Here is a 72089-nt window from a genome sequence, read left to right as displayed (position 1 = left end):
TTGCACTGTGGTCTGAGAGACAGTTTGTTATAATTTCTGTTCTTTTACATTTGCTGAGGAGTGCTTTACTTCCAATTATGTGGTCAATTTTGGAATAAGTGCGATGTGGTGCTGAGAAGAATGTATATTCTGTTGATTTGGGGTGGAGAGTTCTATAGATGTCTATTAGGTCCGCTTAGTGCAGAGATGAGTTCAATTCCTGGATATCCTTGTTAACTTTCTGTCTCGTTGATCTGTCTAATGTTGACAGCGGAGTGTTGAAGTCTCCCATTATTATTGTATGGGAGTCCAAGTCTCTTTGTAAGTCTCTAAGGACTTGCTTTATGAATCTGGGTGCTCCTGTATTGGGTGCATATATATTTAGGAGAGTTAGCTCTTCCTGTTGAATTGATCCCTTTACCATTATGTAATGGCCTTCTTTGTCTCTTTTGATCTTTGATGGTTTAAAGTCTGTTTTATCAGAGACAAGGATTGCAACCCCTGCTTTTTTTTGTTCTCCATTTGCTTGGTAGATCTTCCTCCATCCCTTTATTTTGAGCCTATGTATGTCTCTGCATGTGAGATGGGTCTCCTGAATACAGCAGACTGATGGGTCTTGACTCTTTATCCAGTTTGCCAGTCTGTGTCTTTTAATTGGAGTATTTAGTCCATTAACATTTAAGGTTAATATTGTTATGTGTGAACTTGATCCTGCCATTATGATATTAACTGGTTATTTTGCTCGTTAGTCGATGCAGTTTCTTCCTAGCCTCGATGGTCTTTACATTTTGGCATGTTTTTGTGATGGCTGGTACCGGTTGTTCCTTTCCATGTTTAGGGCTTCCTTCAGGGTCTCTTGTAAGGCAGGCCTGGTGGTGACAAAATCTCTAAGCATTTGCTTATCTGTAAAGGATTTTATTTCTCCTTCACTTGTGAAACTTAGTTTGGCTGGATATGAAATTCTGGGTTTAAAATTCTTTTCTTTAAGAACGTTGAATATTGGCCCCCACTCTCTTCTGGCTTGTAGAGTTTCTGCCGAGAGATCTGCTGTTAGTCTGATGGGCTTCCCTTTGTGGGTAACCCGACCTTTCTCTCTGGCTGCCCTTAAGATTTTTTCCTTCATTTCAACTTTGGTGAATCTGGCAATTATGTGTCTTGGAGTTGCTCTTCTGGAGGAGTATCTTTGTGGCGTTCTCTGTATTTCCTGAATTTGAATGTTGGCCTGCCCTACTAGGTTGGGGAAGTTCTCCTGGATGATATCCTGAAGAGTGTTTTCCAACTTGGTTCCATTTTCCCCCTCACTTTCAGGCACCCCAATCAGACGTAGATTTGGTCTTTTTACGTAATCCCATACTTCTTGCAGGCTTTGCTCATTTCTTTTTCTTCTTTTTTCTTTTGGTTTCTCTTCTCGCTTCATTTCATTCATTTGATCTTCAATCGCTGATACTCTTTCTTCCAGTTGATCGAGTCGGTTACTGAAGCTTGTGCATTTGTCACGTATTTCTCGTGTCATGGTTTTCATCTCTGTCATTTCGTTTATGATCTTCTCTGCATTAATGAGTCGAGCTGTCAATTCTTCCACTCTTTTTTCAAGATTTTTAGTTTCTTTGCGCTGGGTACGTAATTCCTCCTTTAGCTCTGATAAGTTTGATGGACTGAAGCCTTCTTCTCTCCTCTCGTCCAAGTCATTCTCTGACCAGCTTTGATCCGTTGCTGGCGATGGGCTGCGCTCCTTCGCAGGGGGAGATGCGCTCTTATTTTTTGAATTTCCAGCTTTTCTGCCCTGCTTCTTCCCCATCTTTGTGGTTTTATCTGTCTCTGGTCTTTGATGGTGGTGACGTACTGATGGGGTTTTGGTATAGGTGTCCTTCCTGTTTGATAGTTTTCCTTCTGACAGTCAGAAGGACTGTCTGTTGGTCTGTTGGAGATTGCTTGAGGTCCACTTCAGACCCTGTTTGCCTGGGTATCAGCAGCAGAGGTTGCCGAAGATAGAATATTGCTGAACAGCGAGTGTACCTGTCTGATTCTTCCTTTGGAAGTTTCCTCTCAGGGGTGTACTCCACCCTGTGAGGTGTGGGGTGTCAGACTGCCCCTAGTGGGGGATTTCTCCCAGCTAGGCTACTCAGGGGTCAGAGACACACCTGAGCAGGCAGTCTGTCCGTTCTCAGATCTCAACCTCCGCGTTGGGAGATCCACGGCTCTCCCCAAAGCTGTCAGACAGAGTCGTTCGCGTCTGCACCGGCTCCCGCTACTTCCCCTGTTGGTCTTCAGCTGTGCGCTGTCCCCAGAGGTGGAGACTACAGAGACAGGCAGGCTTCCTTGAGCTGCTGTGAGCTCCACCCAGTTCGAGCTTCCCAGCGACTTTGTTTACCTAGTTAAGCCTCAGCAATGGCGGGCGCCCCTCCCCCAGCCTCGCTGCTGCCTTGCGGATAGATCGCGGCAGACTGCTGTGTTAGCAGTGAGGGAGGCTTCGTGGGCGTGGGACCCTCCCGGCCAGGATTGGGATATATTCTCCTGGTGTGCCTGTATGCTTACAGCGCAGTATTGGGGTGGGAGTTACCCGATTTTCCAGGTGTTGTGTGTCTCAGTTCCCCTGGCTAGGAAAACGGATCCCCTTCCCCCTTGCGCTTCCAGGTGAGGCGATGCCTCGCCCTGCTTCAGCTCTCGCTGGTCAGGCTGCAGCAGCTGACCAGCACCGATTGTCCGGCACTCCCTAGTGAGATGACCCCAGTACCTCAGTTGAAAATGCAGAAATCACCGGTCTTCTGTGTCGCTCGCGCTGGGAGTTGGAGACTGGATCTGTTCCTATTCGGCCATCTTGCTCCGCCCCTGTTTCGGAAATTTATAATCCTGTTACGAAATACTTTTTAGTAAAAAATAAAATTAAGGCAGAAATCAAGAGTCTTTGAAGCTAATGAAAAGGAAGATACAACGTACTAGAATCTATGGGACACAGCAAATGCAGTAAGAGGAAATTTTATGGTGCTAACTGCCTACATCAAGAAGTTAGAAAGAACTAAAATTAACCACCTAAGATTATACCTAGAGGAAATAGAAAAACAAGAGCAAGAGCAAGCCAACATCAAAGCTAGCAGAAGAAAAGAAATAACCAAAAGAGACCTGAACTGAAAAAACTGAGGTGCAAAAGTTTATACAAAAGAACATAACCAAAATTTGTTTCTGAAAGAAAAAAAAACAAGATTGATAAAACTGCTGACTACATTAATAAAGAAAAAAGAGAGATATAAATAAACATAATCAGAAGTGACAAAGGTGACATTACCACAGACCCCATAGAAACACGAAAAAAAAAAAAAATCCACAGAGACTATCACAAACACCTTTATGCACACAAATTAGAAAATCTAGAAGAAATGGATAAATTCCTGGAAACATGCAACCTACCAATATTGAACCAAGAAAACCTGAAACACTAAAAACAGCAATAATGAGTTCAGAAATTGAATTAATAACAGAAAATCTAATAATAAGAAAAGACCCTGTACCAGATGGATTCCCATCCAAGTATCAGCATATGTACAAAGAAGATCTGGTACCATGCATACTGCAATTATTCCTAAAATTTGAATAAGGTAAACTCCTCCCTAACTCATTCTATCAGGCCAGCATTATTCTGATATCAAAACATGGCAGAGACAAAACACTAATAGACTACGAGTCAATATCCTTGATGAATATAGATGCAAAAAAATCCTTACCAAAGTAGTAGCAAACCAAATCCAGTAGCATATCAAAAAGCTAATCCACCACCATCAGGTAGATTTCATATCTGGGATGCAAGGTTGGTTCAACATATGCAAACCAATAAATGCGATTCATCACATAAACAGAACTAAAAACAAAACAAAAAAAAAAAAAAACACATGATCATCTCAATGTACACAGAAAAGGCTTGCAACCTAATCCAACATCCTTTTATGTTATAAACCCTAAACAAAGCAGGCATCGAAGGAACATTCTTGAAAACAATGAGAGCCGTTTATGGCAAATCCACATCCAATAGCTTACCGAATGAGTAAAATTGAAGCTTTCCCCTGGTGAAAAAGAACAAGAAAAAGATGCCTGCTCTTATCATTCCTATTCCACATAGTACAAAAAGTCCTAGTCAAAGCAATCAGGCAAGAGAAAGAAATAAAAGGCATCCAAAGAAAGAGAGGAAACCAAAGTTTGTCTCTTGACAGATTATATAATTGTGTACCTAGGAGACCCCATCATCTTATCCAAAAGCCATCTAGAACTGATAACAATTTTAGTAAAGTTTCATAATAAAAAAATCAATGTACAAAAATCAGTAGCTTTTTTTTATTATTATACTTTAAGTTCTAGGATACATTTGAAGAACATGCAGGTTTGTTACCTAGGTATCTATAAGGATGGAATAATGGGGTACTCTGAATATCTCAATTAAAAATTGGAAAGGCACAATATGAGAAAATGTGTGTGCAAATAATTTTCATATTTGTATGCATCATGATGACATGCACAAGATTATCATCTGGGGAAGAAGTGGGACTACAAAGTATGCAATATTTGCAATGTTTGACTTACCATATTTTCAACTTATAATAAGTTTATCTGTATATACCCTACTGTAAGACAAGGAGTGTGCTTATTGAATATATATTGATTTTGCACCATGGTAAAGTTAAGAAATCTTGAGGTGCGCCATCATAAATTGGAGACTGTATTGTCAATAGCAAGGGTAGTTTGCTTTAGCCATGCTCTACTCTGAAGAATCTTGAAAGACCTACTCTTGCTTCTAAGAAAGAATACTATGGTCTTCATAGTCTACTACTGGCTTCATAGTCTACTACAGAATAGAGGTAGGATTCATGGCTTTCTTGTTCTTAACATCATTCATTGTTGCAAGGATGAGCCTTGCTGCATAAATGAGCAATGCCTGTTATGGATAGGGGTATACAAACAAAATATACCCAGAGGATATCAGATAAAAGGGACCCTAGGCATGGATCTAAGGCTCAACATTTATATGTATGTGGTACACATAATTCCACTGTGACGTTTGACCTCTGGAATTACTCCAGTGATTCTGTTGCATTACATGGTGATATGATTTGGCTGTGTTTCAACCCAAATCTCATCTTGAGTTGTAGCTCTCACAATCTCCATGTGTCATGAGAGCGACCCAGTGTGAGGTAATTGAATCATGGGGGCCATTTTTTCCTGTGCTGTTCTCATGATAGGGAATAAGTCTCATGAGATCTGATGGTTTTACAAAGGGCATTTCCTCTGCACACGCTCTTTTGCCTGCTGCCATGTAAGATGTGACTTTGCTTCTCCTTTGCCTTCTGCCATGATTTTGAAGCCTCTCCAGCTATGTGAAACTGTGAGTTCGTTAAACTTCTTTTTCTTTATAAATTACACAGTCTTGAGTATTTCTTCATGGCAGTATAAAAATGGACTAATACACATGGCAAAAGGGATTTTCCAGATGGCTTATTAATCAGACAGCTTTTTAAATAGACCTAATGTAATCACACAAGCCCTTTTAAAAAGTTGTTTCTAGCTGTTAGCAAAAAAGGGAGTCAAAGCAATTCCAAGTGTGAGAAAAATTTACCATGACTTTGTGAACTCTGATCTTAAGTAGGCCACAGCACAGGACCTGAGTATGGCCACTGAAAGCTGAGAAAAATTGCTGGCTGATAGCCAGCAATAAACCAAGAAACTTATTCTGGATTTTTGCCAACAATATGGATGAACTTATAAGCAAATATTTTCCCAGACCCTCTGTATAAGACTACAGCCTAGTGGACATCTTAATTTCAGTCTTGTGATGTCCTTAGAAAGATAATTCAGTCAAAAATGCCTGGGTTTGTGGCTTATAGAATTGTGAGATAATAAATAGGTGTAGTTTTAAGTCACTAAGTATGTGATAATTTGTTTTGCAGATATGCAAAACTGATACAAAAGGAAAGGTAAAGAAACACTTCATACCAGTTTCTGGTACCCTTTGCACCTGAGATTGTGTAATAGCATTGTTTTATTTCCATTTTGGGCGATGATATGGATTGGTTGTATTGCCACCCAAAATCACATCTTGAATTGTAATCCCCAGAATCCCCACGCGTCAAGGGAGAGACTAAGTGGAGGTAATTGAATCATGGAGGCAATTTTCCCCCATGCCATTCTCATGGTAACAAGTGAGTAATGAGATCTGACGGTTTTATAAATGTTTAGTAGCTCCTCCTGCATTCCTTCTCCTTCCTGATGCCTTGTGAGAAAGGTGCCTTGCTTTCCCTTTGCCTTTTGGAATGATAGAAAGTTTCCTGAAGCCTCTCAAGCTATGCTGAACTGTGAGTCAATTCAACCTCTTTCCTTTATAAATTACCCAGTCTTGGGCAGTTTCTTATAGCAGTGTGAAAACTCACGAATAGAGGCTGTGACTGAATGTCCCTCAGATATTAAGGGGCATAATGAAAGAGTTATACATGCAAATTTGTTAGTTCTTAATATGAGAATTTAATGTACTGAAGCTTGGAATAATTTGTACAATCCAACAGAATATAATGCAATACAAATTTGAGATGCTGATGCTGGAAGACCTCAGCTAACTTTTCCTATATATTATTAACTCATTTAATTAGTCATGATATGTCTAGTAGTTTAAATTTTACCATTCCTTTAGAATGTGAAAATAAGGAAAATGAGAACCGAGCAGGAAAAAGCATTCTCCAGGCTCATGAACTTGTATTCATAAGAAAGTCATAAAATAATTCGTGCACTATCGACTAAGAAAATTTGTATACTGTAATCAAATACTGAGTGATGTCAACAAGATAAAAAAAAAATAGAATGTTCCAGCAAAGATCCCCTCAGAGAAACATCAATTTAATAATCAAGTATAGACAAAAATACATTCATGAGAATCCAGTTAAGAAGCTGTAGCATCCCAGAGAAGTCAAAGTCTAAGAACAGCCACACCGAAACAGATAAGTGGAACAGTTCCACTTTGCCCGTACCATGCCCTACCCCAATCTGGCACAGCTCCATGTAGAGAGAGATTACCTTGGCCTGTGATTTCTCCCATGAAATTGAGGGAACTAGAGAGAAAAATATGCATCCAGCATCCTTAGATTTATGGATTCCTACTCAAAAGGACTGCTTCTATCTCACCTCACCTAGAGCACTGAGGGAACCCAGCATAATTGGAATGAGTCAGGGAAGCTAAGAGCAAAGAGGGAGTATTTCTTGGAAAGTGGTGCAGCTCAGCCTATAGCACATATTTCAACAGCTAGTGTGGATCTCAATAGAGGACATTGATCTTAGCAGACAGCATGAGCCTCAGAAAACAGTACAATTATCAGCAACCAACATAGCTATCAGCTGATGATATAGATATCAGCAGCCAGTGTGACTCTCAGCAGCTGGTGCAGTTCTCAGAATATGGTAATACTCTCAGATGATGTCCCAGTTATCAGGATCTAACACAGATCTCAGCAGCTGATGCAGACTCAGCAGATGGCATGGATCCGAACATCTGTTGCAGTTCTCAGCTGACAGTGCACATCTTGGTAGATAGCACAGCTCATAGCATTTGTCACGGATCCCAGTGGACTGTGTGGTTCTCAGAAGCCAGTGCAGATTTTGCCAGACAGCATGGATTTCAGCAGATGGCACAGTTATTAACTTACCATGTACCTTTCAGCAGCTGACATAGATCCCAGAAGCTCACACAGATTTCAACAGATGAATCAAGGAGATAAGAAGCTACCAAAGGAACAAAAGAAATCTCCAGTAATCAATTCTAAAGGTATGGAAATCTGTGTATTGCCTGACAAAGAATTCAAAATAATTGTTTTAAAGAAGTTTCATAAGCTACAAGAGAAGGCAAATAGAAAACTAAACACAAATAAGGAAAATAATACACTAACAAAATAAGGATATAAACAAAGATATAGAGACCATATAAAGAATGAGACACTCACTCCTGTGATCTCAGCACTTTGGGAGGCCAAGGGGGTGAATCACCTGAGGTCAGGAGTTCGAGACCAGCCTGGCCGACATGGTGAAACCCCATCTCTATTACAAATACAAAAATTAGCTGGACGTGGTGGTACATTCCTGTAATCCCAGCTACTTGGGAGGCTGAGGCAGAGGAATTGCTTGAACCCGGGAGGTGGAGGTTGCAGTGAGCCATTACACTACAGCCTGGGTGACAGAGCAAGACTCAGTCTCAAAAAAAAATAAAAGAATGAAACAGATTCTGAAACTGAAGAATAATGTAACCAAAGTGAAAAAATGTAATAGAGGGCATCGACAGGAGACTTCTTCAAACATAAGAAAGAATCAATAAGCTCAAAGACAGGTAATTTGAAATTATTCCACTAAAAGAGCAAATAGAAAGAAACAACAAAAATAATGAAGAAATCCTACAGGACTTATGGGACAGCATTAAGTAAACCAATATATACATTATGAGATTTACCGAAGGCAAAATGAAAGATAGGGGCAGAAAACTGTTTAAAGAAACAAAGGCCAAAATCTCCCCAAATCTGAGGAGGTAAGTGGCATCCGTATTTATATAGCCCAAAGGACCCTACGTAAAGTAAGTTCGAAGAAGACTACACTGAGACACATTATAATCAAATTTTCAAAAGTCAAAAACAAAGAGAATTTTAAAGGCAGCAAGAGCAAAACAACTCTCCACATGCAAGACAGCCCGCATAGAACTATAAAGAGATTTCTCAGTAGAAATCTTGTAGCTCAGAAGAAAGGAGGAGTAATATATACAACGTGCTGGGAAAAAAAAAAAAAAAAAAAAAAAAACTGCTGCTCTATACTATATTCAGCAAAACTGTCCCTTTAAGGCAAAAGCAAAAGAAAAAATATGGCTTACCCAGGGAAATAAAAAACGAGGGACTTTAATACCATTAGACATGACTTAAATGCTAAAGGGAGTTATTGGGGTTGAAATGAAGGATAATAAAAAGCAACACAAAAGCATATGAAAGTATAAAGCTTACTACATAAAGGTAATTATACAGACAGAAATAATACTGTAACACTGTAATGGCAGTGAGCGAATTACTTAATTACAACATTAAGTCAAACGTATTAAAATAACTAACAACAAAATATTTTTAACAGATAAAATATTTTTAAAAAGTAAATTTCAACATCAATAATAAATTGTATGTGGGGTAAGTATAAGTGTAGATGCTACTTAAGTTATTAGTTTAAAATAAATTATCATATCTATTAAATATTTTATGTTTCATGGAAACCATGAGAAAATACCAAGAGATGACACATAAAACCAAAGAGAAAATATATAAGAATATTACTACCAAAAATTAACAACATATAAAAGGAAACAATAAGAGATAAAAGAGAAACAAAATAGCTACAATACAAACATAACTCAATTTGCAAAATGTCAACAATAAGTCTTTCACTGTCGTTAACTGTGTTAAATATAAATGGATTAAACTAGCTAATTCAAAAATATAGAGTGGCAGAATGAATTAACAAATCTAGACCCAATAATGTGCTGTCTATAAAAATCTCACTTAGATTTAAAAAACTACATACAATGAAAGTGAAGGAAATGAAAATGATATTTCATGCAAATGGTAAACAAAAGACTACAGTTTTGGCCATACTTACATCAGGAAAAAAAAATGACATTAAGTTAAAAAGTGTAATGGGGGACAAAGAAAGACAGTATATGATGATAGGTCAATTCATCTGGAAGATACATCAATTATATGTGTGTATATGTATATATGTATACATATATATGTGTTTGTGTATATATATATATATATCTCCATCATAAGAGTGCCTAAGTATATAAAACATGTATTAACAAAAGTAAAGGGAGAAATTGACAGCAATACAATAATAGTAGAGGACTTTAATATTCCACTTTCAACAATGGATGGAACATCAGAAAAGAAAATCAATGAGGAAAAAAAAAAAAGGAGACTTGAAGACATTAACAAATGTACCTAACATATATAAAACATTCTATTCGACAGCAACAGAATACAGTTTTCTCAAGTGCACACAGAACGTTGTTTAGTATAGATGTTAGACCATGAAACAAGTCTTAACAAACTGAAGATTTAAATAATATGAAATATATTTTATGACCACAAGATATAAAATGAGATATATATTACAGAAGAAACATTGAAACACTTAGAAATATGTAGAAATTAAATTGGTCAAATAAGAAGTCATAATGGAAATCAGAAAATATATAAACATTCATGAAAGTGAAAGTATAACACACCAAAATTGTGAAATGCAACAATAGTTGTACCATAGGGAAGTTTGTAGTAATAAATGTCTACATTACAATAGTGTAAATAATTAAAATATACAACCTATGATTAAATCTCAGAGAAGTGAAAACAAAAAACAAAGAAGACAAGAAATAACAAAGATTAGAGCAGAAATAAAATGGAGACTAGACAAGCAATTTAAAACCAATAGAACTAAGGGTTGATTTTTGAAAATGATTAACTATACTGACAAAGCTTTAGCAAATTAGGAAAGAATAAGAAAAGACTCAAATAAATAAAATTAAAAATTAAAGGGAAGACCTTATAACTGATGGCGCAGAAATGTAAAGGATCATAAGAAGCTGCAATATACAACTGCATGCCAATACATTGGAGAATCTAGAAGAAATGTCTATGTTCCTAGAAACATAGAATATACTGAAATGGAATCAAGAAGAAATAGAAAATGTAAACAGACCAATGATAAATAAGAAGATTTAATTGGTAACCCAAACCTCTTAACAAACAAAAGCTCGGGATCAGATTACTTCACCGGTGAATTCTATCAAAGTTTTGAAGAAGAAATAAGGCCAATCCTTTTCAAATTCTTCCAAACATTTGGAGAGTGGGGAAGACTTCCAAAATCATTTTATGAAGCCAGAATTCCCCTGCCACCAAAATCAGACAAGGACAGTGCAATAAAAGAAAATTACAGGTCAATATCTTTGATGAACATAGATTGAAAAAGAATCAACAATATATTAGCAAACTGGATCCAACAGCACATCAAAAGAATCATACACCATGACCAATTAGGGGTTATCCTGAGATGCAAAGATTGTTCAATATATGCAAACCAATCACTGCCATACAATAACATTAGCTGTATGAAGAATACGTTTATGTAATTTTCTCATTGCTGGAGAAAAAGTGTTTGACAAAATCATCACCTTTTCACGATAAAAATTTCAACAAATTAGGAGTAGAAGAAAATTATATCAACCCTAATAAAGGCCATACATGAGAAGCCCAGAGCTAGTATCATACTTAAGAGTAAAACAACTGAAAGTGTTTTCTCTAAGATCATGAACAAGACAAAGGTATTCACTCTCATCACTTCTCTTCAGCATAGTACTGGAAGTACTAGCTAGAGCAATTAGGCAAGAAAAATAAATAAAAGCCATCCAAGTTGAACAGAAAGAAGTAAACTTCACTGTGTCAAGATTACATAATCTTATATATAGAAAACCCTAAAGATACCACAAATCACATTAAAACTATAAAATAAATTCAGTAAAGTTTCAGAAAACAAAATCAACATACATAAATTAATTTTTTCTATGCATAAGCTGTGAAATATTCATAAAGGAAATGAGTAAAATAGTACCACAGTCATTGTAGTACGTATAGCTACAAGGAGATAGTGCAGGGGCCAGTGAGAGCTATACTGGCCCTGGGTAACTCTGTCTCATTGAGGTAAATTAACTAAATATTGACAATGGGAATCTTAAGAAACTGAGAAATACAATTTGAAAATATGTTATTTTTGTGAAAACTTGCCAGGATAAGAACAAACAGAATCACCTAGCCATTTCAGTGAACTTCTCAGAATGTTCTAAGATGTGTTCAGAGAGGTGGAATAAACAAGAAAAAAATTAAAATGTGGCAGAGGTGAACAAGATCAACTGAAAGATAAATTAAGATCTATATGCCTTCTAAAAAGGAAAGAAAAAAAAGTTTCAGGATCTCAATGAATCTAAGAGGCTTCTTTTGAACTAAAATCAAAGGAGAATAGCCTGGTCTGTTCATTGATGAGGTTGCAAAGAAACTGAGAGAAATGTGGACTAGCACTGCTACAGATGATAAGTAACATTATGATAAAGAGGTTACTAAGCTGAAGAAAAAATATGAAAAGTATTTTGCTGTATATTAAACTAAAGGAAAACCTGACATGAAAAGAAGGAGTTACCAAGACTGATAAAAGCAATAAGAAGGAAGAGGAGGAAAGTAAGTAACATAAAGAGGATTAATATAGAAGAAAGTTGAAATGAAGATAACAGAGAAGAAGAAAGATGATGGTGGTTATAAATTATTTTGTTCTAGTGCAGTATTTTTTCTTGTCTATAAAGCATTTAATCCCCCTGTATGCAACTCACTTCTCTTAAAGTAACAAATTAAAATGTAAAGCTGTGTAGACTTTTTTAAACTGTACAGTGTCACTTTTTGTATAATTAACACACTACCAAATGTACCTTTAAATAGTCCTCTCCTGCTGGTATTTTCAGTGGCTACTAACTTTGCTTGGTACCGTATGAGGGTTTTAAATTATCATGGAAATTTAAAGCAAGATTCGTTTTGGTGCACAGAAACATTTATATATGTATATATAATACTTTTGTATATTCATATATATTTATATATGGGTATAATATTTTTGCATCTTCATTTGTCGCTAGTGCAACTTATATGAAATGTTGATTGTTGAATGAAATGAAATATGATTGTTGTTCTGTTAACTCAATACCACTCTGCAATTGCAAAAAAAAAAAAAAAAAAAAAAAAAAAAACAAGAATGTTGCTGTTGTTTTGTTGACATTCTGAATGTTCCTAAGTAAACGCAATTTTTAATTCGTACTGTTCTTTGCATTCATCTGAAATTTTTCCTCTGGAGGGAAAGCTAGCCTTTTGCTTTTACCTGTTTTGTATCACATGAATTATTACTGTGTTTATCTTTTTGTATAATTAGCTGATACAAATTTTCTTCCCACACAAACTGTTTACTCATGATTCGGATAATAAAAGTTGAATTGAGAAAGTTATTTTCTGTGATTAAAACTAAAAAGAAACTTGATCAGTTGATATCAGGTTTCACATAGCCCTGTTACACTTCCAAACTGAAGAGTAACTATAATGTGCTGAATGTTTAGGTTTTCTCCAATATTTATATTTTGAAATCCTAATCCCCAAGGTGGTGGTAATAAGAGGTACGGATTTGGGGAAGTGATTTGGTTTTGAGAGTATATCCTTAATGAATCGGATTAGTACACTTTTAAAGAGACCCTAGAGAGCTTCCTTGTCCTTTATACTATATATAAAGACAAAACAAAAAGGCACTGTCTGTCAACCAGGAGAGTTTCAAAACAGACACTGAATCTGCTGATGCCTAGATGTTGAACTTGCCAGCACGCAAAACTGTGAAAAATAAATTTCTCTTGTCAATAATCTGCTAATTTTATGGTATTTTTTATGACAGCCTGAATGAACTAAGACAATAACAAATAAACTCACAGCATCTAATTATGAGAATAAAACATTTTGAATGTCTGTCCTTAAAGAATTAATAGAAAATATGTTCTAATCTTCACATGTGAACTATACATTCTTGAACTATATTTTCCACTCCCATATTGAAGACCTAAAACCATAACCCCAAAAGTATGAATTTAAAACAAAATATTGATATATTAAGGTTTTTGTTGACATTAGTTCCAAGAAAGGCTCTGTGAGAGTGATGGCTGTAAATGTCTTTTTCCAATTGCCTAAATAGAGATTACTCAGCAAGCTTGATGCTCTTCATTGAAAGTGTTTTTATTTAATCAAGTCACCTTTCAATATATTGATACAACATTTAGAATAAAATATATTTTAATACATTGTGGTTTGCACTTACATAACTAACATGTACATGAAGAAATAAGGCTTTTAAAGTTTTCTCCTCAGTACACAAACTCATTCATTAGGGAGATATATTTATCAGCACAGTAGTTCAGAAACAAATACGGTAATTTTGTGGTTATTGAGAATATCATTCTCTTAAAAAGTGTCAGAGTCTTAAAATATCATTTTTGTAATTTTACATGTTTTGTGATGGACTGTTGTTTGTTATATAACTTTGATTTGATTTTAATCATTTGCATTTGTTTATTTAATTTCAAGAGGAATACTGAATATCTGAGTCCTGAGTAATGTTAATCAATTAGTAATGGCAGAGATTTCAAAAAAAAAAAAAAAAAAAAAAAAAAAAAAAAAAAAAACAGAAGAGAGCAATCTCTTTACAAGACGTCAAAAAATAACATATTTAGAAATGGACTTAACCAGCAAGGTAAAATATTTGCACATGAAAAATTGCAAAATGTTGATGAAATAAATGGAAGAAGACACAAACAAATAGAAAAACATCCGGTGTACACAGATTGGAAGAATAAATGTTGACAAAATGTCTATACTAGCCAAAGATTCATATTCAGTGCCCTCTGCATCAAAATCCCAGGGGCATTTTTTTTTACAAAAATTAAAAAAAGATGCAAAATTTATATGAAACCACAGAAGATACAGAATAAGCCAAGCAATCTCAAGAAAAACAATAAAACTGGAGACCTCATATTTTCTGACTTCAAAATAAAATAAAAAGATTTAATAATCAAGACAGTATGGTACTAAAGTAAAGACAGACATAGACCAATGAAATAAACAGAATAAAGAGACCCAAAATAAACAAATTCATATAAGGTCAGCTGATTTTCAATGAAGGCACCTATAATACACAAGAGAAAAGGAGAGTATCTTCAACAAACAGTATTGTACAAACTGGATATTCATATGAAGCAGATTAAAATTGGACTCCTGTCTTACACTATTAACAAAAATAAACTCAAATAGATAAGGACTTAAATGTAAGACCTGAAGCTATAAATCTCCTAGGGGAAAAAAACTTAGCATAAGTTGTCCATATCTATAATTGCATAGATAGATACTATACACACACACACACACACACACACACACACACACACACAATATACACAATATATTGTATTATGGATACTATATACAAAATAAAATATTTTTCAACCTTAAAAATTAGTAAATCCTGTCATTTATGACAACATGGATACACCTGGAGGACATTATGTTCGGAAATAAGCCAATCTCACAAGGGCAAATAATCTATGATTCCACTATATATAAAGTATCTATTATAGTTAAACTAACAGAAGCAAATAATATAATTTTGATCATTAGGGGCCAGACAGCAAGTAGCAATTGGAGACTGTTGCTTAACTGATGAGATATTTTAGTTATACAACATGAATGAGCTGTAGTTCAATTCAGAGTGTTATGGAGTATGAATAAGCTTTCTCAATGCTCAGGAAGTCCCCAAGGACATAATTTTTTTACAGAACAGTAGATAACATTTCATAAAAGGGGAAAAGATTATAGAATGTTAAAATCTTAGAATATTTTAAAAGATTATCTAGCCTAACTTACTCATTGTATAGAGCTCCAGAGAGTTAAGTAAATGATTTACCAAAAGTAAGTACTAGAACTTCCTCACATTACTCAACTATCTTTTTAGTCCACATTAATTTATATACATAATTACTACTTAAAATATAAATTAAAAGTTAAGCTGTCACCTAATTTTAATTGAATTCTGTTTAAACTAAAAGCTCTGAAAAAAGACTCCTAAAAGAGTAAAACTTATGAAGAAAACTTACTTATGATATCAGATAAAGACTATTTTTTAGCAAGTTCTAAATCAGTAAAGGAGTTTTGAGATTTGGAGGATTTGTTGAACTATTATTTATTTATTTAAATTTTGTTTAAAAAATAAAATTAATAAGTCCAATTACATCCATCTATTGCTAATGGGTACTGGGAATATTCAACACACAGAGTTTATTCCTTAAAGCAGGACAGTTAGGGACACCATCAGTCTCATCATATTTGACCCCATGACCTCAAAATAATAACCATACACTATCCCTAAATGGAGCTTCATTTGGTTGCTCTGTGCATTGCTTTGGTCCCCTTTAAGGGAGTTTCTTTCTCTAGGGGTGGTATTCACATGATTTCATTCTCCTTACTTCTGTTTAATATTAAAATGTAGTTCACTAACTATATTATACTACCACTCATTGGGCATCTAAGGCCAGTGCAAGGTCAAGAAATGTAATTGGCTAATTAACATTGTTTTCTTAAAGAACATATCACTTTTCATTCATTGTGGTTTTAAAGCAGTCAAGGAAGACTCACTAACTGTCATAACATTTGAACATTCCAGAGACAATTTAGCTACTGCCTAAATATATTTTTTTAAAATATCACCCCTAATACGATGGACATTAATTATTTCTCCATCAACAACTTCATGAAGATTGAGTCTTCATAGTGGTTTTCAATTTTTTATGATAGACAAAGTATTCTGATAAAGAGAGTCAGATGGCAGGCCCACCTATATTCTCTAGTCTGGCTCATTCAGTTTTATAGATTTGGCTTATTCTTGGTGTTTTAGTATGTTCCAAGCTTCTAAAGATTCACCAGGGCTCTGGCAATAACGGTTCTATAATGACCTGTAATTTTGTATTGTTTTGTTATCACTTCTCACTTGGGTCATGTTGCAATTATTAGAAATTTAGAACATCTTGAAGGTGACTAGTGGTTGCAATTTTATTGTGAAGGGAAGTTCAGCCATTCCTTCAATATAGTCCTCTCTCTCCTGTGTGAGTATTATTATTGGTTCTGTATTGCTTCTGAAGATCGTGGCTAGTAGTTGGGGAAGGGTAAATAGGAGGCTGCTATTTTGCATTATAAGGTTTTCAGGAAAAATGAAATGATGCTACATATATGAAAATACGTTTTTGGTACAGCTATGAAAGTATAACAAATATTCTCACTGGATTGATAAGGGTACTGTATGGGATAATTCATATAAAATTATTAAAATATTTGTGGCATGGAGTAAGTGCTAAATAAATAGCCAAATTTGGGACTATCTTGGTGCAAGCTCTGTGTACATTCTTATATAAGCTTGTATAAAAGCACTGTGAGATATGAGATTAGGAGGGACTTGACAGCAGGAGTTTCACATGGCATAAGCACTTTCTTGGAACAACTGCACTGGGGCAGTATTTTCACTGGCCCCAGTTAGGAATGCTGAGTTGGTACCTGTATCACAAACAACATTCTATAAATACATGAGCATAATATACTCACATATAAACCTAAACACATCCAAAAGCATTTTTTATCTTAGCAAATGACACTGCCAACAATTAAACCGAGAAGCTAGACATGTAGAAATTATCCTAGAAAGCCCTTTCTCTTACTTCCATTCTCAATCTGTCTATTAATTCTGTGGATTTTATCTCTCACATATCACTGAAATGGACCTTTCCTCCATATCTCTACCACCACTGTAACCACCAAATCCCAAGACATCATTACCTTGATCAAAACTATAGTAAGAACTTTCTGAAATAGCGTTTCCACATCTACTTTTCCATACCCAATTATTCTTACAGAAGCTATACTTTTCTTTCCAGAAATACCTGTAAAGCTGTCACTCTTTTGCCTTAAAATCTTTGATAGAACTCAATTGTTTTTGGAATACAGAATAAAATTCTTAACATTTCTATAAGACCCTGCATGGTATGAACCCACTCTACCTCTCCAGCTCCATATTATATCAAGAAATGTATTTCCCTCTCTTATTAACCATAACTTTTACTTTGATTTCTCTAGTATGTCGTTCCTTCATCCAAGGTAAAGCCTTTGCACATGCTTTTTCCTCTGCCTGGAGTGTTCTTCTACACATTCTGGTCCTAAATAATTCCTACCTGTCCTTCATATTTCAGTTCCATTATCATTTCAGTGACTTGGCAAGTTGCCATTATTATATACTTTTCTGGCATGATCACACTTTGTTTGATAAAATACATTATTTAGACTGTTTTTCATTATCATCTATTATTTGTCAATATCTCACACTAATTATAAACTCCCACAGCACATGTCTGTTTTGCTCACTTTTGTTTTTCTACAGTGCCTGACAATAGAAAGAGTTTAATAACTATTTGTTCAATGAATGAACATATAATTATACACAGGTATTTCACATTATATACTAAGGGTCTTCAAAAAGTTCATGAAAAATGCGTATTATAAAAAATTATCAGGAAATGCCACACTGTCTTCCACATGATTTAACTAATTTACATTCCCACCAACAGCATAGAAGTGTTTCTATTTCTCCACAGCCTCGCCAGCATCTGTTGTTTCTTTACTTTTTAGTAATCTTCATTCTAATTGGCATGAGATGGTATCTCATTGCGGTTTTGATTTCCATTTCTCTAATAATCAGTGATGTTGAGATTTTTTCATATGTTTCTTGGCCACATAAAAATCTTCTTTTCAGAAGTATCTGTACATGTCCTTTGCCCACTTTTTAATGTGGTTTTCTTTTTTTTTTTTTTTTTTTTTTTTTGGTAAATTTGTTTCAGTTCCTTGTAGATTCTGGATATTAGACCTTTGTCAGATAGATAGATTGCAAAAACTTTCTCCCATTCTGTAGATTGTCTGTTCACTCTGATGATATTTTCTTTTTGCCGTGCAGAAGCTCTTTATTCTAATTAGATCACATGTGTCATTTTTACTTTTGTTGCAATTGCTTTTGATATTTTTGTCATAAAATCTTTGCCCATGACTATGTCCTGAATAGTATTGCCTACATTTTCTTCCAGAGTTTTTATAGTTTTGGGTTTTACATTTAAGTCTTTAGTCCATCTTAGTTCAACCATTGTGGAAGACAGTGTGGCAATTCCTCAAAGACCTAGAACAAGAAATACCATTTGACCCAGGAATCCCATTATTGGGTATATACCCAAAGGAATATATATCATTCTATTGTAAAGATACATGCACAAGTATGTTCATTGCAACGCTGTTCACAATAGCAGAGACATGGAATCAACCCAAATGCCCATCAATGATAGACTGGATAAGGAAAACATCATACATATACACCATGGAATACTATGCAGTCATAAAAAGGAACAAGATCTTGTCCTTTCAAGAACATGGGTGAAGCTGGAAACCATTATCCTCAAAAAGTAACACTGGAACAGAAAACCAAATACAGTGTGTTCTCACTTGTAAGTGGGAGCTGAACAATGAGAACACATGGACACAGTCAGAAGAACAGTATACACTGGGTCTTGTTGGGGGGTATTGGGACAGGGAGAACATCAGGAAAAATAGCTAATGCATGAGGGACTTAATACCTAGGTGATGGGTTGGTAGGTTTAGCAAATTACCATGGCATATGTTTACCTATAACAAACCTACATGTCCTGCACATGTATCCTAGAACTTTAAATTAAATTAAATGTAAAAAATTCTGCATGTATTTCAAATTATTTTTGCACCAAAATAAATTCACAGTAACTTGTTATATCAAGTCTGAACAGAATCTAGATTGAGGCACTAACAAAGATATGGCATTAGTTGAACAAGGTCCCCTATCAGAGCAACATAAATTACGCTAAAATTGAAGCAAGAACAAATATCAAATTTATAGTGAAGCTTGTGTTGAAGAATGCTAAAGTCAATGATGCTTTAATAAAAGTTTATAAGGATAATACTCCCAAAGAAATGATCAGTTTACAAATGGGTAATTCATGTTCTAGAAGGAATGAGATGATGGTAAAGGTGAAATCTGCTGCAGCAGATGGTGCATATAAATTTGTGACGAAAAAAAAATCATATTCAGGCCCTGAATGAAGAGGACCAATGCTTAAGAGCAGAAACAATAGTTAGGCTGGGCGCGGTGGCTCAAGCCTGTAATCCCAGCACTTTGGGAGGCCAAGACGGGCGGATCACGAGGTCAGGAGATCGAGACCATCCTGGCCAAAACGGTGAAACCCCGTCTCTACTAAAAAAAAAAAAATACAAAACCTAGCCGGGCGAGGTGGCGGGCGTCTGTAGTCCCAGCTACTCGGGAGGCTGAGGCAGGAGAATGGCGTGAATCCAGGAGGCGGAGCTTGCAGTGAGCTGAGATCCGGCCACTGCACTCCAGCCTGGGCAACAGAGAGAGACTCCGTCTCAAAAAAAAAAAAAAAAAAAGAAGGAAAAGAAACAATAGCTAACACCATAGACAGTTCAAGTGCTTCAGCATAAACAATTCTGACTGAAAAATTAAAGTTGAACACAGTTTCCAGTCAATGAACGCCAAAACCATTGCACCCAGATTAGCTGCAGACAAGAACAAAGCTTTCAATGGAAATTTTAAAAAAGTGGGATCAAGGTCCTGATGTATTTCTCTGAAGAATTGTTACTGAAGATGAAACATGACTTTACCAATACACTCCTGAAGACAAAGTACAATCAAAGCAATGGTTACCAAAAGGTGGAAGTGTCCCATCTATAGCAAAAGTAGGCTATTGAAGAGCAAAGATTATGGCAGCAGTTTTTTCGGATGCTCAAGGCATTTTGCTTCTTTTCATTTTGGAGGGCCAAAGGACTATAACGTCTGCATATTAGAAGCGTTTTTGAGAAAGTTAGACAAAACAGAAAAATGCCCAGGAAAGCTTCACCAGAGAGTCCTTCTTGACCACAACTATGTTCCTGTTCATTCCTCTTACTAAACAAGGATAACTTTCTGAGAGTTTCACAACGACTACTTTGTGAGAGTTTCAATGGGAAATCATTAGGTATCCACCCTACAGTATTGATTTGGCATTTTCTGACTTCGTTTTCTTATCTCACTTTCAAAGTCTTTAAATGACACCCATTTCCTTCAGTTAATAATGAAAAAAAAAAAAAAAAAAAAGACTACATTGACATAGTTAAACTCCCAGGACCCTCAGTTATTTAAAGATGGACTAAATGGCAGATATCATTACCTACACAACTATCATGAACTTGATGGAGCTTATGTTGAAAAATAAAGTTTTTAGTTTTTTTTTATACTTTATTCAAATTTTCAACAAATGTCTTGAAGCCCCCTCATATTTCAACTCTGAGTTCAAATTTACATTCTCTGAGATGCTTTTCCAGATTCTATTAGCAAAAGATTATAACATCTCCACTAGCTTTCTACATTGCTCTCCACCTCATTACCCTACTTTTTTTTCTGTTTAGCATTTATCCTTATTAGAAAGTATTTATCTATTTTCCTAGATATTTATTTTCTTTCCACCATAAGAATGCAAGATCTTTGATATTAAAGACTTTGGTTTTTCTAATTTACTACTGTATCATCAACACCTAGAACAATGCTTTACTCATATAGATTCTCAAAATTGTCAAATGAATGAGTCAATGCAACATATTTCACTAGATTTCTACTTATTTTCAGATGTCTGAACCAAAATAAAGCCTTCTTTAGAAATAAAAATTCTAAAACAATGTTTGTTTTATTTGCGAACATTGAGATCCCTATTCCCTAAACCTCGGTAAATTGAAATAATGGCAAAAAGCAGTATATGAAAAAAAAAAACTAAGAAAAAATACTAGATAACTGTTGGCAGTGACATTGAAAAGTCCAATTAGGCATGTGATTTTAGAATTTCACTTGTCTGAGCCCAAGAATAACTACAGAAATAGAAAAGATGATAGACCATGGGAAGTAAGTTCATGTGAACAATTGTTAAAAAAATAAATGAAGTAATCAAATAATGTCTCTAAATGTCTAGATCTCTAAGGTATATTAGTTAAAACGCAGTAGGGTAGTTTCTAGTACTCTTGGGAAGAGTAAAAGTCTCCCTTCTGCCCATGTCTACTCCCTCAATTCATCCTCCAATTATCATTTCAAAACAATGAAATGATCATTTATTTACATTTTTGAATTTATAAAGGATAAAAGCAGTCTTATAAAGTGTGAGAGACGAATAAATGTTTTTAAATGCTGAAATATTTACAAAAAGCTAAAATGAGAGAACATAAGTATATGAAATAACGAAGTTAATATAAAGTATTTGAGCTATATTTTAGCTCTGAAAGTCATGCCAGCCACAGTTGAAGACAAAATGAATTGGCTGACAAAAGGAAACGGGTCAGGTCAGCAGGAGGTGGAAATTTTCTCTGGAACTGAATTTTAAAAAGATAACTATTGTGTACATTTTACATAAGTGTTTTTGAATTACATAGGCTATGCTTTTAGTCGTATTCTTTATTAAAAGGTATGTGATTTTGACAAGATGTGATGTGTTCCCTAGGAATTGTTGACAAAGTTTCTTGAGAGTAGTCAGGCATCATAACATTTTCTAAGCCCTATAAATTAATAGTAAAATTGCAATTCTATTTTCTACTCTTTCTAGCTTTGATAAATATGTGCTGTGTATATTATGATATTATTGACCTATGGTTTTTCTATCATTTACATTAACCACCTATGATATTAATAATGATGTATTCTAAATCATGCCCGCAGAAGTCAACAGTGCACAATGAAAGCACATACTGTAGTTTACTTATTTACCCAGTAAAATGTTTCTTGACAAGATGGCCTTAGGTGCAGAACATCTCACTACCACAGGCCTTCAGGATGAGAGCTGGAGTTTGAAGGTAGAAAATAGCTGCCTTATGTCCATCTCAGGTACATCATTATATTCTTATGAAGTGAAACAATTCAATGATAGTTTTAAAAATCATCAGTCTCTAACTGGCAGAAATTGTTGGGGGTAAGTGTAGCTTTTTTCCAAGTTATTAAAAACAAAGATGAAAACAGCCAGCAACACTGTATGCATCTTGAATTGCCATTGAGAACAAAAAAAAAGCCACAGGGTTTTGGAAGATTTGTAAAAAGCCATTTAAAAATAGTATTTGACTGCATTGGCAAGCAGATATGTCATACGTTTAGCTTAATATTCCAATACAGATGATACTGTACAAACAGAAGTTGGAAGTCAATTCCATAACTGGGAAATGCAGTTATTGAAAGCCCTTGCTCCAAGGGATTTAAGGTTATATTCTAGGCAGACTAAATCACCTGTGGATACTAACCTTGATGAACAAATAGAAATATGTAGTGACAAAAGATCTCACAATATCTTTAGCCATGGCCATAAAGTGCTATATAAGTTAAATGAAGTTTTTACATAACATGCTGCAAGCATTGTATCGTGACTGTACTCTAGCAAAGAATGACAACAAAATCTCAAAATCAGATACATTTGGCAAACTTTGAGTCACTCTGCTTGCTTAATCTTGGGACATTCTGGCTGAAATAATTGTTTGCAAGAAATAATTACTAACATTGTACCAACTGAATTTGACCTGCAGATGTTTCTACTACTCTCTGTAGTGATGATTGATTAGTGTACAGATGATGTTTAACCTTCCAAAAGGAGAATGAAGGATGGCTATAGTAACTCAAATTGGTAACAAGCCTTTATTTTAGGTTTCAGGAGAATTAATATGAGTGAAGGATTTTGTTGAATTTATTTCATGTGGTTATTAGAAATGCCTGCTGACTTGAGATGCAGACTTTGAAACCACTAAACAAAATGGACTAGGCCAAATGAAAAGCTGCAAACTCTTATAATCTAAGGTAATTGATACAGCAGTATTTAAGACTGGATCTCAGTAAAACTGTGAGATTGCATTTGTCTCTCATAAATATCTCCCTTCTATTTTACTAATTTCTGCCTTCCTTTCTCCTGGTGAGTAGTTAACAATGAAGACGGTAAGTATTGAAGTCATCAGTTGCATTCATTTTCTATTGTTGCGTAACAAATTATCACAAATCATCAGATTAAGACCCACTTATTAGCTCAGAGTTTTGTAGTTCAGAAGTCCTGGCAGGCTTATCTGGATTCTCTGCTCAGGGTCTCACAAACTGAAATCAAGATGCTGGTTGGGGTGGGCTCTCATCTGGAGGCTGGGAAATCTGTTTCCAATCTCATTCAGATTGTTGGCTGCATTTGTTCCTCGAGGTTGTAGGTCTGAGGTCCCTGTTTTCTTGCTGGCTATGAGTAAAGGGCATCTCTCAACTCTTTAAGGCCACCTGCCTTCCTTTCATGGAACCTCAAACTAATAATCTAATATTATGGTTAAAAGCGTGGGGGTTGTGGTGTGTGATAGTGATGATGATGAAAAAAAGTTGAGAATTTCTTTGCTGATTCTGCTTCAAGTTAGTAAACTTTGAGTATGAAGTTCTATTGCATCTCAGTCTTTTGACTTAAATAAGTGCAATTTGATGGTCTGAGTGTGCTACTCTTTATTCATAGCAGACACTAGTTTATCTAAAAATTATAATTTGTAAAGATAAAAGTAAAAGGAGCTAATATTGTGAGCAAAGGATAAGGCTATCTTCACTTGGAAGAAGTTGAAATTGGGGCTTAGAGAAGTTATAGTTTGTCCAAACTTAAACAGATCATAAGTTTCAAAGTGTATGAGCCCCTTTTTCTCTGGCTAAAAGGAAACCTCAGCTGAGGTGCCATGGAGATGAGTCTTGCCACAGTTTTGTGTGGTTACTTTTTATTATGGAGAATCTGTTTACATCAGGGTTGCTATATACCCTTCATCATTACGATCTTAGTGTGCTGTGACCTATGACCTTAAGTGTAAAGGCATTAACCTCTAGGTTTAACAAAGATGAAGAGGAAGTAAAATTCTTTTGGAATGATTCCACTGAGAACTTCTGGCCACTTTCGGGCACTTTGGCGGTTGATCATATTGGTTATTTTTTATAATTGGCTTCACTCTTATGCACTCTGTAAGAATATGTGATAAGCTTCTATAATTAACATTTGTGTATAAGCCTATAAATTATGACTAGGGTATGTGATTATTATATTTGATTTCAAAATAGAACAAAATGTGGGTTGCAAGCAAGAGATTTTTCATGTAAAAAAGGTGAGTAAAAATTGGCTAAAAAAAATGAAAAATTGGATTAAGGAAGATGCCATGAAAGAAATTGCCTAAGATAAAACTAACAGAAATATCAATGAAGAGACACAGAGTAAAAAAAAAAGGGAAATTAGAGCAGGAAGAGAGAAAAAAAATACAAAAGCAATTTTTGCTGCTTTCTATGGAAATAGGTAAGTTATACTGTTGGCCCTGGCAATTTGTGGCTGATTTAACAGGGATGAAGGGTAAGATTGGACAGGTATTTTTAAAGTGGGGAGTTTTAGGTATGTGAAATAAAATGTTACAAGATGGATACATCAGAAAGTGGTTGTTTTCATTATTTAAGAATGATTTGCTATGCATAAACATTCACTGCAGGGCTCTTTTAATTATGATTTTCCCTAAATACATTTACATATCTGCTTACATCTTATTAACTACACAGAGCAACTGGGTTAAGAAGCAGAGAAGCAAAAAACTGAAGACTTAGGGGCATTTGCCTCTTAAAATTCATCCACTGTGGATAAATAAGATTTTCTTAAGAGCAGGGAGCATGCCATGTTTGTTATATCTAACACATAGTATGTGTTCAATAGATATTGAATAAATAAATGGAAATTTGATGAACAATGGCTACATTTAATAAATACATTTGCAATTGTACTCTATTTCCTGAAATGCATTTGACTTGGCCTATAAGAAAATAAACATGTATAAATGAATAACTGGTGGTGACATAGTGCAATAGGCAGAATGATGGCCCCTCGAATGTACAAGTTATAATCCACAGCACCTGTGAATATGTAATGTCACTTCGCAAATGGAATTCAAGGTATAGGTAAAAATAACATTATTAATCACTTGACCATGTTAATAATTTGACCTATTATGCTGGACTATTCAAGAGAATCTAATGTAATCACAAGAACTCTTAAAAATGGAAAAGGAAGGTAAATTAGTCATTGTCAGAGTAATGAAGTGTGAGAAAGACTTGACTGGTGATGATTGGCTTTGAAGAGATAAGAAAGGTATAATAACCAAAGAATGTGAACGGCATCTAGAAATTGGAAAAATAAAGAAACTGAAATTTCCTCTAGAGCCCCCAGAAAAAAAAAAAAAAAAAAAAAAAAAGTCCTGCTGATATTTTGAAATTAGCCCAGTGTGATGGTTGTTGGGAGAAAAACTGATTGTTGGGAGAGAGGCTGAGGCAGGGCTGCTAGACTTGCTGGCTCTTTGCTTCTAGCACTCCCGTTATCTCAAGCAGCAATATGTCTCTCACTCACTTGATACACTGTTTCCTTTCAACCTCCACATCCTCACCACCTGTTTGTTTGAGCACCAGTAAATAGCGTGGGTTCCCAGAGCTCAGGGCCTTCACAGCCTCCTCGCTCGCGATGGCCCTCTGGTCCCATTTTCTCTCTCAAACTGCCTTTTTCTCATTCCTTTGACTCCAATGGACTTTGTCGCCCCCACGACCTCGTGTTGGGTCTGATCATCCTAACAATGGTTAGTATTATGTGTCAACTTGACTGGCTTGAGAATGCCCAGATGGCTGGTGAAGCACTGTTCCTGGGTGTGTCTGTGAGGGTGTTGCCAGAGGAGATTGACAATTGAGTCAGTGGAAGAGAAAAGCAAGATCCATCCCCAGTGTGGGTGGACACCATTCGATTGGCGGCCAGAAAGGCAAGAACAAAGCAGGTGGAAGAAGGCGTGATAATTTTGCTTGCTGAGTCTGGTGGTGTTCTTTCTCTCTTCCCATGCTGGATACTTGATTCCTCTCCTCCTGCCCTTGGACATCAGACTCCAGGTTCTTAGGCCTTTGGTCATTAGGACTTGCATCAGCAGCTTCCCAGAGGGTCTTGGGCCTTCAGCTTAAGAGTGAGGGCTGCACTGTCAGCTTGCTGATTTTGAGGCTTTTGGACTTAGACTGATTCCATGCTACTGGCTTTTTTCTTTCCCCAGCAGGCAGATGGCCTACTGTGAGATTTCTCCTTGTAATCGTGTCAGCCAATTATCCCCAATTAACTCCCTTCTTTATATATATATATATATATATATATATATATATATATATATATACACATACATACACACACACACACACACACACACACACACACACACACATATGTACACAGATATATATGTATATATTTATCTGTATCCTATTGGTTTTGTCCTTCTGGACAACCCTGGCTAATAAACCTGTGAGACCCAGTTAGAGTATCTGATCCTTAGGACTGTAAGAAAATAAATGTGTGTTGTTTTAAGCCATTAAGTTTGTGGTAATTTATTACAACCTCAGTAGAAACCTAATACACATAGAAACAAAATGTCCATTTCCAAAGGCTGATTTTCACATTTTAGTAATGTCTATGCACATGAACCAAATAATAATGAACTTTAAGTCTTATTTTATTTTTTTTGGAAAACTAGAGCAACACTAATACTACCACTCTAAAAGGTTTATTTGCTGCTGGTACTGAGCTACTTTCATACCTTGTTTTGATAGCCACGGCCTTCCTGAGGAGCCCCAGAAGTTCATTCATTTGCTCACTCATTCAACAGTGAATGACACTATTCTAAGTTGCCAAGATACAACAATGAGCCAGATATAGTGGTGCACACCTGTAGTTCCAGCTACTAAAAAAGCTGAGTTGGGAGAACTGCTTGAGCCCAGAAATTTGAAGCTGTAGTGAGGTATGATCATGCCACTGCATTCCAGCCTGGGTGACAGAGCAAGACTCCATCATGAAAATAAATTTTAAAAAGGCAATAAACAAAACAGTGTTTACTCTCATGGAGCTTACATCCTCGGGGAGAAAAAAATAAAAATGATCATTAATAAATGTAAGACAATATAATGTACTATCATAGATATTGTAAAGTAAATATAAAGAAAAGTAAGAAGAAGCAGTAATGGAATAGGGCATATGTTTTAGATCAGATGGTGAGTGAAATGTTCTCTGAGAAGATGAACTTAGTCATATGAATGAAGTGAAAAAAGTGACTAATATGGATAATTAGATTTTATTATTTTGCAAGGCACAATGGCTTCTTGGGAGAAAGTAATATGATGTCTCAGGTCCAGGTGAAAGAAGTAGCTATGTATGGAGGAATGTTTATGATTGTTTCTTCCTTAAGCTTAAGATTCCCTACATACAACTTTATTTTTAATCTTTTCCTAGACAGACTTCTTCCACTATCATAAAACCTCACTTCCCCAGAAGAACAATATAGTGTTTTTTTTTTTTTTTTCCCCGAAGGAAAAGATGCAGTTGATTATGAGTGTGTCACTTTTGCCCTTTTGAGAAAGTGTTTATTATAAAGTGCCCTAATTTTTATGTCATGTGCCATTAATATGCACTAGCCAGTTAAAATTCTCCATCTGAATTGAGATGCTCCCAAACCTCTGAGCAACAAACTTTGGTGTCTCCTGGAATCTCCCACATTCAGCTAAAGAAAAGACTGCACAAATCCTAAGAATTTTCTCTAGAACTATGTAACTATACTACAATAACAAAAGAGAGTTTAAATATTTTTCAAAGATGAAAGGAAATGCAGGACTTCTGCATGGGAATAAACCACAATAAAATCACTCTGAAAAAAAAAAAAAGTTGAGGGAGAAGAATCCAGTCCAAAGTGTGTTTTAAATTTAATAAGTTACCTCTCATTAATGTAATAAGCACTCACAGTTTCAAGTTAGGCCTTGATAATAACTTAACTTACATTTAATTGTACCCTTCTCCACTTCAATCTATTTCCCTGGGTCACTTACCATGAATCTCATTTTCATTGTTCCCTTGCTTTCTTTTTTGTTTAGCTTTGTTGCATTTAAATGTCTTCTGAATGTTGGTATAGATATAAATATATAATTCTCTTTAATAGGGATAAAATTTGTATCACTTAATATTCGCTATTTTAACCACTTTAAAGTATACAATTCACTTATTTTTAGTATATTCACAGCGTACAAACATGACCGTCTAATCCTAGAATATTTTCATCAAAACATAAATGAGGCTGGGTGCAGTGGCTCACGCCTGTAATTCCAGCATTTTGGTAGGCCAAGACGGGTGGATCTCTTGAAGTCAGGAGTTCGAGACCAGTCTGGCCAACGTGGTGAAATGCTGTCTCTATGAAACATACAAAAATTAGCCGGATGTGGTGGCACATGCTTGTAATCCCAGCTACTTGGGAGGCTAAGGCAGGAGAATTGCTTGAACTCAGGAGGTGGAGGTGGGGGAAAAAAAAAAAAAGCATAAGTGAACCATGTACCCAACCCAATAAGCAATCATTGCTCATTTGCCCCTCTCCCTCTAGTGCCTGAAAGTTATTAATCATCTTTTTGTCTCTATAGATATGGATATTTTAAAAACTGGTATCCTGTAATGTGTAACATTTTTGTCTGGCTTCTTTCATTTAGTATAACGGTTTCATGTTTTAAAAATGTAGCATGAATCAGTAATTCATTCAATTTTTTGGAAGAATAATATTATATTGTATGGATACCACATTTGTTTAGTTACTCATCAATTGAGGGACATCTGCGTTATTCCCACCTACTGGCTTTTGTTTATAATGCTACTTCTATGAACACGTGTGCATAAGTTTTCATGAGGACATTTGTTTTTATTTATTCTGGGTGTATAACCAGGAGTAGAATTGCTGGTTCATATGATAAGGTTATGTTTAACTTTTTGAGGACTTGTCATACAGTTTCCCAAAGTGGCTATATCATTTTATATTTATACCAGAAATATATGAGATTCTAATATTTCCATGCTTAACAATAATTGCCATTTTCCTTTTTTTTTTTTTTTTTTTTTTTTTTTTTTGAGGCGGAGTCTCGCTCTGTCGCCCGGACTGAAGTGCAGTGGCCAGATCTCAGCTCACTGCAAGCTCCGCCTCCCGGGTTTACGCCATTCTCCTGCCTCAGCCTCCCGAGTAGCTGGGACTACAGGCGCCCGCCACCTCGCCCGGCTAGTTTTTGTATTTTTAGTAGAGACGGGGTTTCACCGTGTTAGCCAGGATGGTCTCGATCTCCTGACCTCGTGATCCGCCCGTCTCGGCCTCCCAAAGTGCTGGGATTACAGGCTTGAGCCACTGCGCCCGGCCTCCATTTTTTTATGATGTCCATCATAGTGGTGTTAGGTGGTATCTCCCTATGGTTCTGATTTGCATTTATATTATGAATAATAATTTTGAGCATTTTTTTCATATAACTACACACTATTTTTATATATTATTTGAGAGGAATGCCTATACAGATATTTTACCTATTATTAGCTGGGTTATTATTTTTTTATTTAGTGTGCACCGCTAATCTTAAGACTTGGTGGATCCCATGTGCTGTTGAGCCTGTGGGTGCACAGAGTGTTAAGAGTCGAGGGTTGGAAACCTGTTCCCAAACTTTATAGGATGTAGGATAAAACCTGCATATCCAGAAAGTACCTGCAGGGGTGAGGTACTCACAGAGAACCTCTACTAGGGCAATGTGGAGGGAAAATGTGGGATTGGAGATCTCACACAGGGTGCACACTGGAGCACTACCTAGTGGATCTGTGAGAAGAGGGACACAGTCCTCCAGATCAAAGAATGGTAGATTCACTGACAGCTTGCACTCTGTGCCTGGAAAAACTGCAGCCCCTCAAAGCCACCTCATGAGAGCATTTGTGGGGGCTAAACCCTGCAAAGGTACAGGGTTGAAGCTACCCAAGACCTCAAGTGTCTACCCCTTGCAGCAGTGTGCTGTGGATGTGGGACATAAAGTCAAAGGAGATAATGTTGGAGCTTTAAGATCTACTGAGTTCTCTGCTGGGATTCAGACGTGTGTGGAGACTGAGCCTCCTTTTTTGTTGTTCATTTTCTCCCTTTTGAAATGGTAGTATTCATCCAATGCCTATATTCACATTGTATTTTTGAACTAAATAACTTTTTTTTTTTTTTTTTTTTTTTTTTTTTTACAAGCTTATAGGTAAAAGGGACTTGCCTTATCTCAGATGAGTTTTGGACTTTGGGCCTGTGAGTTAATGCTAGAATGAATTAAGACTTTGGAAGATGGTTGGGAAGGCATACTTGTATTTTGCAATGTGAGAAGGACATGGGATTTAAAAGGGACTGGGGTAAAATAATATGGTTTGAATTTGTGCCCCCACAAAATCTCATGTTGAATTATAATCCCCCAATGTTGAAGGTGGGGCCTGATGGGAGGTGATTGGATTGGGGGGGTGGATTTCTCAAAAAGCACCTTGCCTTTTGGTACTGACCTTGTGATAATGAGTGAGTTATTGTGCGAGCTGGTTATTTAGAAGTGTGTAGCGCATCTCACCTGTCACTCTTGCTCCTCCTGCTGCCATGTAAGACATGTCTGCTCTCCCTTGACTTTCAGTCATGACTGTAAGTTTTCTCAGGCCTTCCCAGAAGTTGAGCAGATGCCAGCCTTATGCTTCCTGTGCAGCCTCCAGAACCATGAGCCAAATAAAACTCTTTTTAAAATAAATTACCCAGTCTCAGGTATTTATTTATAACAATGCAACAACAGCCTAATACAACAGACAAGTGACACTATAAAGCAATAGTACAAACAAGTTTGTGTAAAAACCACCTAACAACATGATGACAGAATCACATCCACAAATATCAATATTAAGCTTAAATATAAATCAGCTAAATGCCTCAATTAAAAAACATAGAGTGGCAAGGTGGATAAAGAACAAAGACCCAATGGTATGCTGTCTTCAATGGATCCATCTCACATGCAATCACACCCACAAGCTCAAAGTAAAAGGATGGAGGAAAATCTACCAAGAAAATGGAAAACAAACAACAACAAAAAACAGGGGTTTCAATCCTAACTTCAAATAAAACAGCCTTTAAATCAACAAAGATCAAAACCAACAGAAGAAAGAATTCAATAATTATAAAGGGATCCATTCAACAAGAAGACCTAACTATCCCAAATAAATATACACCAAACACAGAAGTACGCAGATTCATAAAAGAAGTTCTTAGAGACCAATGAAGAGACTTATATTTTTACACAGTAATAGTGGGAGGCTTCAACACCCAACTGATAGTATCAGACAGATCACGAAGGACGAAAATTAACCAAGATATCCAGGACCTGAACTAGGACAAAAATTAACAAAGATATCCAGGACATGAACTAAACACTTGACCAGATGGAAATAATAGATACCTACAGAGCTCCCCACCCCCAAACAACAGAATATACATTTCTCCCAGCAGGACATGGCACATAATCTAAAGTCAAACACACAGTTGGGCATAAAACAATACTCAGCAAATTTAAAAATAATAATAATAAAATAAAATCATACCAACAACACCCTCAGAAAACAGCACAACAAATATAAAATTCAAAACAAAGAAAACTTCTGAAAACCATACAGTTACATAACAATTTAACAACCTGCTCCTGAATGACTTTTGGGTAAATAATTAAGGGAGAAATCAAGAAGTTATTAGAAAATTAAAAGAACAAAAATATGACATTCCAGAATTTCTGGAACTCAGCTAAGGCAAGGCAGTATTAAGAGGTAATTTTCTTTGTTTTTTTGTTTGTTTTTTTGAGATGGATGCTCACTCTGTTTCCCAGGCTGGAGTGCAGTGGTGCGATCTCAGCTCACTGCAACCTCTGCATCCCTGGTTCAAGCGATTATCCTGCCTCAGCCTCCCAAGCAGCTGTGATCACAGGCACACACCACCACAGCCAGCTAATGTTTGTATTTATATTAGAGATGGGGTTTCACAATATTGGCCAAGCTGGTCTCCCACTCCTGACCTCGTGATCTACCCACCTTAGCCTCCCAAAGTGCTGAGATTACAGGAAGAAGGAAATTTTTAGGACTAAATTCTCACATCAAAAAGCTAGTAGAATCTCAAATTTACAACTTACCATCACAACTAGAAGAACTAGAGAAGCAAGAGCAAAACAACCTTAAAGGTAGTAGTAGATAGGAAAAGAAACAAAATCAGAGTTGAACTGAAGGAAACTGAGAAACAAACATAAAAACATACAAGTGCAGTGGCTCACACATGCAATCCCACCTAGCATCTTGAGAGGCTAGGACAGGTGGATCACCTGAGGTCAAGAGTCTGACACCAGGCTGGCCAACATGGTGAAACCCCATCTCTACTAAAAATAGAAAAAAAAAATTGGCCAGGAGTGGGGTGTACACCTGTAATCCCAGCTACTCGGGAGGCTGAGGCAGGAAAATTGCTTGACCCTGGAATGGGCAGGTTGCAGTAAGACGACATCACACAACTGCGCTCCAGCCTGGGAGACAGAGTGAGACTCTGTCTCAAAAACGAAACAAAACAAAACATACAAAACATCACCAAATTCATAAGTCATTCTTTGAAAAAAAATAAGATAGATATACCACTAACTAGATGAATATAGAAAAAGGAGAGAAGATCCAAATAAACATATTTAGAAATGACAAAGAGGATGTTACCACCGAGCCTAAGCAAATGCAAATAATTGTCAGAGACTGCTATGAACACCTCTATGCACACAACCTAGAACATCTGAAAAACTGGATACATTCCTAGACACATACACCCTCCCAAGACTGAACAAGAAAGAAGCGGAATCTTTGAACAGGCCAATAATGTGCTTCACAATTGAATCAGTAATAGTGTACCAACAACAACAACCAAAAAAAAAAAAAAAAAAAAAAAAAAAAAAAACCAAGACCAAATGAATTCACAGTCAAATTCTACCAGATGTACAAAAAAGAGCTGGTATGATTTCTACTGAAAGTATTCAAAAAAATTGAGAAGGAAGGCCTCCTTTTCAAGTCATTCTATGAAGCCAGTGTCATCCTGATACCAAAACTTAGCAGACGCACACACACACACTTAAGGGCAATAACCTTTATAAACACGGATGCAAACATTCTCAATGAAATACAAGCAAACCAATTCAGCAGCACATCAAAAGGTGAATCCACTACAATTAAGCAGGATTTATACCTGGGATACAAAGTTGGTCCAACATAGGACTGTAAATTATCATTAAATTTGATTCATCATGTAAAAATAAAGACCAGGACCACATGATTATCTCAATAGAAACAGAGAAGGCTTTTGATAAAATTCAACATCCCTTCATGTTGAAAACCCTTAATAAAGTGAATATTGAAGTAACATACTTCAGAATAATAAAAGCCATCTATGAGAAACCCACAGCAAATCTCATACTGAATAGTCAAAATCTGAAAACCTTCCCCTTGAAAACCAGCACAAAGTAAGGAAGTCCTCAACTATTTAACATAATATTTGAGGTTCTGGGAAGAGAAATCAGGCAGGAGAAAGAGACAAAAGGCTTACAAACAGGAAGAGGGTAAGGCCAACTATTCCTATTTGCAGATGACATGATTCTATGTCTAGAAAACACTATAATCTCTTACCCAAAACTCCTTGAACTGATAAACGACTTCAGCAGAATTTAATAATATAAAATAAAAATGCATGAATTAGTAGCATTCCTCTGCACCACAACATCCAAATTGAGAGACAAATTCAGAAGGTGATCCACTTACAACTGCCATGAAAATAATAACATACCTAGGAATAGAGCTAACCAGGGAGGTGAAAGAATTCTACAACAAAATTTACAAAACATTGCTCAAAAAATCAGAGATGACACAAACGTATTTTAAAAACTTCCACGCTAATGAATAGCAAAAATTAATATTGTTAAAATGGTCATACCACTGAAAGCAACTACAAATTTAATGCTTTATGTATCAGATTACTGATGACATTCTTTACATAACTAGAAAAAAAAAACTATTTGAAAATTCATATGGAAGCAAAAAGGACCCCAAATCACCAAGACAATGCTAAGAAAAAAGAACAAAGCTGGAAGCATCATGTTACCCATATTTAAACAATACTACAGGACTGCAGTAACCAAAAGAGGATGCTGCTGGTACAGAAACAGACACATAAACAAATGTGATACAATAGAGAGCCCAGAAATAATGCTGCACACCTACAGTTACCTGATCTTTTACTAAACAGGTGAAAGCAAGCAATAGAGAAAGAATTTTCTGTTGAACAAATGGTGCTGTGATAACTGACTAGCCATATGAAGAAGAAAGAATCTGAATTCCTTCCTTACACTATATAGAAAAAATGAAATCAAGATGAATGGATGCTTGATGGAGATGATAATAAAAAATATCAATCAGGTACTATGCTTAGTACCTATGTGATAAAATATTCTGTACCCCAAACTCCCATGACATAAATTTACTAATGTGAAAAACCTGCACATGTACCCCTGAACATAAAGGTTGAAAAAAGAAAAAAAAGAAAAAAACAACAACATGCCCTACACTAATTCTTTAGGACCTATTTCCCCTTTCAAAATGAAACATTTTACTTTTTGATAAATATCTCTCAATTTTCCCCCACTCCCCAGAAACTAGAAAGCACCCTTCTAGTCTCTGAATCTATGAGTATGACTTTTTTGTGTTCCACACATAAGTTCAATATTTTTGTCTCTCTGACTGGTTCAATTCACTTCACTTAAGGTCTTTCAGGTTCATCTTTTTTTTTTTTTTTCATAAAAGACATAATTTTCATCAAATTAAAGTTTGAATAATATTCTACTGTGTGTATATATTATATATAGATGTACATATATATGTTAATATTTTTATTATCCACTCATTCATTGGTGGATGCATATTTTGATTCCATATCTTGGTTATTGTGAATAATGTTAAAATGAACATAGAAATGCTTATGTCTCTTTGACATATTGTTTTCATTTCCATTGGCTATATACACAGAAGTGGGATTGCTTGATCATGTGTTAGTTCCATTTTTACTTTTTTTAGGAACTATCATACTTTTTTACAATAGTGACTATACTAATCTACATTCTCACTGACTTAGTTCATTTTGTATTGCTATAACAGAATGCCTGAGACTCGGTAATACATTATTTTTAAAAATTTTTATTTATCTTTTATTTATCAGTTTTGCAGGCTAGGAACTTCAAGGCCATTGCCTGGTAAGTTCTTTCATGGTATGTCATAACATGGCAGAGATGATCAAAGATGAAGCAAACACATGCAAAGAGACAATATCTGTGGGACATCTTGGATTTATAAAAACCAGCTCTAGCAGAATCTAATGTATTTCCACAGTAACTAATCCAGTGTCATCAGAGCAAGAACTCACTCCCTACTTTCAGAACAGCACCAAGCCATTCATGAAGTATCTGCCTCCATGACCCCAATACCTCCCACTAGGCCCCACTTCTTACCATTGCTACACTGTGGATCAAATTTCAACATAAATTTTGGTGGAGAAAAACAAACCATATCCAAACCACAGCACCTATGCACAGTTTACAAAGCTTGTTTTTCCTCCAGATCCACACTAATACTTATCTTTGGTTGTTTTGACAATAACCATCCTAGTGGATGTGAGATGATGTTGACTTGAATTTCCCTAACAATTAGCAGCGCTGAGCACTTTTTTTAATATACTTGTTGACTGCTTGTATATCTTCATATGAGAAATATCTATTCAGGTCATTTACCCACTTTTAAAAATCAAATTATTTGTTTAATTTATATTGAGTGGTATGAGTTCCCAATATATTTTAAATATTAGTTCACTGTCAGATTTACGGTTTGCAAATATTTTCTCCTATTCTATAGGTTGTCTCTTTATTATATTGATTGTTTTTCTTTGCAGTGTAGATTCCTTTTATTTTGATACAATCTTGTTTTTCTATGTTTGCTTTCCTTGCCTGTGTTTGGGGTCATATCTAAAACATATTTGTCAAGACCAATATCCAACGAACTTTTCTCATATGCATTGTTCTAGCAATTATACAGTATCTTGTGTTACATATAAGTCTTTATTGCATTACAAGTTGATTGTCGTATACGGTGTGTAATATAAATGTCAAATTTTTTTTCAGTAAGTTGATACCAAGTTTTCCTAATACGATTTATTGAAAAGACTATCCTTTCTCCATTGAGTGTGTTTGGCAACTTGTAAAATAATTGACAGTACTTTTGTGGATTTATTTCTGTGTTCTCCATTCTGTTTTATTAGTCTATGTGTTTGTTTTTATGCTAGTATAATACTGTTTTAATTAAGATATATTTTTAGTATATTTTAAGATTAGATAGTGTTATGCTTACAGCATTGTTCTTTTTGTTCAACATTGCTTTGTTGTTCTGGGTCTATTGTAGACTCATACATATTTTAGATTTTTTTTCCCATTTCTGGGAAAATATTATTGAAATTTGATAAGAAATGCATTCCATTGGTAGATCATTTTGGGAAATATGGACATTTTAACAATATAAATTCTTCCAATCCATGAACATAAGGTGTTTTTACATTTATTTGTATCATCTTGAATTTCTTTGGTCAACGTATTATAGTTTTCAATGTGCAATATTTCACCTCCTTTGTTAAATTCATTTCTAAATATTTTTTGAATGTTATTATAAATGAGATTTTTTATTTTATTGTGATAGTTTGTTGTTAGTCTATAGAAACAATGCAAATTTTTTTTTTTATAAAATCCTACACATTTTCTTATTATTGCTAACAAGTTTTTGCTGTAGCATTCAGGGTTATACATATATACATTTATGCAATCTGAAAATTGATCTTCTTCCTTTTGTATTTTGATGCAGATTTTTTTCTTGCCTAACTTTTATGGCTAGAACTTCCAGTGTTTTGCTGAGTAGAAGTGTTGAACGTGGGTATTCTTTTCTTCATCTGGATCCTAGAGAAAAATCGTATGATGTTAGCTGTGGACTTGTAATATACGGCTTTCATTGTTTTGATGTAATTTACTTTTACACCTAACTTGTTGAGAGTTTTTATCATAAAAGAATGTTGTGTTCTGTCAAATGCTTTTTCAGCATGTATTGAGATGATATAATTATTAGACTTCATTCTGTTAGTATAATGTATCACGTGTATTGATTTCCATATGCTTCTTGAGCCGTCCTTGCACCCCAGGGATAAATTTCACTTGATCATGGCGTATGATTATTTTAATGTGCTGCTGAATTAGGTTTGCTAATAATTTGTTGAGGCTATCTGCATTTATGTTGTAATGTATAATATTAGATGTCAACTTGATTGAATTGAAGGATGCAAAGTATTGTTTCTGAGTGTGTGTGTGAGGTGTTGTCAGAGGAGATTAACATTTGAGTCAATGGACTGGAAGAGGAAGATCCACCCTCAGTGTGGGTGGGCACCATCCACTCAGCTGCCAGCAAGGCTAGAAAAGGCAGGTGGAAGAAGCTGAAATAAGCTGTCTTGCTGAGTCTTCTGGTTTTCATCTTTCTCCTGCTGGATGCTTCCTGCCCTTGAACATCAGATTCCAGGTTCTTTGGCGTTTTAACTCTTGGACTTCCACCATTGGTTTGCCAGTGGCTCTTGGGCCTTAAGCCACATACTGAGGGCTGCACTGTTGGCTTCCCTACTTTTTAGGCTTTGGGGCTTGGACTGAGCCACTATTGTCTTCCTTGCTCCTCAACTTGCAGATGGCCTATCGTCAGACTTCACCTTGTAATCGTGTGAGTTAATTCTACTTAATAAACTCCCTTGAATATACACATATATCCTGTTCTGTTCTCTGGAGAATGGTTACTAATACAGATGCTCATGAGAGATACTGTCCTGTAATCTTTACTTGTGATATCTTTATATGGCTTAAATGTGAAGGTAATTCTAGCCAGGAAAAAGAAATATAAAAGTATTTTTTCTCTTCATTTTTTAGGAAAATATTGGGGAAGATCAGTGTTACTTTTTAAAATGTTTGGTAAAATGTAACTGTGAAGCCAATAGGTTTATGTTTTCTTTTCCCTTTGCTGGAAGACATTTTGTTACCGATTTAATGTATTACTTTTTATTGGCCTGTTCAGATTTTCTATTTCTCTGTGAGTCAATATTTGTTTGTTGTATATTTCTAGGAATTTACACATTTTATCTCTGTAATCCAATTTGTCAGTAGACAGCTGTTTATTTTACTCTTCTATAATTCACAGTTCATATTTCTGTGGTATTGGTTGTAATGTCTATTCTTTTATTTCTAATTTTATTTGTTTGAATATTTGTTGTTATTAGTTAGTATAAGAGTCTGTCAACTGTGTTTATCTTTTCAAAAAATAAACAGTTTAATTGATTGTTTCTATTGTTTCTTCTAGTCTATTATTTTATTTCGGTTCTGATCTTTGTGATTTTATTCCTTCTGTTTACTTTGGACATAGTTTTTTTCTACTTCTTTGAGGTGTAAAGTTATGCTGTGTATTTGAGATTTTTTATTTTTTTAATGTAGGCTTTTATTGCTGTAAATCTTCCTCTTAGAACTGCCTTTGCTATATCTCATAAGATTGGTATATTGTGTATTTGTTTTTGTTTTTCTCAAGATTTATTTTGTTTCCTCTTTGATTTATTTTTGATCAATTAGTTGTTCAAAAGTAACTTGTTTAAATTAATTTTGTTTAACTTTTCAGGACTTCTTTAGCTGTTAATTTTTTTTTATATTACTGTCATTGTAAAAGATACTTAATATGATTTAAATGTTCTTCAATTTATTAAATATTGGTTGTGGACCAACATAAGAAGTATCATGAGGAATGTTTTAGTGTAGTTGAGAAAAGTATGTTAGGGTGGTGCAAGATGATCAAATAGAAGGCTTTACCAATCAACCCCTTGCATGAACACCAACTTTTAACAACTATCCACACAAAAATCTTCTCCATAAAACCAAAATTTAGTTGAGCAATAACAATATCTGACTTTAAATTTATGTCATTGAAAGAAGCACTGAAGAGGAAGAAAAGACTGTCTTCAATTGCCAGTGCCTCCACTCTTCTTTCCCCCAGCAGTGGCTTCATGGCAAGGAGAATTTGTGGAGAATAATTGGTAAAGGGAGAACTAAGCGATGGGGAAAGGTTGCATTGAAATCACTGCTGTGCTGTTACAGAAGAAAACAAAACCATGTTGAAATCAGACTGTAGCCACACACAGAGGGTGCATTTGAATGAGCATAGGTAAGGGGACGGTCTGAACTTGAGTTATGGCAAACCCTGCCACCATGAGTTAAAGTGTCCTTGGGTCCTCTGTGAAGATAAATGGCAGTCTAGGATACAAGGACTGCAATTCTTAGGCAAGGTTTGATGTGCTGGGCTTACAGAAAGTGGACTGGGGCAGTTGGTTACCTAGTGAGACACGAGCTGGATTGAATGGTGAATGGGGTAGCGCCTGCACCACCCCTCCTCCAATCGAAGGAAGTGCAGTTCACAGCAATTAAAGTGATTCATTTCTTCTTCTTGAGGAAAGGAGAAAGAAGAGTAAAGAAGATTTTATCTTGCATCTTGGATATCAGCTCAGCCACAGTATGACAGGGCACCAGAGTCATGAGGTTCCCATCCTAGGGTCAAGCTTCCAGATGATATTTTTAAACAAACTCTGAGCCAGAAGGCAACATGTTTCATTGAAGGAAAGAGCCCAGTTCTGGAAAGATACATCACTAGCTGACTAAAAAGCCCCAGGGAGCTAAATAATCAACAGTGATACGTAGGTACTACACCATGGGCCTTGCATGAGGCTGAGATGTGCTGGTTTCAGGTACCAGCTCAACCACAGTGGACTACAGTACAAATTGGGCTTTTGGGGTTTCTGAGACAAGTCCCAGGGTCGTAGACATCATTTCTGGACCTGTCCTGGGAAACAGGGGCCTTGAAGGGTGACTCTGAGGCCTGGCAACATTCACCACAATCTGATTGAAGAGGACTTGGGTCTTAAGCAAGCACTGGCAGAAAAATGAAAGAACTGTTCGTGGGCCAATGGTGGTGATGGCCATGGAGAGAAGCTTCTTTGTTTTTAGAAGGGGGAGCAAAGAGCTGGAATGGCATCTTGTGGTTTGAATGCCAGGTTCGCCACAGTAGAATAGAACACCTTTAAGGTTTTATACTCCAATCTCTGGCATCCAGACAGCATCTCTGGACCCACCGAGGGCCTGGAGGAACTTGTCACACTGAAAAGAAGTACATAAAACTGACTGGCTTTGCAGTCTGCTAATTGTAGAGACCTCGGTCCTTGAGTGAACACAGAAGGTAGCAGGTAGTGGTTAGAGTGGGCTGTGGTTGAATCCCTGTGATGTGCTGGCTTCAGGTATGATCCAGGGTAGATTCAGTAGTTGTGGACACAGGTGTACTAGTGTCAATTCACCCCCATCTCCAGGCAGCTCAGTACAGGGAGAAACATGCCATTTGTATCCAAGACCACCAAGAGGATACCTCTAAAAGCCTGCAAAAACCACAGTGTCACTGGACTGGGAGATCAAGTCAGTTTGAATACCTGGAAAGCCTTTCCTCAAAAGATAAGCACAGATTGTGAATGCCAGATTTCAAAGACTACAAAAAAATAGCTCACTCATCAATGCCCAGAAACCAATGAATGTCTACAAGCACCAAGACTAGCCATGAAAACATAAACTCACAAAATGAACTAAATAAGCCACTGTAAACCAATCCTGGAGAAACAGATATATGACCTTTTAGACAGAGAATTCAAAAATATATATTTTGAGGAAACCCAAAGAAATTAAAAATAACACAGTGAAGGAACTCAAAATTCCATGAGAAAAATGTAGCAAAGAGATTGAAATAATTAAAAGAATGAAGCAGAAAATCTGGAATTGAAAAATGCAATTGGCATACGAAAGAATACATCAGTTTCTTAATGGAAGAATTAATAACACAGAAGAAATAATTTGTCAGAAGAATCAAAAGAAGAAAGTATATAAAATAATAAAGCATGCCTAGCTATCTAAAAGACATCCTCAAAAGGGCAAATTTAAAAGTACTTTACTTAAAGAGGAGGTAGAGAAATAGATATGGGTAGACAGTTTATTCACAGGGATAATAACACAACTTCCCAAACCTAGCCAAAAATATCAACATTCAAGGACAAGAAGGTTATGGAACACCAAGCAGATTTAACCTAAAGCAGGTTACCTCAATGCGTTAAATAACTAAACTCTCAAGGATAAAAAAAGGATCCTAAAAGTAGCAAAACAAATGAAACAAATAACATATAGTGGAGCTCCACTACATCTAGCAGCAGACATTTTGGTGGAAACATCAAAGACCAGAAGACAGTGGCATGACACAGTTAAGGGCTGAAGAAAAATCTGTTTACCATAGGATAGTATATCCAGTGAAAATGTTAATCAAACATGAAGGAGAGATAAAGACCTTGCCAGAAAAGGAAAAGCTGAGGAATTTCATCAACACTAGACCTGTTCTAAAAGAAATGCTAAACAAAGTTCTTCAAAGCTGAAAAAAAGGCATAATGAAAAATAAGAAATCATCTGAAAGTACAAAACTCACTAATAATCATAAGTACACAGAAAATCACAAAATATTATAACATCATGAAGTGGAATTGAGGTCATGGGCAGAGCAAGGTGGCCGAATAGGAACAGCTTCAGTTTCCAGCTCCCAGCGCCAGAAACACAGAAGATGGGTGATTTCTGCATTTTCAACTGAGGTACTGGGTTCATCTCACTAGGGAGTGCTGGACAATCGGTGCTGGTCAGCTGCTGCAGCCTGACCAGCAAGAGCTGAAGCAGGGTGAGGCATCACCTCACTTGGGAAGCACAAGGGGGAATTGAATCCCTTTTCCTAGCCAGGGGAACTGAGACACACAACATCTGGAAAATCATTTAATTCCCACCCCAATACATCACTTTACCAAGGGTCTTAGCAAACGACACACCAGGATATTATATCCCACACATGGCCGGGAGGGTCCCACGCTGGCAGAGCCTCCCTCATTGCTAGCACAGCAGTGGGTTATCTAACAGCAAGGCAGCAGCAAGCCTGGGGGAGGGGCGCCCACCATTGCTGAGGCTTAAGTAGCTAAACAAAGCTGCTGGGAAGCTCGAACTGGGTGGAGTCCACAGCAGCTCAAGGACGGCTGCCTGTCTCTGTAGACTCCACCTCTGGGGACAGGGCACAGATAAACAACAACAAAAAAAAGCGGCTGAAAACTCTGCAGATGCAAACGACCCTGTCTGACAGCTTTGAAGAGAGCAGTGGATCTCCCTAGACGGAGGTTGAGATCTGAGAATGGACAGACTGCCTGCTCAAGTGGGTCCCTGAAACCTGAGTAGCCTAATTGGGAGACATTCGGTACTAGGGGCAGATCAACAAGGCACACCTCACACGGCATGGTACACCCACGAGATGAAGCTTCCAAAGCAAGAAACAGACAGGTACACTCGCTGTTCAGCAATATTCTATCTTCTGCAACCACTGCTGCTGATACCCAGGCAAACAGGGTCTGGAGTGGACCTCAGGCAATCTCCAACACACCTACAGCTGAGGGTCCTGACTGTTAGAAGGAAAACTAACAAACAAGAAGGAAACACACACCAAAGCCCCATCAGTACGTCACCATCATCAAAGACCAAAGGCAGATAAAACCACAAAGATGGGGAAAAAGCAGGGCAGAAAACCTGGAAATTCAAAAAATCAGAACGCATCTCCCACTCCAAAGGAACGCAGCTCATCTCCAGCAATGGATCAAAGCTGGACAGAGAATGACTTTGACGAGTTGAGAGAAGAAGGCTTCAGTCCATCGAACTTCTGAGAACTAAAGGAGGAATTACATACCCAGAGCAAAGAAACTAAAAATTTTGAAAAAAGAATGGAAGAACGGATAACTAGAATAATCAATGCAGAGAAGGCCATAAACGAACTGACAGAGATAAAAACCATGACACAAGAAATACCTGACAAATGCACAAGCTTCAGTAACCGACTCGATCAACTGGAAGAAAGAGTATCAGCAATTGAGGACCAAATGAATGAAATGAAATGAGAAGAGAACTCTAAAGAAAAAAGAGGAAAAAGAAATGAACAAAGCCTTCAAGAAGTATGAGATTATGGGAAAGATCAAATCTACGTGTGATTGGGGTGCCTGAAAGTGAGGGGGAAAATGGAACTAAGTTGGAAAAAAACTCTTCAGGATATCATCCAGGAGAACTTCCCCAACCTGGTAAGGCAGGCCAACATTCCAATTCAGGAAATATAGAGAAAACCACAAAGATACTCCTCGAGAAGAGGAACTCCAAGACACATAATTGTCAGATTCACCAAAGTCGAAATGAAGGAAAAACTGTTAAAGGCAATCAGAGAGAAAGGTCAGGTTAGCTGCAAAGGGAAGGCCATCAGACTAACAGCAGATCTCTTGGCAGAAACTCTCCACACCAGAAGAGAGTGGGGGCCAATATTCAACATTCTTAAAGAAAAGGATTGTCAACCTGGAATTTCATATCCAGCCAAACTAAGTTTCATAAGTGAAGGAGAAATAAAATCCTTTCCAGATACGCAAATCTTTAGAGATTTTGTCACCAACACGCCTCCCTTACAAGAGACACTGAAGGAAGCACTAAACATGGAAAGGAACAACTGGTACCAGCCACTGCAAAAACATGCCAAAATATAAAGAACATTGATGTTAGGAAGAAACTGCATCGACTAATGAGAAAAATAATCAGTTAATATCATAATGACAGGATCAAGTTCACACATAACAATATTAACCTTAAATGTAAATGGACTAAATGGTCCCATTAAAAGACACAGACTGGCAAACTGGATAAAGAGTCAAGACCCATCATTTTGCTGTATTCAGGAGACCCATCTCACATGCAGAGACATACATAGGCTCAAAATAAAGGGATGGAGGAAGATCTACCAAGCAAATGGAGAACAAAAAAAAAAAAAAAAAGCAGGGGTTGCAATCCTAGTCTCTGATAAAACAGATTTTAAGTCATTAAAGATCAAAAGAGAAAGAAGGCCATTACATAAGGGTAAAGGGATCAATTCAACAGGAAGAGCTAACTATCCTAAATATATATGCACCCAATACAGGAGCACCCAAATTCATAAAGCAAGTCCTTAGAGACTTACAAAGACACTTAGACTCCCATACAATAATAATGGGAGACTTCAACACCCCACCGTCAATATTAGACAAATCAACGAGACAGAAAGTTAACAAGGATATCCACGAATTGAACTCATCTCTGCACCAAGCAGACCTAATAGACGTCTACAGAACTCTCCACACCAAATCAACAGAATATACATTCTTCTCAGCACCACATCGCACTTATTCCAAAATGGACAACATAGTTGGAAGTAAAGCACTCCTTAGCAAATGTAAAAGAACAGAAATTATAACAAACTGTCTCTCAGACCACAGTGCAATCAAACTAGAAATCAGGACTAAGAAACTCAATAAAAACCGCTCAACTACATGGAAACTGAACAACCTGCTCCTGAATGACTACTGGGTACATAAAGAAATGAAGGCAGAAACAAAGATGTTCTTTGAATCCAATGAGAACAAAGATACAACATACCAGAATCTCTGGGACACATTTAAATCAGTGTGTAGAGGGAAATTTATAGCACTAAATGCCCACAAGAGAAAGCTGGAAAGATCTAAAATGGACACTCTAACATCACAATTAAAAGAACTGGAGAAGCAAGAGCAAACACATTCGAAAGCTAGCAGAAGGCAAGAAATAACTAAGATCAGAGCAGAACTGAAGGAGATAGAGACACAAAAAACCCTCCAAAAAATCAATGAATCCAGGAGTTCTTTTTGAAAAAAATCCACAAAATTGCAGACCGCTAGCAAGACTAATAAAGAAGAATGGAGAGAAGAATCAAAGAGACGCAATAAAAATGATAAAGGGGATATCACCACCGACCCCACAGAAATACAAACTACCATCAGAGAATACTATAAACACCTCTACGCAAATCAACTAGAAAATCTAGAAGAAATGGATAATTTCCTGGACACTTACACTCTCCCAAGACTAAACCAGGAAGAAGTGGAATCCCTGAATAGACCAATAGCAGGCTCTGAAATTGAGGCAATAATTAATAGCCTACCAACCAAAAAAAAGTCCAGGACCAGATGTATTCACAGCTGAATTCTACCAGAGGTACAAGGAGGAGCTGGTACCATTCCTTCTGAAACAATTCCAATCAATAGAAAAAGAGGGAATCCTCCCTAACACATTTTATGAGACCAATATCATCCTGATACCAAAGCCTGGCAGAGACACAACAAAAAAAGAGAATTTTAGACCAATATCCCTGATGAACATTGATGCAAAAATCCTCAATAAAATACTGGCAAACCGGATTCAGCAGCACATCAAAAAGCTTATCCACCATGATCAAGTGGGCTTCATCCCTGGGATGCAAGGCTGGTTCAACATTCGCAAATCAATAAATGTAATCCAGCATATAAACAAAACCAAAGAGAAGAACCACATGATTATCTCAATAGATGCAGAAAAGGCTTTTGACAAAATTCAACAGCCCTTCATGCGAAAAATGCTCAATAAATTCGGTATTGATGGAACGTACGTCAAAATAATAAGAGCTACTTACGACACACCCACAGCCAATATCATACTGAATGGGCAAAAACTGGAAAAATTCCATTTGAAACCTGGCACAAGACAGGGATGCCCTCTCTCACCACTTGTATTCAACATAGCATTGGAAGTTCTGGCTAGGGCAATCAGGCAAGAGAAAGAAATCAAGGGTATCCAGTTAGGAAAAGAAGAAGTCAAATTGTCCCTGTTTGCAGATGACATGATTGTATATCTAGAAAACACCATTGTCTCAGCCCAAAATCTCCTTAAGCTGATAAGCAACTTCAGCAAAGTCTCAGGATACAAAATTAATGTGCAAAAATCACAAGCATTCTTAAACACCAGTAACAGACAAGCAGAGAGTCAAATCAGGAATGAACTTCCATTCACAATTGCTTCAAAGAGAATAAAATACCTAGGAATCCAACTTACAAGGGATGTAAAGGACCTCTTCCAGGAGAACTACAAACCACTGCTCAGTGAAATCAAAGAGGACACAAACAAATGGAAGAACATACCATGCTCATGGATAGGAAGAATCAACATCGTGAAAATGGCCATACTGCCCAAGGTTATTTATAGATTCAATGCCATCCCCATCAAGCTACCAATGAGCTTCTTCAGAGAATTGGAAAAAACGGCTTTAAAGTTCATATGGAACCAAAAAAGAGCCCGCATTACCAAGACAATCCTACGTCATAAGAACAAAGCTGGAGGCATCACACTACCTGACTTCAAACTATACTACAAGGCTACAGTAACCAAAACAGCATGGTACTGGTACCAAAACAGAGCTATAGACCAATGGAACAGAAAAGAGTCCTCAGAAATAATACCACACATCTACAGCCATCTGATCTTTGACAAACCTGAGAGAAACAAGAAATGGGGAAAGGATTCCCTATTTAATAAATGGTGCTGGGAAAATTGGCTAGCCATAAATAGAAAGCTGAAACTGGATCCTTTCCTTACTCCTTATATGAAAATTAATTCAAGATGGATTAGAGACTTAAATGTCAGACCTAATACCATAAAAACCCTAGAAGAAAATCTAGGTAGTACTATTCAGTACATAGGCATGGACAAGGACTTCATTTCTAAAACACCAAAAGCAACGGCAACAAAAGCCAAAATTGACAAATGGGATCTAATTAAACTAAAGAGTTTCTGCACAGCAAAAGAAACTACCATCAGAGTGAACAGGCAACCTACAGAATGGGAGAACATTTTTGCAATCTACTCATCTGACAAAGGGCTAATATGCAGAATCTACAAGGAACTCAAACAAATATACAGGGAAAAAACAACCAACCCCATCAGAAAGTGGGCAAAGGATGTGAACAGACATTTCTCAAAAGAAGACATTCATGCAGCCAACAGACACATGAAAAAATGCTCATCATCACTCGCCATCAGAGAAAGGCAAATCAAAACCACAATGAGATACCATCTCACACCAGTTAGAATGGCAATCATTAAAAAGTCAGGAAACAACAGGTGCTGGAGAGGATGTGGAGAAATGGGAACACTTTTACACTGTTGGTGGGATTGTAAACTAGTTCAACCATTATGGAAAACAGTATGGCGATTCCTCAAGGATCTAGAACTAGATGTACCATATGACCCAGCCATCCCACTACTGGGTATACACCCAAAGGATTATAAATCATGCTGCTATAAAGACACATGCACACATATGTTTATTGCAGCACTATTCACAATAGCAGAGACTTGGAATCAACCCAAATGTCCATCTGTGACAGACTGGATTAAGAAAATGTGGCACATATACACCATGGAATATTATGCAGCCATAAAAAACGATGAGTTTGCGTCCTTTTTGGGGACATGGATGCAGCTGGAAACCATCATTCTTAGCAAACTATCACAAGAAGAGAAAACCAAACACCGCATGTTCTCACTCATAGGTGGGAACTGAACAATGACATCACCTGGACTTGGGAAGGGGAACAGCACACATCGGGGCCTATCATGGGGAGGAGGGAGGGGGGAGGGGGGAGGGATTGCATTGGGAGTTACACCTGATATAAATGACGAATTGATGGGTGCTGACGAGTTGATGGGTGCATCACACCAACATGGCACAAGTATACATATGTAACAAACCTGCACATTATGCACATGTACCCTAGAACTTAAAGTATAATAAAAACAGAAAAAAAATTAAAAAGAAATAAAGAAAAAAAGTGCTCTCCAACCCAATAACACTGTGGTTCTTGCAGACTCATAGAAATACAAGCTTGTTGATTTTGCATAAAATTTGGAATAATTATCTGGATTACTAAGCAGAGACACTTGATCTCTTTTTTTCTGTCTCCCCTGCCCATTCCTTCCTCAAATTAAGTATTTCTCTCTGTTCTGATTCACCTGAAGTTGAGGGTGAGGAGAAACAAGCACCTTTTGGCCACCAAGCTGGGACTGCACTGTGTAAGATCTGAAGCCAGCACAGCACTGGGTCTTTTCCAAGGCCTGCTCTTACCAGTGCCTGACTATTACCTGTGTTCACTCAGGGCTCTAGGGTTATGTGATCAGGGCCTTTAGAAGCCAGGCAGGCTTGTGTCTTTCCCTTTAGGGTGGTGAGTTCCCCCAGGCTCCCGGCAGGTCCAGAGGTATAATATGAAAGCATAGACTTGAGGCAAAATTTAATAAGTCTACGTGTTATTATTTTGTTATCTGGCTGAGCTGGCACTCAAACCACAAGATGAAGTTCTTCTCACTCTTTCCTTCTATTTCCACAGGCAGAGGAGTCTCACCCTGTGACCACCACCACCACAGGCTCATGGGGAGTACTACCAGTCTACCACTGATGTTTTCTTAAGGCTCTAGGGTTCTTCAGTCAACTGGTGAGTGCTGCCTAGCCTACAATTTATCCTTCAGCACAGTGGGCTCCACTCTGACCCAGAGCAGATACAAAAATTCTGTCCAACAGGCAAGGCCTAGAATAAGGGACCCCAACGGTCCATTTGTACTCTACCCTTCGGTGGCCAAGCTGGTACCTAAGATGAAAGAGAAAGTCCCCTTTACTTTTCCCTCCACTTTTCTGAAGCAGAAATAATCTTTCCTCATATCCACCACAGGTGGTAATGTGTTGAATCTCACCTGAATCCAGGAAGCATATTACCTGGGTATCACTGCTTGTTATTCAGAGCTCAATAGCTCTTTAGTCAGCAGGTGATGGGTCCTGCCAGAACTATGTCCTTCCTTTTAATACAGCAGGTTCCCTTTTTGCCCAGGGTATGTCTACAAATGTCATGTGGAAGCTAGGGCCTGAAAAAGATGCCTTATACCTTTGGCCAGTGGCCTATCCTACTGTTGCTAAACTGGTATTCAAGATGCAACAAAGTCCTCTTTACTCTTTCCTCTCCTCACATAGAAGAGATGAGTCACTTCTATTGCTGTGAGCTTTGCCACAGGGGTTGGTGCAACCACTTGCTTAATTGACATGGCTGGTGTCTCCCTAGGTCACATTCCACCCTAGTCCACTGGCTCTAAGCCCAGTTCTACACTAGAACTTGCCTAGCAGTTTCAGCTCTTGTGGTTTTGACTGCCTTTCAAGTTTACTTAGGGCCCCAGAGCAATTTAGGTTGGGATAGCAAGGCTTGTGAAAGCTCAGTTACTAACCACTGGAATAGGCAATTTCCTTGTTGCTGGAGATAGTTTAAATACTTCATCCACGAGTGAAATTCACCTGAGTTCAGCCCAGTTTTACTTTATCTTGTGTCAGGGAAGCACTGAGTTCTATGCATTATCTCACAATTGCTGCATTCCCTCTCTTCCAAGTGCACGCATTCTCTCTCCATACCACATGGTCACTGCTGGGTGATGGGGAAGGGGTAGCATCAGTAGTAGTTTGAGATCATCTTTCCTATTATCCTCAGTGCCTCTTTCAGTTAAAAGCAAGTAGTATGAGTAATCATCTGATTTTTCTTTTTTATGGAGGTGCCTTTTCTGTTTAGGTAGCTGCTAAATTTTTTGTTCTTGTGGGAGGGATGATTGGTGGAACTTTCTTTTTGCCATCTTGCTCTGCCTTCTAAGCATCCTTTCTTAAGACTACACATTTTCCATCAAATGGTCTTGAAACTAAAAATTATTTACATATTTGAGGTTTTATTTCTGAGCTCTCTATTCTGTCATTTGTCAAGTCAATATTGTCTGTCTTTATTCTACTACCACACTATCTTGAAGAATGCATATTTTTTAGTAAGTTTTGAAATCAGGAAGTGAAAGTTTTCCAACTTCTTTCTTCTTTTTAAATTGTTTCTTGGCTGTTTGAAGTGCCTTAAGTTTTCTTACAAATTTTAGAAATAGTTTTTTTTTTTTTTTTCTTTTTTTTTTTCTTAAAGAGTCATTGGAATTTTGATAAGAATTACATTGAATCTGTAGTTCTATTTGGGTACTATTAACATATTAACAATATTAAGTCTTTCAATTCATCAAAGTGGAATATCTTTCCATTTATTTTTGTCTTCTTTAATTTTTTTACAGCAATATTTTGTACATTTTAGTTTACAAGTCTGTTGACTCCTGTGTTAAATTTATATCCAAGTATTTTATTATTGACATCATCAATATGGTAAATGGAATTTATTCATTTAATTTATTTTGCTAATGTATAGAATGCAACAGATGTCTGTGTGTTGATTTTGTATTGCAAATTTTTGCTAAATTTCATTATTAGTTTTGAAAATTTTCTGTTTGAGTTGTCTTTGAAAACTTTTTACATAAAATATTATGTCATCTATTAACAGTGGTAATTTTTCATCTAACTTTTTAATTTGGATGACATTTATTTATTTGTATTTATAATTGTTTTGGCTAAGACTTGAGTATCATATTAAATAGAGATAGTGAAAGAGGGAGTCCTTGTCTTATTCCTGATCTTAGGAAAATACCTTTTAGTCTTTTATTATTGAGTATGAAGTTAGCTGTGGGGCTTTTATACATGATTCTTTTTTATTAAGGTAGTTTCCTATTCCTAGTCTCTTGCTTCTTGTTATAAAACTTATTGCTTTTTGTTAAATGTTTTTATGCCTTTTTCAAGGTAATAATATTTTTCCTCTATTTGCTAATAACGTGTATTGTATTAAGTGATATTTGTTAAACTTTTTTTATTTTCAATTACATTTGGCCATGATGTATAATCCTTGTAATATGCTGCTAAATTAAGTCTGCTACTATTTTGTTGAGGTTACTTGCATTAGTGTTAATAAGGGATACCAGTCTTTTTATTTTCTTGCAGTGTCTTTCTCTGTATTCGGTATCAGAATAACGATGATCTTATAGATTATGTTACAAAGTGTTTACTCTTGCAGTATTTTGGACAATTTTTTAAGTATTTCTGGTCACTTTTCTTTAATGCTTGGTAGATTTCACCAGTTAAGTAATTTCGTTGAGAGCTTTTGTTTGGAGATTTTAATTATTGATTCAATCTCTTAGCTAACTGCAGATACTTATATTTTTATTTTTATTAATCAGTCTAGGTAAATTCTGTATTTCTAAGAAGTTTTCAATGGAATCTAGACAGTCCCATTAGTTGGTGTAAAATATTTTATATCACTTTAATATAACTGTGTTAAATTATTTAATATCATTGGTAATGGCCCACTTTTATTTTCATTATGGTTACTGGAGTCTTCTTTCTTTTTCTATTAGTCAACAAGGTAAAGATTTTTCAATTTTGTTGATAATTTCAAAGAACCAACTCTTAGTTCTGTTATATTTTTCTATTTAAAATTCTTTTTTGTTATGTGTGCTTTAAATCTTTATTACCTTCTTGTTTTGAGATTTGGGCTTAGTTTTGTCTTACTTACATAGTTGCTTAAGGTGAAAAATTAGCTTACTCATCTGCAATTTTCAATGTAATGTATTCATTACATTTATAAATTTTATTGTTAGTACTGTTTTTGCTACAACATACTGATTTTATTTTGTTGTATTCTTGTTTTCATTTATTTAAGGTGTTTCTTATATCCTTGTTAATATTTTATTTGATAAATCTAGAGTATGTTGTTTAATTTCCACATATTTGTGAACTTTCTAGTTTTTCTTCTACTATTGATTTCTAGTTTCATCCTGGAAAACAAACTTTGTATCACTTTAATCTTATATATTTTATTATGATTTTTGTTAGTCCAATATATGGTCTATGAAATAGAATGTTGCATTTAATGTTTTAAAAATGTGTATTATGTTATTGCTGAGTAGAGTATTTTGTGTGTGTCTGTTAAGTCTAACAGTTATATTGTAAGTTTAGTTTATTTATTTATTTTTATTTATTTATTGGCTGAATGTTTTTTCCACGGCTGAATGTGGATGTCAGTGTCTCCAACTCTTACTGTAGGATTGTGTGTTTCTCTTTTCAGTTCTGTCAATTTTTGCTTTATATTTTAGAGTTTGCCTTGTTTGGTGCATGTTTGTTTTTAATGGTTAAATTTTCTTGGTAATCTAATGTTCTTATCAATGTATAATGCCTTTCTTATGTTCTTGTGTCTTGTAACAGTTTTTGAATTAAAGCCTATTTTATGTGATATTTGTATAGCCACCCCAGATTTTTTTGGTTACTATTGTCTGAAATATGCCTCATCAATCTTTTAGTTTTAACCTATCTGCACTTTTATAGCTATAGTGAGCCTTTCCTAGGGAGTATACAGTTGAATCATATTATTTTTAATTCATTCTCCTAATCTCTGACTTTTCACTTAAGAGCTGGATCCACTACTAATGAATATAATTACCAATGGGAAATAACTTATTTCTGCCATTTAGATGTGTGTTTATTGTGTTTTACGGTCTTTTGGTTCTTAATTACCTCTATTACTGCTGTCTTTTACATCTAGTTAATTATTTTGTAATTATTTATTTGATTACAGACTCATTTTTTAATAAATATTTGACAGATATTTCATTTGTGGTAACCGTGGTGATTACATGTAACATCCTAAGTTTAAAACAAATTAATTTCAATCTATACAAGCTTAATTTGAGTCATTTACAAGAAACTCTCCTATTGCATAGTGCCATTGCTACCAACACATTTGTGATATTGATATCACAAGTTATAGTTGTATGTATATTGTGTACACATTAAAATAGTTTTATAATTATTTTATACATCTGTTTTCTTTCTCTTTTTATTGCTTTAAACAGGTGTATCTTTTTTTAAAAAATTATTATTATTATACTTTAAGTTCTAGGGTACAGCAGCTGACCAGCACCGATTGTCTGGCACTCCCTAGTGAGATGAACCCAGTACCTCAGTTGAAAATGCAGAAATCACCGGTCTTCTGTGTCGCTGGCACTGGGAGCTGGAGACTGGAGCTGTTCCTATTCGGCCATCTTCGCATCTTATACATTTGTTTTCTAAATATTGTATAAAATAAAAAAATGGAGTTACAAAGCAAATTAAAATAATACTGGCTTTCATATTTGGCCAAGTATTTACCTTTGAGATTTGTATATCTTCATGTGACTTTGAGTTAGTCTCTATCTTCCTTTAATTTCAAGGTGAAAAAAATATCATGAAAACTTCTTACAGCACAAGACTATTGATCACAAACTGCCTCAAGATTTGGATGTGAATGTCCTAATTTCAGGCTCTGTTCGGAAGGACAGTTTTGTCTGATACTGAAATATTGTTTGGCCATTCATTTTATCCTGTTAAGACTTTAAATTTGTCTTCCCACTACAGCCTATTCTCTGAAGGTTTGAGAAATTGGCTCAAGATGTTCTTAAAAGAGGCAGGTCACTTTTTTCTGGTTTCAATAGGCTATCTTGTCTGTGTCTTTTAACAGTTTGACTATATGTCCTTGTGTGAGCTTCTTTGGGTTTGTACTACATGGATTTTGTTGAGTTTTTTGAATTTGTAGTTTCACATCCTTTATCAAATTTGGGAAGTTTGGAGATATTATTTGTTTAAATAATATTTGTCTCTCCTCCTTCTTCTAGAAGGCTCATAATGTGTATGTGGTTATTACTGTCATGCTTTACTTTTTTTCCAACAATTGCCTTACATTTTGCTCGTTTTCTTTCCACTACTTTTCAAATATTATAGTTTTAATTTTCCTACCTTCAAGTTTGCCACTTATTATATTTCCCTGTTGAAATATGTTGTTGAATGCTTTTGCTCAATTTTTATTTTTATTTTATTTTATTATTTTTTAAATTATACTTTAAGTTCTAGGGTACATGTGCACAACGTGCAGATTTGTTACATATGTATACATGTGCCATGTTGATGTGCTGCACCAATTAACTCATCATTTACATTCGATATATCTCCTAATGCTATCCCTTCCCCCTCCCCCCACCACACAACAGACCCCAGTATGTGATGTTCCCCTTCCTGTGTCCAAGTGTTCTCATTGATCAATTCCCACCTATGAGTGAGAACATGCGGTGTTCAGTTTTCTGTTCTTGCAATAGTTTGCTGAGAATGATGGTTTCCAGCTGCATCCATGTCCCTACAAAGGACGCAAACTCATCCTTTTTTATGGCTGCATAGTATTCCATGGTGTATATGTGCCACATTTTCTTAATCCAGTCTGTCATTGATGGACATCTGGGTTGGTTCCAAGTCTTCACTATTGTGAATAGTGCTTCAATAACATACGTGTGCATGTGTCTCTATAGCAGCATGATTTATAATCCTTTGGGTATATACCCAGTAATGGGATGGCTGAGTCAAATGGTTTTCCTAGTTCTAGATCCTTGAGGAATCGCCACACTGCCTTCCACAACGGTTGAACTAGTTTACAGTCTACCAACACTGTAAAAGTGGTCCTATTTCTCCACATCCTCTCTAGCACCTGTTGTTTCCTGACATTTTAATGATTGCCATTCTAACTGGTGTGAGATGGTATCTCATTGTGGTTTTGATTTGCATTTCTCTGATGGCCAGTGATGATGAGCATTTTTTCATGTGTCTGTTGGCTGTATGAATGTCTTCTTTTGAGAAATGTCTGTTCATATCCTTTGCCCACTTTCGATGGGGTTGTTTTTTTCTTGTAAATTTGTTTGAGTTGTTTGTAAGTTCTGGATATTAGCCCTTTTTCAGATGAGTAGATTGCAAAAATTTGCTCCGATTCTGTAGGTTGCCTGGTCACTCTGATGGTAGTTTCTTTTGCTATGCAGAAGCTCTTTAGTTTAACTAGATCCCATTTGTCAATTTTGACTTTTGTTGCCATTGCTTTTGTCGTTTTAGTCATGAAGTCTTTGCCCATGCCTATGTCCTGAATGATATTACCTAGGTTTCCTTCTAGGGTTTTTATGGTTTTAGGTCTAACATTTAAGTCTCTAATCCATCTTGAGTTAATTTTCGTATAAGGAGTAAGGAAGGGATCCAGTTTCAGCTTTCTACTTATGGCTAGCCAATTTTCCCAGCACCATTTATTAAATAGGGAATCCTTTCCCCATTTCTTGTTTTTGTCAGGTTTGTCAAAGATCAGATGGTTGTAGATGTGAGGTATTATTCCGGAGGGCTCTCTTCTGTTCCCTTGCTCTATATCTCTGTTTTGGTACCAGTACCATGCTGTTTTGGTTACTGTAGCTTTGTAGTATAGTTTGAAGTCAGGTAGTGTGATGCCTCCAGGTTTGTTCTTTTGATTTAGGATTGTCTTGGCAATGTGGGCTCTTTTTTGGTTCCATATGAACTTTAAAGCAGTTTTTTTCCAATTCTGTGAAGAAACTCATTGGTAATTTAATGGGGATGGCATTGAATCTATCAATTACCTTGGGCAGTAGGGCCATTTTCACAATATTGATTCTTCCTATCCATGAGCATGGTATATTCTTCCATTTGTTTGTGTCCTCTTTGATTTCACTGAGCAGTGGTTTGTAGTTCTCCTTGAAGAGGTCCTTTACATCCCTTGTAAGTTGGATTCCTAGGTATTTTATTATCTTTGAAGCAATTGTGAATGGGAGTTCATTCATGATTTGGCTTTCTGTTTGTCTGTTACTGGTGTATAAGAATGCTTGTGATTTTTGCACATTGATTTTGTATCCTGAAACTTTGCTGAAGTTACTTGTCAGCTTAAGGAGATTTTGGGCAGAGACGATGGGGTTTTCTAAATATACAATGATGTCATCTGCAAACAGGGACAATTTGACTTCTTCTTTTCCTAAATGAATACACTTATTTCTTTCTCTTGCTTGATTGCCCTAGCCAGAACTTCCAACACTATGTTGAATAGGAGTGGTGAGAGAGGGTATCCCTGTCTTGTGCTAGTTTTCAAGAGTAATGCTGCCAGTTTTTGCCCATTCAGTATAATATTGGCTGTGAGTTTGTTTAAATATCTCTTATTATTTTGAGATATGTTCCACCAATACCGAATTTATTGAGAGATTTTAATCATGAAGGGCTGCTGAATTTTATTGAGATAATCATGTGGTTTTTGTCTTTAGTTCTGTTTATATACTGGATTATGTTTATTGATTTGCATTTGTTCAATCAGGCTTGCATCCCAGGGATGAAGCCCACCTGATCATGGTGGATAAGCTTTTTGATATGCTGCTGGATTCGGTTTGCCAGTATTTTATTGAGGATTTTTGCATTGATGTTTATCAGAGATATTGGTCTAAAGTTCTCTTTTTTTGTTGTGTCTCTGCCAGGCTTTGGTATCAGGATGATATTGGACTCATAAAATGAGTTAGGGAGGATTCCCTCTTTTTCTATTGATTGGAATAGTTTCAGAAGGAATGGTACCAGCTTCTCCTTGTACCTCTGGTAGAAGTCAGCTGTGAATCCATCTGTTCCTGGACTTTTTTTGTTTGGTAAGCTATTAGTTATTGCCTCAATTTCAGAGCCTGCTATTGGTCTATTCAGGGATTCAACTTCTTCCTGGTTTAGTCTTGAGAGTGTGTAAGCGTCCAGGTAGTTATTTCTTCTACGTTTTCTAGTTTATTTGCATAGAAGTGTTTATAGTATTTCCAATGGTAGTTTGTATTTCTGTGGGGTCAGTGGTGATATCCTCTTTATCATTTTTTATTGCATCTATTTGATTCTTCTCTCTTTTCTTCCTTATTAGTCTTGCTAGCGGTCTATCAAGTTTGCTGATGTTTTCAAAAAACCAGCTCCTGAATTCACTGATTTTCTGAAGGGTTTCTCTTGTCTCTATCTCCTTCAGTTTTGCTCTGATCTTAGTTATTTTTTGCCTTCTGCTAGCTTTTGAATGTGTTTGCTCTTGCTTCTCTAGTTCTTTTAATTGTGATATTAAGGTATCAATTTTTTATCTTTCCTGTTTTCTCTTGTGGGCATTTAGTGCTATAAATTTCCCTCTACACACTGCTTTAAATGTGTCTCAGAGACTCTGATATGTTGGATCTTTATTCTCATTGGTTTCAAAGAACATCTTTATTTCTGCCTTCATTTCGTTATGGACCCAGTAGTCGTTCAGGAGCAGGTTGTTCAGTTTCCATGTAGTTGAGAGATTTTGAGTGAGTTTCTTAATCCTGATTTCTAGTTTGATTGCCCTGTGGTCTGAGAGACAGTTTGTTATAATTTCTGTTCTTTTACATTTGCTGAGGGGTGCTTTACTTCCATCTATGTAGTCAATTTTGGAAGAAGTGTGATGTGATGCTGAGAAGAATGTAAACTCTGTTGATTTGGGGTGGAGAGTTCTGTAGATGTCTATTAGGTCTACTTCGTTCAGGGTTGAGTTCAATTGCAGAATATGCTTGTTAACTTTTTGTCTCATTGATCTGTCTAATGTTGACAGTGGGGTGTTAAAGTCTCCCATTATTGCTGTGTGGCAGTCTAAGTCTCTGTACGTTTCTAAGCAGTTACTTTATGAATGTAAGTGCTCCTGTATTGGGTGCATATATATTAGGATCATTAGTTCTTCTTATTTAATTGATCCCTTTACTGCTCTGTAATGGCCTTCTTTGTCTTTTTTGATCTTTGTTGGTTTAAAATCTGTTTTATCAGGGACTAGATTGCAATCCCTGCTTTTTTTTGTTTTCCATTTGCTTGTTAGATCTTCTTCCATCCCTTTATTTTGAGCCTATATGTTGCTCAATTTTTAAATTTAGTTATTCAGTTTTTGGTTCTAGAATTTCCATTTCTTTTTAATATTTTATATCCCATTCTTTTTGTTTTCATTTTTGAAGAATACTTTACAAACTATAGAATTCTTATTTGACAGTTTTGTTTTTCCTTTCAGTATGCCATCCCACTGTTTTCCAGCCTCCATGGTTTATTATTAGTAATCATGTTATTCTTATTTAGGGCCAGATACAAAGATTTGTGTGTGTGTGTGTGCGTGTGTGTGTGTGTGAATCTGGTAAGTCACTTCTCTCTATTTTCCAAATAATTTTTTGTCTTTCTGTAGGTTACTTACGATGTGCCTCATTTTAGATCTTTTGAGTTTATGTTACTTGGAGGTTGTTGAGATTCTTAGACGGGTAGATTTATACATTTCATATAATTTGTGATGTTTTTGACCATGATGAATTCAAATATTGGTCCTCACTTATCTGACTCTCCCATTTTTCCTGGGATTCCCATTGTGTATATATCAGTAAAGTTAATGTTGTGTCATAAGGATTTTATTACTTTTGCTTCACAATTTTTCTGTTTCTCAGACTAAAAAATCTTAATTTACCTTTCTTCTAATTTTCCTTCTGCCTGCTCTAAACATTTTAGTTATTATAATTTCAACTAAAGTATTTGTTTGATTTCTTTTCATAATTTACATCTCTATTCATGTGATGTTCTCATATTTTTAAATTCTTTATATATTACTGCTTTTTTTGCCTATAAAACATATTTACAGTATATAAATAATTACTTAAAATAGCTGATTTTAAGTATTTTTCTAGAAAGTTCAAAGTTGAGTCTTCCTTAGGGTCTCTCTTTATTTATTGCTATCTTTACTCATAAATTTTGTTGATATGTGCAATTACAAACATCTCATATATATTAATTCAAGTCTTTACATGCCTTCACATTTTTGGTTTTCAATTGGACACTTTGAATATTATAATATGACACCTAAATAAATAAAATTCTCATCTGAAGTGTTTCTTCTTGTCCCATTTCTTGTTGTTTTTTGATTAATAACCTTTTAAACTGAAAATAAACCCATTGTATTTTTATGTATTTTATTTTATTTTATTTTATTTTATTTTATTTTATTTTATTTTATTTGAGATGGAGTCTCACTCTGTCACCCAGGCTGGAGTGTGGTGGCATGATCTCAGCTCATTGCAAGCTCCGCCTCCCAGGTTAATGCCATTCTCCTGCTTCAGCCATCCAAGTAGCTGGGACTACAGCCATGTGCCACCACACCCAGCTAATTTTTGTATTTTTAGTAGAGACGGGGTTTCACCGTGTTAACCAGGATGGTCTCAATCACCTCACTTCGAGACCCACCTGCCTCAGCCTCCAAAAGTGCTTCGATTACAGATGTGAGCCACCATGCCAAGCCTGTATTTTAGTTTTAATTGACAAATAATGATTTTATGCATTATGAGGTACAATGTGATGATCTGATACATGTTTGCATTCTGAAATCATAGAATTAGGCTAATTGGCACATCTATCACCTCAAATATTTATGATTTCTTTGTAACATAAACATTTAAAATAAATATGTAATACATTATTGTTAACTATAGTCATTTTTCAGGAAATGCCATGTTATTTTTCCAGAAAATAAAAAAATATATATATACCACAAAGAGTGTATAACAGTTTACTTTTCTCTACATCTTTACCAACACTTGTTAGCTTTTATGTTTTTGATAATAGTCAATGTGATACAGGATTGAAAAATAGAGCTGCAAACGTAAATAAGGAAATTAGAAGTTTGCATGGGGGAATGTTGGTAGCTGTGAAGACAGAAAAGGTTTACCTGGGGTCCATGAATTTCTAACATGGAGGTTTCATCTTTCTTTTTTTGTTACCTCGTGTGAAGGAACAAAGAAATGGGTAACATGGTGCAGCACAGGCAGAGAACTTGCCTACATAATAAAAGACTATGGTGGGGGTTACCAGAAATTTGCACCCTATGCAAATGACACACCTGGCCTAACCAGCTTTTTGTGCCTTATATAAATCAGAAACCATGTCCTCACCAGCTCATCTATAAAACCCGCTGAATTTCACTGAAGACCAGCAACCAAATTTTCTAGGACCCATCACTGCAGCAGATAGCTATTCTCTTTCTTTCACCTATTAAAATTTCACTCTCAAGCTCACTCTTTGTGTGTCAGTGTCCTTGTCCTCTGTGGCCATGAGACAATGAACATTAGGTATCGCCCCAGACAATGAGGCCATTTCATTGTGGGAGCTCGTTCAGGATCCAAGGTAGATTGATAGCAAGGGTGGGTATAGGAGTGGACCCCAACTATTTACTTTCATTTCTGGGCCTTCTGCACTCAATTTTAAAATCAAACTAAGAAATGGGTGTCATATGGTGAGTTAAGAGACCATTAGGGTGGCCACCATTCTCAAGACTCAGATGACAGTCTTGCTGGTATAACCTAGCAAATCCTCCAGTGCCCCCAGGGTGCTCGGAATGTCAACTCGGTTTTGAACTGTTTTCTTTTCATGGAGAGCCTAGCTGTTGCATGGGGCTGGAACTGACAGTTCCTGGCTAGAGCTACACCCCGGTGCTACCCGAAGGCTTCTGGACTTACCCCAACCTCTGAATGCCCATTGGGCATTGACAACAGGATCTCCAGGCATTTTCTATCAAAATTTGTATTCTTTTCTTTCCGTGACCACCATTTCTCCTGTCCCCTCTCTATATGCAATGCTACAAAAACTTTTACCGCTCAGGGAAATAATCCTATTAAGCAAAATTGGCAAATGCCATAGTAACCAAGGATATAGCTCAAGGGAATGCCATTTTTGTAATTTTCTAGGAAGAGAGGGTCTCTCCATCCCCAAACCCAGTGAATGTATCACTCTCTACCCTTGTCTGGAGAGCAGGTGATATTTTAATGTCTATAGCATCATCTAGTATAATGTGAATCCTCTCCAGGAGGCACATTGTCAGTCTTTTGCTGAAACACTGTAGTTTACCAATTCTCCTCCCCTTTTCACCCCTCTACTGAAGAAGAGGACTTATGACTCTTCTGTGAATGGGAAAACTCTGTCTACAACAATAAGGAGAAAAATGTCCTCTGAAATTAAATTTTCATCTCAATACTGTTCCATCAGCAGTAAAACTGCCATTCGGTCCCTATGTTCTTTTAAGTCACCTATTCTGCCTCCAATTAAAATGTTATTTAAATGAGTAAGGGGATTTTGTATCTGGATGTTAACCAGGGGCACTGCTTAAGAATAAATGCTTTAGTCCAGGCCATAATAGCAAAGTATGGAGCTCAATAGAGTACACTTTACAACTGTTACAATATGAATTAGCTCCTCTAGATCCAAGGCTAAGGTTTATGCCTGCAAACATGGGTGACACCTTTAGTGGATGCTGGATCCCAGGGAACCAAGGACGGAAAACAGTTTGGGGGATGCTCCCGCTATGTTCCTCTACACCAAAGGTCATTCCAAAGAAAAGAAAAGAAACCAAAGGGGCACCTTTTTCTCCCTTCCTTTTGTAAGTGAGTAACAGACCATCTTTGGCCTTCACTAATCTTGAATGCATTCTGGAGCACTGGGACTCCTTTTACCCCCATAACTTTGAAAAGCTCATTTTCTTTTGCAGAAGGATGTTGCCATCTTACCATCTCGAATCAACCTGGCCAGGTGAGAGAAGCCATGAATTTAATGCTATCCAACAATTAGATATTTTCTGTAGACGGAAGGGCAAATGGCTTGAGGTCCCCTATGTACAGGCTCTCTTTGCCTTGTGAGACAATCCAGACCTTTGCATGCATTGCACAATCAACCTAGCTCTTTTAGCAGTCATATCAGGCAGGCCCAAATGGACTGATTCCCCCAAATTAGAAAAACACCTCCTTGGGTAACAATCCAATCTGAGGAAGTTTTTGAGTGCTCCAGCCCTTCTTGTTCTTATTTGGGTCCCCTTTTAACCTAATGACCAGCTCCTCCAGTTTTACTACCTCCAAAACTCCCCATTCCCCCAAATTCACTCTTACCCCTACAGGAAATGATCAATGGAAGTGATGCCACTAGAGTTCAGGTTTCCTTCTCATTGCAGGACCTTAAGCAAATAGAGACTTATGTCAATCTTCTGATGACCCTGATAGGTGTATAGACGCTTTCCAAAATTTAACTCAGGTGTTTGACTTCACATGGAGGAATGTTATGCTGCTCCTAAGTCAAACCCTAACCACTGCTGAAAAACAACCAGCTCTGCAGACAGCAGGGAATTTCAGACATGAGCAATATGTTTCCTATGGTAGACTAAGGAGGAAGAGTGAAAATAAGGAAGGTGAAAAAATAGGGGAATAATCATTTCCAACAGGAAGAGGCAGTACCTCTTCGCAACCCTGACTCCACGGATAAATGGAAAAGGAAACACTTTTTTAATGAGCACAGTGGAGGGCCTAGGAAGAACCAGGGCCAAACCTTGTAATTACCGTAACTGTCCATGACAGACCAAATGCCAGGTGAGACTCTCTCAGCTTTTATGGAAAGGCCGAGAGAGGCACTAACAAAACACACCTCTTTATCCCGATTCAGTCAAGGGACAGCTAATACTAAATAACAAGTTTATTACACAGGCAACTCCAAATATTAGAAGGAAACTGCAGAAGCAGGCTACAGGACCAGACAGAACTTGGAAAACCTCCTGATAGTAGCCACCTTGGTCTTTTATAATAGGAAACAGGAGGAGACCCACGAGAAAGAGAGGGAACACAAGAGAAAAATGGAGGCCCTAATGGCTGCTTTGCAGGCTTGCAGAGTACAGGATCCCCAAGGTGCATCCACTAAATGCTAACAGTATGGAAAGTCAGGGCACTTGAAGAAAGATTTCTCAGGCAGCAAGAAGGAGCCACCTCAACCTTACACAACCTGTGGCAGGGACCACTGGAGGTTAGACTGCCTACAAAGATAGAGGTCACTGGGTTCAGAGATAGTCTCACAGATGGTCCAACAGGACAGAGAGGTCCCTGAGCTCAGACCCCCAGCTCCAGTGGTTCAAACTGCCATTACTGCTCAGGAGACCCAGATGACTCTACAAATTGAAGGAAGGAGGATAGACCTCTTTCTGGATACTGGATCTAGTCTCTCTCTTCTCTCTAACCCAGACCTTCCCTCTTCCCATTGCATGACATTGATGAATGTCTCAGGGAAGATTATAACCCAATATTTTCCTCAACCCACTAGTTGTAGTTGGGGAAGCCTATTATTTATACATGCCTTCTTATTCATTCTTGAAAGTCTCACTCCTTAATTAGGTAGAGACATTTTAGCTCACATGGGGGCCAGCATCCTTATAGCCATGGGACGAACTCTTTTTCTCTCCCTGATGGAAGCTAGTATTAATCCAGAAGTATAGGCAACTCAAAGAAGAATAGGTCATGCTATAACCACTAAGCCAGTCTGGATCCACTTTAAGGATTCCTCTTCTTTCCCTAACCAGACACAATATCCCCTAAAGCCAGAGGCTAGGAAAAAAAATTGAAGCCATTTTTGGTAACCTGAAAATGCAGGGCCTTCTCAAACCCTGTAACAGCCCCTGCAATACCTCAATATTAAGATCGAAAAAAATCCAATGGGGAATGGAGACTAGTTCAGTACCTCTACTTCATTAATGAGGCCATAGTCCTAGTTTATCCAGTGGTCCCTAATCCCTATACCTTGCTAGCTCTTATATTTGAGGGAATTAAATGGTTCACAGTTCTAGATCTAAAGGATGCCTTTTTCTTCATACTGTTACATCCTAACTTTCAATAACTGTTTGCCTTCAAAGATCCCTCTGGCCAAATCACTTAATTAAAATGGACAGCACTGCCTCAGGGATTTTGATACCATCCTCACTTGTTTGAACAGTCACCGTGAAAGGACCTCTCCAGGTTTTCCCATCCTCAGGCCAGGTTATTGCAATATGTAGATGACATTCTGCTCTGTGCCCCAACTGAGGAAGTTTCTCAGAAAGGCACTGAAGCTCTTCTAAATTTCTTAGCCAAAAGAGGATATAAGGTTTCAAAGTCCAAGTCCCATCTTTGCCAAACTTCAGTGAAATACCTGGATTTAGTGTTGTCTGTAGGGACTAGAGCATTAAGCAAAGAAAGTTTTAAGCCCATATCTTCTCTCTCCCTCCATAAAACCCTTAAGCAACTAAAAGGATTTGGGGGCATTACAGAATTTTACAGACTATGAAACCTGGGTATGGTGAGATAGCTCGTTTCTTATATCAAATCATAAAATAAACTCAAGTGGCTAAAACTGATTTCCTAACATTGGAACCTGAAACTCAAAAGGCCTTTAATCAGCTAAAACAAGCCTTACTTAAGGCTCCTGCACACATCCTTCCCATAGAGAAGGCCTTCAATCTTTATGTATCAGAAAGGAAGGGAATGGCCCTGCAAGTTTTAACTCAAGTCCTAGAATCACTCAGCAGCCAGTGGGATACTTAAGCAAGGAACTTAGTTTAGTGGCTAAAGGATGGTCAGCATGCTTCCAAGCAGTTACCACAGTGGTCTTACTGGTACAGAGACCAACAAATTAACTCTGGGAAATGGCTTACCTGCTTATACCTCACATAATGTGCCAAGATTGTTGTCTTCTAGTGGGAGCCTTTGACAAACAGACAGCTGGCTCCTTAAATATAGGTATCTGATGTTAGCAGGGCCTACAATCCAATTAAAAACTTGCTCTCACCTAAACCCAGCCACCTTCCTCCTCAAGAAAACTGGGGAACCTGAACATGACTGTGAACAAGTAGTGGTATAGACTTATGCAGCCAGGGAGGATCTCAGGAAAACTCCCCTAGAAAATCTAGACAGGACTCTCTTCACAGATAGAAGTTCCTTTGTGGACCAATGAGTCCTTAAAGCAGTATATGCAATAGTTATTCTGAACCATGTTATTGAAAGTGTGCCCCTCTCTCTGCAAACAAGCCCTCAAAAAGCTGAACAGAAAGCTCTTACAACAACACTTGAACTAAGTGAGGGAATGGTAGCTAACATTTACACTGACTCCACGTATGCTTTATTAGTTATTCATGCTCATGCTGTCATTTGGAAGGAAAGATACTTTCTTACTGCTAATGGATCCCCTATAAAATATCATCAGAAATTAGCAGGTTATTATTCTCAGTTTTTCTTCCATGAGAGGTAGCAGTGATTAATTGTAAGATACATCAGAAGGGAACAGATGAAATAGCCGAAAGATCAAGTTAGCAATCAGACAGCCAAATCAGCAGCAAGAAAGCCTCAGGGACTCAGGACACTTAAAGCCTCTCTAATTTGGGTTGGCTAAATAAGAGACATTAAGCCTCAGTACTCTGCTGCAGAAATATAATTGGCCATCTTCCAAGGGTACATTTTCCAGCCCTGAAGATAGCTACAGGCAGAGGATGACAAACTCCACTTGCCATCCTCAAGTCAATGTAAAGTTCTTAAAATCCTCCATCAAGCTTTTCACTTGGGAAAAGATAAAACTTATCAGTGTGCCTAGATACTGTTTTCAGGAGAGAACATTTGAAAAACAGTCAAGCAAGTTGTTAATGCTTGTAAAGTCTCCCTTAAAAATAATCCTTTTAACATGCAGCTCCTTGCTCCTCAAACCCAAAGGATAGGAAGCTATCCAAGGGAGGACTGGCAGACAGACTTCACTCACATGACAAAGATGAAGAATATCCAGTACCTCCTGTTATGTATAGATACTTTTGCTAACTGGGTAGAAGCATTTCTATGCCACACAGAAAAGTCTTCTGAGATAAGAAAAGTGCTAATGAAATAACTTCCTGTTTTGGTCTACCTAAATGCTTTCAAAGTGAAAATGATCCCTCATTTAACTCAGCCATCACACAAAAAGTCTCAAAGTCACCAGGCATACAGTATAATCTCCTTTGTGCTTGGAGACCCAAGTTCTCAGGAAGGGTAGAGAAGACAAATGATGTTATCAAAATACAACTCAGAAAACTGTCCCAAGTAACTCACCTTCCTCAGGTCACTCTTCTTCCCATGACTTTATTGTGGGTAAGAAATACTCCTTCAAAGTTAGGTCTAAGGCATTTTGAAAGGCTGTATGGATGGCTTTTCTTTACCAATGATTTCCTATTAGACCAGGAAACCTCTAAATTGGTTAAGCATATAACCTCTCAGACTCACTTCCAACAGGAGTTAACACAATTAGCAGAAGTCCAACCCCAAGAAATGGGACCACCTTTATTTAACACAGGAGATTTGGTATTGGTTAAGGCTCTACCCTGTCTCTCTCCCTCCCTAAGCCTAAGCTGGGAAAGGCCTTACACCGTCCTTTCAACTCATTCAACAGTAAAAGAGGAATCAACTCCTGGATACATCACATTTCAGTCAAAGCCTTGAAAGCTAAGGGAGCAGACCCAGATGGCCCAAAGGAACATCCTGGATATCAATGTAAAAAGAGGGAATCTTAAGCTGAAACTCATAAAAAATAAGTAAATGAGTGAGAGCTACTCATCCTAGTCAGTCTCACCCCTACATTACCAGATACTTTCAGTTATCTCTACTTTTCCTCTCAAAATTTGCTGCCAGGCATTAGAACTTTTTTGATGCATATTTTCAGGGACATTTTGATTATTTATGAGATTATATTTGTAACTTCCCAAACTCCCAAAGGAACATTCTATACCTTGGTGAGTAGAATTTTAGATGGAAGTTAGTTACTACACCATCCATGTGTGAATTGTTATACTCACCGTACTATTTATAGTAGGGCGAGGCACCTGCAATGTGGAATTCTAAATGGAAAATTCTAACTGCTGTAATAGTCTAATTATCGGGGTGGCAGAGCAAGATGGCCGAATAGGAACAGCTCCAGTCTCCAACTCCCAGCGCGAGCGACACAGAAGACCGGTGATTTCTGCATTTTTTACTGAGGTACTGGGGTCATCTCACTAGGGAGTGCCGGACAATCGGTGCTGGTCAGCTGCTGAAGCCCGACCAGCGAGAGCTGAAGCAGGGCGAGGCATCGCCTCACCTGGGAAGCACAAGGGGGAAGGGAATCCCTTTTCCTAGACAGGGGAACTGAGACACACAACACTGGGAAAATCGGGTAACTCCCACCCAAATATTGCGCTTTAAACAAACGGGCACACCAGGAGAATATATCCCACACCTGGCCAGGAGGGTCCCATGCCCACGGAGCCTCCATCAATGCTAACACAGCAGTCTGCGATCTAACCTAAATGGCAGCAGGGAGGCTGGGGGAGGGGCGCCCGCCATTGCTGAGGCTTAAGTAGGTAAACAAAGCCGCTGGGAAGCTCGAACTAGGTGGAGCTCACAGCAGCTCAAGGAAGCCTGCCTGTCTCAGTAGTCTCCACCTCTGGGGACAGCGCACAGCTAAAAAAAACAACAACAACAACAACAACAAAAGGCAGCAGAACCTCTGCAGAAGCAAACGACTCTGTCTGAGAGCTTTGAAGAGAGCAGTGGATCTCCCAACATGGAGGTTAAGATCTGAGAACGGACAGACTGTCTGCTCAAGTGGGTCCCTGACCCCTGAGTAGCCTAACTGGGAGACATACCCCACTAGGGGCAGTCTGAAACCCCACACCTCACAGGGTGGAGTACACCCCTGAGAGGAAGCTTCCAAAGTAAGAATCAGACAGGTAAACTCGCTGTTCAGCAATATTCTATCTTCTGCAACCTCTGCTGCTGATACCCAGGCAAACAGGGTCTGGAGTGGACCTCAAGCAATCTCCAACAGACCTATAGCTGAGGGTCCTGACTGTCAGAAGGAAAATTATCAAACAGGAAGGACACATTTACCAAAACCCCATCAGTACGTCACCATCATCAAAGACCAGAGACAGATAAACCCACAAAGATGGGAAAAAAGCGGGGCAGAAAAGCTGGAAATTCAAAAAATAAGAGCGCATCTCCCCCTGCAAAGGAGTGCAGCCCATCTCCAGCAACGGATCACAGCTGGTCAGAGAATGACTTTGACGAGATGAGAGAAGAAGGCTTCAGTCCATCAAACTTCTCAGAGCTAAAGGAGGAATTACGTACCCAGTGCAAAGAAACTAAAAATCTTGAAAAAAGAGTGGAAGAATTGACAGCTAGACTAATTAATGCAGAGAAGGTCATAAAAGAAATGACAGAGATGAAAACCATGACACGAGAAATACGTGACAAATGCACAAGCTTCAGTAACCAACTTGATCAACTGGAAGAAAGAATATCAGCGATTGAGGATCAAATGAATGCAATGAAGCGAGAAGAGAAACCAAAAGAAAAAAGAAGAAAAAGAAATGAACAAAGCCTGCAAGAAGTATGGGATTACGTACAAAGACCAAATCTACGTCTGATTGGGGTGCCTGAAAGTGAGGGGGAAAATGGAACCAAGTTGGAAAACACTCTTCAGGATATCATCCAGGAGAACTTCCCCAACCTAGTAGGGCAGGCCAACATTCAAATTCAGGAAATACAGAGAATACCACAAAGATACTCCTCGAGAAGAGCAACTCCAAGACACATAATTGCCAGATTCACTAAAGTTGAAATGAAGGAAAAAATTTCAGGGCAGCCAGAGAGAAAGGTCGGGTTACCCACAAAGGAAAGCCCATCAGACTAACAGCAGATCTCTCGGCAGAAACTCTACAAGCCAGAAGAGAGTGGGGGCCAATATTCAATGTTCTTAAAGAAAAGAATTTTAAACCCAGAATTTCATATCCAGCCAAACTATGTTTCATAAGTGAAGGAGAAATAAAATCCTTTACAGATAAGCAAATGCTTAGAGATTTTGTCACCACCAGGCCTGCCTTAAAAGAGACCATGAAGGGAGCCCTAAACATGGAAAGGAACAACCGGTACCAGCCACTGCAAAAATATGCCAAAATGTAAAGACCATCGAGGCTAGAAAGAAACTGCATCAACTAACGAGCAAAATAACCAGTTAATATCATAATGGCAGGATCAAGTTCACACATAACAATATTACCTTTAAATGTAAATGGACTAAATGCTCCCGTTAAAAGACACAGACTGGCAAACTGGATAAAGAGTCAAGACCCTTCAGTCTGTTGTATTCAGGAGACCCATCTCACATGGAGAGACATACATAGGCTCAAAATAAAGGGATGGAGGAAGATCTGCCAAGCAAATGGAGAACAAAAAAAAGCAGGGGTTGCAATCCTAGTCTCTGATAAAACAGACTTTAAACCATCAAAGATCAAAAGAGACAAAGAAGGCCATTACATAATGGTAAAGGGATCAATTCAACAGGAAGAGCTAACTATCCTAAATATATATGCACCCAATACAGGAGCACCCAGATTCATAAAGCAACTCCTTAGAGACTTACAAAGAGACTTAGACTCCCATACGATAATAAAGGGAGACTTCAACACTCCAATGTCAACATTAGACAGATCAACGAGACAGAAAGTTAACAAGAATATCCACTATTTGAACTCATCTCTGCACCAAGCGAACCTAATAGACATCTATAGAACTCTCCACCACAAGTCAACAGTATATACATTCTTCTCAGCACCAGATCGCACTTATTCCAAAATTGACCACATAATTAGAACTAAAGCACTCCTCAGCAAATGTAAAAGAACAGAAATTATAACAAACTATCTCTCAGACCACAGTGCAATCAAACTAGAACTCGGGACTAAGAAACTCAATCAAAACCGCTCAAATACATGGAAACTGAACAACCTGATCCTGAATGACTACTGGGTACATAACGAAATGAAGGCAGAAATAAAGATGTTCTTTGAAACCAATGAGAACAAAGATCCAACATACCAGAATCTCTGGGACACATTTAAAGCATTGTGTAGAGGGAAATTTAGAGCACTAAATGCCCACAAGAGAAAGCAGGAAATATCTAAAATTGACACTCTAACATCACGATTAAAAGAACTAGAGAGACAAGATCAAACACATTCAACAGCTAGCAGAAGGCAAGAAATAACTAAGATCAGAGCAGAACTGAAGGAGATAGAGACACAAAAAACCATCCAAAAAACCAATGAATCCAGGAGTTGGTTTTTTGAAAACATCAACAAAATTGACAGACCGCTGGCAAGACTAATAAAGAAGAAAAGAGAGAGGAATCAAATAGATGCAATAAAAAATGATAAAGGGGATATCACCACCGACCCCACAGAAATACAAACTACCATCAAAGAATACTATAAACACCTCTACGCAAATCAACTAGAAAATCTAGATGAAATGGACAATTTCCTGGACACTTACACTCTTCCAAGACTAAACCAGGAAGAAGTTAAATCCCTGAATAGACCAATAGCAGGCTCTGAAATTGAGGCAATAATTAATAGCCTACCCACCAAAAAAAGTCCAGGACCAGATGGATTCACAGCTGAATTCTACCAGAGGTACAAGGAGGAGCTGGTATAATTCCTTCTGAAACTATTCCAATCAATAGAAAAAGAGGGAATCCTCTCTAACTCATTTTATGAGTCCAATAACATAGTGATACCAAAGCCTGGCTGACACACAACAAAAAAAAAGAGAATTTTAGACCAATATCCCTGATGAACATCGATGCAAAAATCGTCAATAAAATACTGGCAAACTGGATTCACCAGCACATCAAAAAGCTTATCCACAGATGATAGAGTGGGCTTCATCCCTGGGATGCAAGGCTGGTTCAACATTCGCAAATCAATAAACGTAATCCAGCATATAAACAGAACCAAAGACAAGAACCACATGATTGTCTCAATAGATGCAGAAAAGGCTTTTGACAAAATTCAACAGCCCTTCATGCTAAAAACGCTCAATAAATTCGGTATTGATGGAACGTATCTCAAAATAATAAGAGCCATTTATGACAAACCCACAGCTAATATCATACTGAATGGGCAAAAACTGGAAAAATTCCCTTTGAAAACTGGCACAAGACAGGGATGCCCTCTCTCACCACTCCTATTCAACATAGTGTTGGAAGTTCTGGCTAGGGCAATCAGGCAAGAGAAAGAAATCAAGGGTATCCAGTTAGGAAAAGAAGTCAAATTGTCCCTGTTTGAAGATGACATGACTGTATATTTAGAAAACCCCATCGTCTCAGCCCAAAAGCTCCTTAAGATGATAAGCAACTTCAGCAAAGTCTCAGGATACAAAATTAATGTGCAAAAATCACAAGCATTCTTATACACCAGTAACAGACAAGCAGAGAGCCAAATCAGGAATGAACTTCCATTCACAATTGCTTCAAAGAGAATAAAATACCTAGGAATCCAACTTACAAGGGATGTAAAGGACCTCTTCAAGGAGAACTACAAACCACTGCTCAGTGAAATCAAAGAGGACATAAACAAATGGAAGAACATACCATGCTCATGGATAGGAAGAATCAATATTGTGAAAATGGCCATACTGCCCAAGGTAATTGATAGATTCAATGCCATCCCCATCAAGCTGCCAATGAGTTTCTTCACAGAACTGGAAAAAACTGCTTTAAAGTTCATATGGAACCAAAAAAGAGCCCGCATTGCCAAGACAATCCTAAGTCAAAAGAACAAAGTTGGAGGTGTCACGCTACCTGACTTCAAACTATACTACAAGGCTACAGTAACCAAAACAGCATGGTACTAGTGCCAAAACAGAGATATAGACCAATGGAACAGAACAGA

This window comes from Rhinopithecus roxellana, chromosome 7 (genome assembly GCF_007565055.1).
Source record: "Rhinopithecus roxellana isolate Shanxi Qingling chromosome 7, ASM756505v1, whole genome shotgun sequence".
In the NCBI taxonomy this organism is placed as follows: Eukaryota; Metazoa; Chordata; class Mammalia; order Primates; family Cercopithecidae; genus Rhinopithecus; species Rhinopithecus roxellana.
The sequence above is the reverse complement of the archived record's forward strand: the minus strand, read 5'-3'. Positions refer to the sequence as shown.